Source organism: Apteryx mantelli, chromosome 5 (assembly GCF_036417845.1).
Source record: "Apteryx mantelli isolate bAptMan1 chromosome 5, bAptMan1.hap1, whole genome shotgun sequence".
Taxonomy (NCBI): domain Eukaryota; kingdom Metazoa; phylum Chordata; class Aves; order Apterygiformes; family Apterygidae; genus Apteryx; species Apteryx mantelli.
In genome coordinates, this window is record NC_089982.1 from 8682265 (window position 1) to 8754353 (window position 72089).

The following is a 72089-nucleotide window of genomic DNA, read 5'->3' on the forward strand; positions in this document are numbered from 1 at the left end:
ATATGCTGAAGACATACTACTTGTACAGGACCCTGATCCTGCACTATAAGATGCATGTGGAAGGGTCTTCAAGCTCTCCCACTGAAATCAGTGGTGCTCTGCAAATGGAAGGAACTTGGTAGGGTCAAGGACTACTCTTTACTCCATCTGCTAAAGGTGGCCTCAATCCTATTTCTACCTTATCCATAAAGGGTTGCAAATACTGAGATGCCTTTCACTTGACTTGTGATGAAATGAATCACCTTCTGGAGGTGCCAAGTTCTTTCCAATGTCTTAAACTACATGTGGAACATTTTAGCCTGTGATCACAATGTGAGATGAATCTCTCTCAGAACACAAGGCTCTTCTGTCTGAAGAGCCAAACACAAATGTGATTTAAACTAACCCAAAATGACCCACCTGCTTTGGCGTGCAGCAAGAACCTGATTTGCAGCAACAAGGTAAGAGGCAGCACTTTGAAAACTTTTTTGCATTTTGACCAAAGCTGGTAAATATTAACAGAAAAAAGAATTTACCTGAAAACATTGTTAAAATACTCCCTGGGGTTCATTCCCCAAGTATTTACACTTGCGAGTTTGTTGTGTTTTTTCCCCACAGTGTTAGAGTTCTGTCTGGGGTTTTTGAAACCCACCTCTCCTTCTGGAATTAGAGAAAAAATGAATTATAAGAGAGAAAAATTATGTGAAACCATATAACTCATTTGGTAAAAACTGAGAGAAATTCTTCAACCAGTTCTAATTTTGAATCAGTAGGATGTAAAACTACAGGGAGAAAGAAAAGCTCTGCTCATACTCTTGATGTTTTAGTTTCTTCCATATTGGGTTTTACTGTGCCACCATCCCCAGAATATCTGACCACTTTTCAGTGGCACATTAAGCAAGACAGCTTCTCTCTGTCATGTGCTTATTCTCATCTCCTTTACTCTGAAGAAGCAGCCTTTCCAAATGGGGCAGGATGGGTTGCACAGTCCTACCTGAATTGCTGCTCATTTTTAGCTTTATTCCAATTACAAGGTACCTATTACAAGGGAAAAGGTCAGAAAATGAGATTGTTTAGGAAACAGGCATGGCAAATTTTATCATGATGTTTAATTCTCACAGGATTCACATCACAGTTTCATTGAACAGATCGATCTTCCAAGGCTCATGAGCAGCTTCTTCCTGTAGAAAGCCCCACTGTATTAGAGAGGGGGGAAAAAACTTTATCAAGAAGTTTTGTGTTCTGATACTGACTTGTTAGCAAGTTAAATATTTCCAGTCTGTTATTAGAGTTAAACTGTGCAGCTCGTCAAAAATCTCAGGAGGCAGTTTATTTTATATAGATCAGACAGTGCAAGTCCTGTCAAAACTCAGTCTATCAGCAAAGGAGATGATAGTCTCATACAATGTACCACTGAGAGTTTTTAGAGGCATTGAAAGATCATTCATAGCTATATTAACTTCTTTTGTGGATGACCATGAAGCATAACGGAGGATGTAAATGGGACTTTAAGTCTTAGCTTAGTTTGAGAGGGAAAAGAAAAGGAAGTTATTTGTGATAAGAAGTGCTGATAATGCTCATAACAGCTCTGAACCAGAGACCGGGCATACACTAGCCGTGACACACCAAACTGCTTGGCATTAACCCACACTGCCTTGTGAGGCTGGCTCTTGAGAACTTTGGAAGGCTTCCTTGTTATAAAGGCAGATCTCTCTGACTGTTTCCCACTGTCACTAACACTGATGTGAACCCCTGCAAAAGGAAATAGATCTCTCTTTGGTCAGTGGTTTTACTCAAGGGCTTTATTTTGTTTTCTAAAGATAAAAAGGACAATTGGATAAGAAATGTGTACTACATTTTTTGCGTATCAAACACAGATTTTCTTACTTTGACTTTTTTTGCTTTTGTTTTATTTTCTACATATTGGCATCTTTGTTTTAATTGATTCAAGAACTGCTGGTTTCTTAACAGTAATTTTATCTTTCACATGCTCACTCAGGAGTGTCCCTCAGGCATTCTCATGGCCATCATCCACATACACAACAGTGGACAGACATGAGTCTGGCCCATCCAGCTGGCCAAACACCAATCTGACAAGTTTGTCACCTCAGTACTACACTCTGTTTTGGAAGCCTGGGCCCTCCGAGCAACTTACTAGCTCAGGCACAGAGCTAGAGCTATGCTATTACAGTTACATGTCCTCAGAAATACAACTAGCTCATGTATGCCCAGCTCTGTCCACGGGCACAACCTGCTCCAAATTCCCCCCAATCACCGTGTAAGCAAAATCCTTGTAATAGGTTAAGCTCTGGCCAGAAGAGCACACAAGCAAGACAGCTCTTAAAAGACTAGGAGTATATCTTTATTTTTGGATAACAACACTGGGGAACTGAGTGGCAAGGTCCTGAGAGCACTAATAAGCCTTAGTGGCCCTGATCAGCCTCACCTGAGGCCTCCACCCACACCCCCTGCCCACGGGCCCAGGAGCTCATTTAAGCTCAGCCCTGGATTCTTCCTTCTTTCCCAAGCTGTGCTGGAAGAATATTGGTCTCTAGCTCAGGCATGCTCATTTCTGATCATAAACCCTATTCATCCAGACACTGATTTGCAGGCTGGCTTCCTGGCTTGACTTTGGATCTTCTTTGTCACTACAGGCCTACCCTGTAATCACTGGCCCTGATCTGCAGTTTGATTTCCTGGCTTGACCTCAGACCTGCTTCATTGCCATGAATTTGCTGGATGAACTCAATTCTTCATTGAATCTGGCCACAATCTCTGTATCTCCCCTGTCTGCCTTGCTCAGGTGCTGTGGGACTAGGCCCTGGCTGGGGATGTCTGTGTGCTACCAGCTGACTTATCTCCTGTGGCTGCCAGCTTGCTGTCCCTTAGGAATCAGTCAGCCTTCACTGCCCCCTGATCCTGAATAACTTGCCCAAGTCATTCAGACTTAAGTTAGGTCATATTAAAGATGATATATATTAATGCATATTACATGATTCCAATTTATTTATAAAGAATATATGTAATATTTATGTATTATATCACTGAAGTTAAATCACAATTTAAACATACATCTCCTAAGCTTCAGTTCCATGCTTCTACATCAGTGACGTCCAACACCTCATAAAACAAACATTACTACTTACATAGATGAAACAACTATCAAATACAACCAAGTCCCTACTTCCTTAGGCCCAGCACCCCATTACCCTACTTATATGAGCAGTCAGTGAGTCTGTGCATGCAAGGGCTGTGTGACAGAGTCAATACTCCACCAATGCAAAGAGATGCCTTCCAGGAGCTACCCTGTATTTGAAAGAGGCCGGGTGTTGTCTTGGTTCAACAAAATATTTTTGGAAGCAGGATCTAATGACAATTCCTTGGATGAGACCCCAAAAGCTGTCACCTCAGTGATCCTGCTGTTTGCTACTGTTTTTATTTGATTGCAGAGTTTTATACTCAGGTCTAGAGGTTTGCTCCAGGGGCCTTAAAATGGGAGCTGGAAAGAAAGTGTTGCTGGGAGTAGTTCTAACCATTGCAGAGCAAAGGAGGGGAGAAGCATTCACAAGGTGTACTCTGCACAGGAAAGCAGCTAAGGGGTTGCTTTGTTCTTTTTTGGGGTAGGAACAAAGTTTCCCAGGACTTCTGCTTTGCTCCTGTGTGCACTGGCTGCAGCCCCCTTCGGCCTGTGATCAGAGACACTCAGACTTTTCAACTCGGTTCTCACTATCTTGCAAAACTGGCCCTTTTGTACAGAGAAGTAAACCGAGGCCAACATTCCGTGAAGTCCTGCCCTTCACCTGCTCCCCCACCCTGACAGCAGCCACACGCAGTACTGGATCCAACTCAAGAAGTGCGTGGCAGCATTTAAGTGACTTACCACAGGTAAGCAGTAAAGCAGCACCAGCACTGGAGACTGTGGCATTCTCTTGCTTTGAAGATGAATCAGATCATCCCCCTAGGAAAAAGAACAAGTTTCATCCTTAAAGTACCCCTCCACTATTTTTTGCAGCTCTTCCTTAGCAGATAGCACCTCTTTGGTGCTTCCACACGGATTTTCTGACAGTGGTTGACATAGCTGAATGAAGGCATTGAGCTTGTGGAATTGAATTATCTCAGTGAGAGACATCCTAGGCAGGAAGACCTTCAGCACTGCAAAATGCTCATAGGAAAACTGGGAGAGGATTCCAAGTTGTTAGCACTGGCATCATCACACAGTCGCATTTGCCTCCACAGTGCCATCTAAGACAAAGCAGACCTTCTCCTGACCCACTCATAGGACATGGCATACCTGCGAGCTAGGACTGCTTGTGAAAACAACAGCCTTTAGTAACACTTATGCCTGTGGAGAATTATCCTTGGCTTTTGCCATTACTGATGTTTTCAGTTTTCCACTCAAATTAAGGAAATTCTCATCTGACCACTTTTGTCTCCACATTGCACTGGAAAAAACACACCACCCTTCAGATACACTCCATGATGGTTCTCTGCTGTGATAGCAGCCTTGATACGGTCCAGGGCCCCTCTGTGCTGATCAGCAGCACGTCCCCAGTGAGGAGGGGGACAGCGTGCAGGCTAATCCAGTGCATGGCAGGAGACGAAGGCTCAGGCTTGCAGAGGGCACTGAGCAGGTCCCTGGCTAACCACCGTGGCCTCCAGCCCCCCCACCCCAGCATTATACCCCCATCTCTGGGCAAGCCTGAAGCCTCTCTCATTCTCTGGTGGTGTGCCGCCTCTCAGTTGCTTAATCTAGTCTGAGCTCTGCAGGGAAGTCCTGGACCTCTGCACTGGTTCTGGAACTGCATGCGCAGGCCTGGGCCATGCTTTCATTTTCCTCTTGGCCACAATACACTCTTTAGAGCCACTCATTAATGAGCGAGTTACAAGCAGCCGACCAGCGCTGGGGCAGTTCATGTCTTTTCACTAACGGTCTCACAACAAAAAGCACACACACATTTACACCAACTGGGCACTGTTCTGCTTGGGCCACGCAAGTAACTCTGGAAATTAATGATTTTTTTTTTTTTTTTTTTACATTCATCAGACCAGCTACCTAAAGGGGCATAACCTGAGCCAGAACCCATAAAAACTGAAGGGCTCTGTAACTTGGTGGCTACTGACACTAACACAAACTGAAGCCAGCTGCCTTTGGGAGCCTGGCTGCTTTGGATGGAGTCAGCTTTTCACTTCATGCCAGTGCAACTCTTCACTTGCCTGGAGGCATTCCTCACCCCCCTGCTCTCACAGAGGTGACCTCCCCTCTGACAGAGCAGCCTGCTCCTTACAGACATGAGCACCCCACCACCACCTTCCCCCCAAGATACAGGGCTGCAGAGAAACGCTCTGCCGCCTCCCTGTCCTGGCAGTACAGCAACTGCCAGCTCCAGAGCCTCCATTGGTGTCCCAGCAGCTCAGACACCACCCATAACAGGGCAGGAGAGGCTGCCTCAGCAGCTTGGCTGCAGAGAGGGCTTTCCCCCACCTCAGGGAGCACATACACCTCTTCTCACCACTGGAACTTCTAGAGGCAAAGGGCCTCAAAAGAAGCAGCCCATTCTGGACCAGCTGGTTGGGCTCCACTGCTCTTCTAGCTGGACACTCCTCCCCTCCCAGCAGCCTCGCTGACAACACCCTATTCCCAGCCTGTCCCAAGAACCGCACGTGGGGCTTGGAAGAACCACAGCTCCTTCTGAGGGCAAACGTTAACAACTCTTGCACAAAGAAGGCTACGGTCATCTGACCTAACCGCACCCTGATCAAGACAAACTGGGACAAGATGTTTCCGTGGGTAGTCGAAGAAACTTGGCATAAGAAGGGATAAGATATACTGCTCAAAGGGAGAATTTATTCCTGAAAGCCTTCAAGAGTTACACCACATCATGGGTCCCAGCCACACGTTCTGCAAGGACACAAAGACAGAAAGATCGTTTCCAAAAAGCTGCAGCATACGGACCACCTCTTGCTTTCCCCTCCGGCCGCCTTCTCTCCAGATTCACACGCTTCACTCTCCCACAAAAACTATCGGGACAGATTTAAATGGGCAAACAGAATGGCCATATGACCTAGGAAGGAAGTCACAGTGCTGGCAAAAGACAGCAGGAGCTAAAGCATTTGTTACACAGACCCAACCACGCACCGGGGAAGGCCTTTCAAACACAACAGGCCTAGGCCAGATAGCTGTCAATACCACTAAAGCAAAAGGCACTCTCAAACCTTGTACAAATCTCTCCATTCCTAAACACATGGACTTTCTAAAATCATGTCTCAGAACACACTGGAGTGAACCATTTGCCACAGTCAGCTGAAGGGCCAGCAGGTAACACAGCATGACACAACGAGGTGCGGAGAGAGTTTCTGGGGCAGCACACTCCCAAAAATGTTTTATTCTTGAGATCTTCTTGAGCAGAGATCTGCCATCTCTCCACACAAAGCACATCTCACTGGGAGGTTTTCAAGTAGCCAGAAGCACCCTAAGCTGAAAACCAATCAGGGAGAGAACTCCATTTGTCACCAGCTTGGGAAAGAGAATTATTCCTCACCAATGCTTCTCCAATGGCACCACAGCCCACTGGCAGCCACCTCATGGTTACCCGCATCGCTGTGCGCAGCATGCTCCTCTGCCAAGCGGCAGCCATAGGGAGCCTGCTGCCTAAAATGTCACGGCCTTTGCAGAGCCCAGACAAAACACTGTCAGCTCCAGCTTCTGCAGGCCGAAGCCCACCTGTTCTCCTAGCTGCTCCCCACCACGCTCCAGAGGAACAAAGAGCTGCCCTGCCATGCACAGTTATTATTTGTGTGAGGTGGGGAGCAGCCCCCCCAGCCTCCCCACACCCCACGGGCAGAAGCCGGACCCCCCACCCTAAAGCCCACGCTCACCCGCGGGCAGTCTTCAGGCCCCGCTGGTGCCGCTCCCTCAGGCGGCTGCGACAGCCGAGGCTCGGGCACCGCAAGGCCTCGGGGCACCTCCGAGGCCTGAAGGCGCCGGGCACAGCTCTCAGCGCTGCTGAGCACACGGCCACGGGCACCCAGCCAGGGCGGACTACTGGGCGCCTTGCTGCACACCAAACACCCTCCCTCCCCGCTCCGCCGCCGCTGCCCTCCGCACCCCCTCGCACACGCCATCAGCCGCGGCAGCTAGGGCAGAGCGCGGCCCTGCCAGCAGGGCACAGCACACTGCCCAGACACCCCCGGGCGCCGCCCTCCAGCCTCCGCGGCCGCACGGGCTCCTCACCAAGCGCCGCCACCTCACGCCCAGCCCTCACACACGCCGCCCCGCCCCGGCGCCGCTGTGCAACGGCGGCCGCGCGCCCGCCGCCCCGCCCACCCCAACGGCCGCGCGCGACACCGCCCCCAGCCCCGCCCAACGGCCGCGCGCGACACCGCCCCCTGCTGGGCGCAACGGCCGCGCACGAGGCTGCTCTCCCGCATTCTCGCCGCGCCCAACGGCCGCCTGTGAGGGGCCGGGGCCGGGGCCGGGGCCGGGGCCGGGGCCGGGGCCGGGCTCCCCCCTCAAGCGCCGCTCCGGCCGCCTCCTGCCCGGCGCCCCTGCCTCCTGACAGCGCCGGCTGCATCGCGGCTGGCGCCACCGCCGCGAGGGGGCACGTGCAGGTCACGGCGGTGGCTTCCACAGTTCCTCAAAGAGCCTCGAAGCTGCTTGTTCCACAGAGGGCCGAGGAGGGACCGTGCCAGCGCTCCTGGGCGGAGGAGACGCGGCTGCCCAGGCAGGCCAAGGAGGCCAGCTCCTCCGATGGTGAACTGATGGGGAAACACCGTCCTTCCCGTGCACGTCCAGGCAGGTCTGACACATGCCCTCAAAGAGCAGCTGAATATTAGCGCTAAGCCTAACAGACACTAGGGGAAGGAGCAAGCAGGAGAGAAAGGGATCACGCACCTGAGGTGTCCCAGGGAGCTCAGGCACCTGGGCAGCCCTGGTGATGCACTGCCTTGCGCCGTACTGATTTGGGAGCTACCCAGTGCCCCTGATTGTAGCTAGCGCACTCAGGCAATGGGTAGCAACATACAGAGGCCCAGTGTTAGCCATGATTTGCTAAAAAGCTCTGAAGCACAACAAAGTCCACAATTTGCAAGAACGTGTTTCCTTGGCAATGTGGGAGTTGGGGCTTGGCCTCCACTTTATCCACACTGGTTCTGTAGATATTTCTGTGGATAGATTACTGTATTCATTTGTCTTCCAGGGAAAGTTGTTTCACTTGTGCAGAATTTACATTTTTGCCTGTTTAACTGTACCCCAGCAGTTACTGGCATTTCCAAAGGCACTCAGAGGTTCTGGTTGAATCATTCTGTTATTTCTCTGTGTATCAGAAAGAAAAGATGTTGTATTTTCTCACAAAATACCTCATATAGCCATCGGAGGAAATAGTGTCTTTCAAAGTGGGAATGACTCCTACTCATGTCTTTTGACTCTACAGCATTCAATTTTCCTTCCGTCAGCTTTTCTACCTGCAGTGAAACCATTTATTTTGCTGGGGTTTTTTTCTACTTGCTCTACAGCTGCCACATCAGCTAACTGATGTAGCTCCCCTTTTAGTCCCTAGACTGAGGGAGCTTTCCCTGGGATATAAATTACATAGGTTGAGCTCTTTTAGCTCTCACCCTGTCTGTACTCAGCTGAGAACTTCTCTATCCCATTGAAGACATCCCAAGACTCTTCTTCCAGCATTTCAGTCCCCTACCTTTTCAATGAAATCCAGTGTGAAATGGCCTAAGTTACAATGTGTGGATAAAGGTGACAGCATATGTAAATAAAGTTGGCTGCTGGGTATTTGTACAATCTAAACAGATTTCCTCCTATGAATGTCCCCCCCCCCCACTCTCTCCTGATTTATTTTTCATTTTCGTCACTAGAGGGCACTATTTGCCTAACTTGACAGAAAAACTAACTAACTTGCACAGCTTGACAGAAAAAGCAGAAAAGCAGAGATGTGCTTGGGATTACACCCATTAAGTAAGTGCAATTACACTTCCATTGAGAGGCATAAGGAAAGGAGATGCATTTGGAAGGGCAAATCGCATCTTCAGTGGGACTGACTTCCTCCTGTCTTTGAAGGTCACAGGGCAGCATGAGCAGGTTACGGCAGCAGCATGCTGTGCCAGACAGCGCTTGAGCCGACCGTGCCCAGGGCTCTCGGGGATCGGAGGGGTCTCTCCTCCAGCGCTACGCAGCAGAGCGCAGCAATCCCAGCTTCCCCTCTCATGCTCAGTTCAGGACACTTTCTTATGGTTGTGCTGGTATAGGTGCGGATAAAGTAGCAGAAATGCTAACTCTTCTGGCGTTTTCTTTGTGTCATTCATACTGCACAAGACTCAGCAGCTCCCAGGAGAAGAAGCACGCAGTGTTGCTTGGATTTGGTTTTCAAGTTTTATTAAAGGCAGTTTCAAAGCTTCTGCTCTGTGCTGTGCCAGATGCCCAGGTGACGTGGACACCTGGACTCCTGAAGGAACGGGTTATTCTGAGAAGAATAAATAGTCATTCATTCTCCTTTGCATGGTTCTTGAGGAGGGTTTTTTTTGTGATTTTTTTTTTTAAACCTAACTCAAAGTAGCAGACTAAGAATAAAGCATTTCAAAAAAATCCGTATAGCACTCTGCACTGAAAATGCAATCCAAATCATGATGAAGCTAACTGAAATGCAACTCTTCCTTTTTTCCCCCTTATTCTTCACTGGTCTGATCTCCAGACAACCCAACTGCACAAGCAGTTTAAAAGTACTGTGCCAGGAATGCAGCTTTTATGCAACTTTATGACCTGAAGCCTGACACAGAGCATCCTTTTGGTATCAGTTTGCCTGGCTTTCTTCCCTACTGACGGGTCTCTCAGCGAGAATCTTGACTGAAATATTCTCATTGTTTGCCACAAGTAAGCAGCTCTAATGGTCCAAGGCCAGCAAAGAAGCTGATTTTGTCCATGCCAAGTCTTTCTCCCCAGGTTGACAAGACATACAGAGTGCGACTTGTAAATTGGTTTGCGTATGCTGTCACATCTGCTGGATCAACTGTAGAAGAGGAACAGTGCAGTAAAACAGGAGGGTGAAATAGTACAAATGGGTGCCTACATTATCAGATGCAGGTTAAGACACCGAAGTTCAGATATACATGGGTGGCTCAGCTCCTGATGTAGTCAATGCAGACTTACAGCCCAGTTCAGTTACCAAAGCACAGACCTCTAGTATCCCATTCAAAACATGCTAAAGGTATCCCACAGGCCCTCTGAGTGTCTGTCTGGAAGGATCTGGGTTTCCTCTAACTCCTGTGCCATACCTGCCTTTCCCAGGAGAGTATCTGATACTCCGGGGCATGTGAGCTGCTGATCTGCCCGTAGGCATCTGGAGTACACCTTCCCAGGCGTTGACTTTAGAGTTCCCTGAATAGTCAATAGTCCCTGTTGGCTAAATATCCACTGCCGGTAAGGGGAGCTTACTTCTGTCCTAGTGTGGACCCTATCCATAGGAAAGAAAATAATCCTCCCTGGCCAGTTTATTAAACCATTTATTCTCTGAGGTATCTGAACAGGTATATACATAGCTACAAACCTAATTTTTCAAAATAAATTCCCAAACAGACCAACTGCCCAAAACCTTGGGGAAAAGAAACCTTTTTTTTTTTCTGTATATCTAGTTACCAGCATCAGTTGTTCTAATTTTTTCAGATTACATTACTCCTTTCCCTGTTATTAGTTTTCCATCCTTTGGTCTCTCTTGACAAGTGAGGCCAAGCAGCTGTTTATAACAAAAAGAAAATCCATGATATATTAATTTCATTACTAGTATTCATAAATAATTAATGAAAAACTGCTGAATATACAGCTGGTACTGTTTGCAAGCAATTATGCAACTACTCTTATTTTGCAATACAGTTCATAAAAAGGAGAGAGCTTTATTCTTTGAGAAGAAAAGCAGCCCATAAATAATCCAATGAAATATGTTTCCATTATATAAATGGAATTATATATATATATATAACATAAATGGAATTACATAAATGCATGGTTTGATTCTAAAGAAGGTGACTGTCCATTTCTTACAAACTGACAAGTATCCAATAGCACTTCAACAAAAGATTCTGTATTACGGAAGTGAAGGACTACCTTCTGGATCAAAGTGTTTTATTTTGTACCGAGTATAATGAAAATTCTGTCTCTTAAAAAATTATTTCATATATTTATCATTCCTTTTCCCTTGAAACCCAATCTAATAATGACATAGCTCTTGAATATTACTCTCAGATATATTTTCATTACAAAAAGAACTCAGGTGTGTTTTGTGAAAACAGTTCAATATAGAAAGCAGTTTCTGGTTTTCAGTTTACACATGCTGAAATAAAAGATAAGTACCATCAAAACCAAATCTTGCTAGAAAAAAATGGCAAGCATTGAATGCTTGCCATAGCATTAGGATTTTTCAGTGAGATCTAGTGAAAGCTTGAATGTCTGGAATGCACGCTTAGCCAAGTATCTTCTGGAAGAGCAAGTTTTATAGGTGACTAACAATTCACATCAACAAAGAGTTTAAAAAGAACACAAGAGAAAGAGCTTGTATTTCCAAGTGATCATCCAAGAGTTAACTCAGGAGGCCAAAAAGTTAGTTTCACTCTGCATAGCCTTTTGTTTTCTGTTTTGTGAGGTAAAGGGAGCAAAATTTGGTTTGGACTTTGCTTGCGATTTATCATTAGTCATGTGATATACAGTGTGTTTCTCAAAGGTGTGGCTCCAAGAGTCATATAACTATGGGAGAACCATACCATTATTCTGAAGAATAAGGAAAATTACAAGCTCTGGTGGTTGTAATGAACCAAAAGGTTGGTAACATGATCCCAAAATGCACTGGAAAAAACTCAGAATGCATTCACTAAAAATATTGCAGTGTTTAAGCCAATCTTCTGATCTGGGCAGTAAAGGGAGTATTTTTTCAATGCATAGGACTGGAAAAAACATGAAAATGGAAAAAAAAGTAAAAGAATTCATATACTTTGTTTTACTCTGCTGTCCCAAAAATATAGATAGTGCAATTAACAAAGCACAATATACTTTCATTTGTGAATCACTTTTTTCAGAGAAACAAAATTTAATTTCTTAATAATTATGCAAGGCAGAAACATTTGAACCCTGTTTTAGCAATTGGGTAAACAATGTTGAAGAGACTGTAGATGACCTACATTATAATCATAGCATATAATCATAGGTGCACGAAATGAATCTCCCTCTTTTTCCTGTCCCTCAGCTGCCAGTGGTCACCGCTGACTGGTATTTGTACCTAAAGCAGAGATTTACAGCCCTCAGAATTAGAGTTGGATTTTCAGATGAGATCTGTTCTCTGCAATGTTACTTGAGAACATTTAGTAGCATAAGCATTTTTTTAATAGGGAGCAATTGGCCTCTGAAAATTAGCTGGGCTTACATGGGGATTGAACACTTGCTATTTCCTCTAGGCCTGATTCTGACCTGTCAGATGGAAATTAGTACCAAAAAAGTTACAGATCTGCTCAAAGAGAAATTAAGAAAAAACCATAACATTCTCCATTGTTAACATCAGAGATGATCATTACTCTAGCAGCAATGGCAGCAAGAAACATCACCTGGTAGGAAAATGCATCCCCACGAACATAATACTTTACTCCTTGTGTCTCAGACTTTGCATGCTAAGTTTCTAACCTATCTCCTATTCACATTGGTAAGTATATTCATAACGGTTCTGATTTTAAATCAATTTTTACTAGCATATTACCATGTTAATCCTGTTACAATTTCACATTTTATTCTGCTATCATTTCTTTTTCAAGCAAGAGATCCCTATTGCCTGATTTAACAGATATAGCATGTCTCTGATTCCCTTTGTAACAACATTGCTGTGGCATTTCTGGGTATGAGTGGAGCTTCTGTGTCAGCAAGCCCACAGTTCAACATACATATGTTAAAGAAACTACTGTATCCTAAGCTTTGCATACTTGCATTTCTACTGTGATTACAGTCTCAGAGAAGGATCCTAACCCTTTTCCTACCAAATCCTCCTTTCTATTCCATAAATGCTTCCTCTAACTACTTTTAAGGAATGGCAAAACTGCAACTGTCCAAACTGTCTGGGGAAGAGGAGGTCTAAGGAAAGTCTAACTTCTTCTGAAGAAACTGACTTGCTCCCAGCCCTAAGTTGTATTTCTGCCTTTCTACCAACCTTTACTAAAACATTACTCCTGTAGATGTTGAAATCAGCAAGAAGCATAGTTTTTCACATTTGCTCTATTTTATTCTGTCTTATTATCACAAACTTTTGATTTTGAATGGGCTGACAATGATATGAGTGCGGAAGATGGCCCAGAAAAGACATAACAAGTATATGTTAGTGTTTCCCTGAGAAATAGTAAATCCTCCAACACAGTCACACACAAAAACAAAACCAGTCTCTGGGCAGGAATGTCATTGTCCATGTACTGCAAAAATACCTTTATGGTTAAATAGAAAACAAAGTATCAAGGTGTTTTTCGTAATGCCTCCCACAGTAGCTTCAAAACATATTTCTGAATTTGGAGACAGCTTTAGAAAATCATTTTGTATAAAGACGATTGATTTGTTTCACTGATAGCAAGATATTTTTCTTTGAACTTCCTTTCCCATGATTCACTCTATTCTGAATAATCTGCCTTGAGCTTTCAACCACAGACATTTGTGATACTCTTTTATATGAACTTTTCTCCCAGAGAAAAACATTTAAAAAGCAGTAAGGCATCCAGAATCTAAATGCTATAAAGATACCATACCGTAAAGAAAATAGTTGAAAGGCTAAGGATTTTTCTTTTTTTTGTCAACAGTGTTTATTAAGGCTGCATGGATTGGTGTATGTCATGCTGGTTTTTTGTAAGGAAAGTTATGTCAACTTGACTTTCGACTGTAAGATCAAACTTTGGGGCTTACAAAAGTATCCTGCTGTAACACTGAGACTGAGGCTTTGCTTTCTTTGTCCTTCCCTGGAACTGACTGGCTTTTGATGCTGCTTTCCATTGCAGCTGGAAAATCCACCTAAGAACAACTTCCCTTTCCCACCTCTGGACTTCACAGGACAGGGGAGAGAAGCGCTAATAGACAGCAGAATATCCTGCCCCACAGCATGCCTGGCTCTCTGATTATTGTGGGCTACATCAATACTGATGAGAAAAAGTTGCATTCTTCACATTATCTTTTACATTTTTCTATCTGAAAATAATCTCCATGAAATACATACATACAAATACAGATATGCAGAGCATACCTATTTGGCTTATAAAAAGGCATCCTTTTAGGCCACACTACAGCTAGAATTTTCTAAAAAAGGAAAAAATATACGCAAACATATTCCAGAAAGGCTTAATGCAGCACAGAGACAAAGCGTCTGTTGGCTTCAATGGTGCACTTTTTGCGGCTAGGCTCTCACTTAAAAACCCACTGAATTTTATCCATTTTGAGTTTAACTGTCAGCTTAGAAGCCTAGCAACTGTAACCTTGTAGAGACCAGTTCCCTTGAAAATCCTTACCAGCTGTGTTTTTAAGCTTAAAAGCAGCACTTGTACTGGGAGATGAGGACAGGACCCCATAAGCATAAAGTATAGGTTGGGGAACAGTTGCTTGGTTGAAGCAGGTTATCAGGATCTGTCTGTGACAGCAGCTGCAGTAGCAGGACAATTGCAGCTGTGAGGGACTGAATTTCAAGGGGCTAGTTTGCTGCTCGCTCTGCTGCTACGTGGGGAAAACCTGCTTAGCATAACCAAGAAGCGACAGAGAGGAACTTAGATAGCAGACACTGGTGTACTACCAAAGGCTTGTTCTTCTAACTTTTCTAGTAGAAGTACTCCAAGAAGTCCACAAGGGGTCTCACTGCACACTACCAATGAAAGGATTGCTGCCCGAAGTACTGGGGAAAATTCCTGAGATCAAGAGAAGTCTCGGGAGATGAATGCCATTTTGCCTATTATCTAAAAAAGCAATTTTTAGTGCTAGAACAATTCCCAGTTTCTGTTCTGTTAAGAACAAGCTGTATAGGAAGGGGGCAAAAAAAGAAAAGAAAGAAAAAGCAGTGGTATATATTAGAGCTGGCCACCTTTCTGTAGTATAGGTTCTTGCTTGCTTTCTCAGAGATGACTGTTCTAAGTAGGCTTTTGCACATTTTTGCATGCAACTGACTTTTCTCTTCATGATTATGCCATGAAGCTTTCCCCGCGAGCAGAAATGTGAAATACTTGCATGACAAGAAAAGGAATTGTTCTTGTGGGATTAGCCAAACATCTAGACTCTTTTCAACAAGTTGGTTCACATGTGTTCATAAGACTCGGTTTTTATCTCTGCTTTCACCACTAGGAAAAAGAAATAAAAGCTGTGTTTGAGCCATTTTTACAGGATAGACTTAGGTGTCGCTTCTGTCCCTTTTAAGCACTGAGTATCTGTCACCACTGAACTCGGATGGGATATTCAGTCCTGGCTGAATACTGAACTTGTTACATTTAATGACTTCTTGTAACTCTTAATTTCAGAGGGTGTGCAATGTTTCCTTTAGGAGCTGGTTAGCCTTAAAAGATTCATTTTCTCTCTCATTCCCTACCGGTAAGTGCTACTGACTGTTTCCAAGCCAATGCTTCAATGGTCTAACAGTAGCTCAGGATGTACACAGTAGCTGCATTGAAAGATGGGGTCCAGAAGGTACCAGGAGTGATGAGACTCAGATTGCTGTACCATCAAACAGCAAGTACATTAACACCCACAAGGAGCAGCCTCTGACTTGCCTGGGGCAAGGGAATTTGCATTCCCCTTTGAAGTACCAGTCCCAGGCTCCTGCACCTGCTGCCAGGCTGCTGTGCCCAGGAGGCAGCCTCCTCCTGCATACCAATCACACTGGTATGTGCTGCCTCTCCTCCATAAAAACACGCCCCACAAGACAACACAGAGAGCACACACTCTAGATGGAGGCTGCTTAATGCTATTTCTCTTTTTATTTACAAATGCTTCGTTCAAACTACATAAATAACAAATGCATTTCTAAGCCAGGCCAGGAGTCAAAGTATGTTACAGTGCAGGAGGGAAGAAGAGAAGTTACTTCCACAGGTAGCTAACCCTTTGTTCCACTCTCTGGCTTTCCCTAGCAATAAAAATGTAAAAAAGCAAGGTAATGATAGCAAATATTTTGTCACGGAAACTATTTTCATTTATGCACTACCTTCATTTATATACCTTATGATCATACTATAGTATGCCCAAAAGGAGTGGAGGAAGAAAACATGATGTTCCCCAGCATTTTACATCAATTGACTTTAAGTCCTGCCTAGAAGCCTTAAAAAGAGAGCGATCAAGAGGGGAGGGCTGGAAAGACCTCACCTGATGAAGGCTGGAGATTAAAGCCTGTAAACTGCAGAAGCAATCCTATGAAAGATGGATTTCCTCCTTTGAAAGAGTTGGCATCTTTTTTCTCCTTCACCTTAACACACTGAATAGGAGAGGAGGGGAGGAATCCTATTCTATCATCAGGGCTCCTAGCACTTTCATTCTGAGGTTCATGGGATATGAAGTTCAGTGATTTCCAACACCTTGTACCACCAAACAGGTAGTAGTTAAGGACAGCATCCCTGTTGACTAAGAGTACTTCAAAATGTTCTTACAGATTTCAAAAATTAAATACTTGCCTGAAAAGGGATTGACAGAGCATAAACTTAAACACCAGCCTACCTGAAAACTCAGAGATGCAGTGCAACAAATATCTTTATTCTTATTTCTTTTCTTTTTAAAATAACAGTGGCAGGGTAACTACAAATACCTTCCTTTGCCACGTGCTTTTGCTTAGTGATTTTGCATCCAGGGTGATCTACAGCTACAGTTTCTTTTTTTTCCAATCAGGTTCTTCCTAGAATAGAGTGGCTAAGTATTCAGAGCTACTACAAACTTATCAGATGTGTAATGTACTGAACTACTTCACAGTCATAATGATAATCCATAAAATAAACACAAAGGGAGACTGTTTTGTTTGCAGCTGTAGTTGAGAAGAAACCTTATCTTTTTTTCTTTTTGGCATCTTGCAATTTCAGTCAAGCTGGATTGTGTTCTCTCCACTGGTACCCTTTTGAAAAAAAAGCAACTACAAAAATGACTTAATAAAAACATACTTTCATATTTTAAGATGGTTTGTACATCAGTTTCTCAAAGACCATCCTAGAAAAGTCAGCTTGTTCAACCTAATATAACAGGAAAGTAAAGTATGGAAAATTAGAGTAACAAAACAGTATAGTAAAAATAAGAACATCTGTAGCATGTAGTGGTTAGTTGTAAACAACTGAAAGAAAGAAAAAAACTCCCTACAAAACATAAAATAGTCCAGGCTACATTGCTACTGTATTTTTCTAGCAGGTGTGTTTTCTATCACAGTCTTGATTTTCATTACTATATAATTTTTAAATAACTTATAATAATAATGAGTTTGCCTGCCAGCAGCCAACTCAAAAACATAATGGAAAAAGAAAAAAAAAATAGCCACCATTACAGTGGTGGGGAGAAAGTCTCCCCAGCAGCCTACTTGTTGTGTCCAGTCCTTTCCCTTCTTAGCAATCCTGATTCAGGCAAAGTTCCTGGCTATACTCAGCTTATTAGGAATGGAAGTTCTTCGATGCAGACTTGGGGGTTCAGCAAAAGGAATGGTGATTTTTTCCCTCTGCAACCTAGTATCAACTCTGCAGAGTTCTAGCAGCAGCAAGCTCCAACATAAGGAATGGGAAAATATTCCATCCAGGCGTGAAATGATTCATAGGCGGTATCCGAGCTCTTCAAAGTATTCTGTCAGCATTGTCCTCAATCAATACTTAAACCGAGTGGGCTGTGATTTAATCTCATCTGTCAGATATGAGAAGCTGCCTGTTTGTCGACTTGTTTCATCTTTGCTGACACGATATCTTGACTGACTGCACAGTCCTCATTACTCTGAATGCCACTCGGTGCACAAAAAAATAAACCAAGCCATGCCCCTTAATAATCCACATAATACAGCAACGGCAGAAACAGCAGCCATCTCATATATTAGACTCTGCCAAGAAGTGTTGACCTGAAAGAGAGAAAAATAAATAAGTAAAGACAATCGTTTGAACAAAGTAAATCTTTTCAGATAGGTTCAGAGCACCTCAGATAAGGATCCTGCGAAACTGAGGTTGGTGTTATCAGTTTTGCAAGCCCCAAGTCTTTCTCTGTCCATCTTGCCTCTGTGCGTTATGAGGAGTGGCTGTATACTGATGTGAGGAGCTCTCCCTTTCCCTCCCCTCCCCAAATGAACTGGGACTAGTCAGATGGAATTGTTTCATCTCCCTTGATACCCCAGGAAGAGGCAACATGGCCTAAATAGAAAGCAAAGCTCCAAAAAATCCTTAAGGTTATAGTGTATTTGTATAATTGTCACTTCATGATATTGCAGTGTGGATCAGAACAGCTGGGATATTATATTCACAGGTGCCTTTAGGTGTTAATGTACCAGCTGCCTGAAACAGCGCTGAGAACAACTGGCTATTGGTCATGTGTGGCATCCCTGGGATATCAGTATTTTGAAGAATACAGAGGAAGCATGTTTTAGGGGCGAAAATACAGACTACGCATATACCTATTTACCTCTTTGTCTCCATCTGTGTGCCTGCTTAGTTTTCTCTGCTGCCATGAATTCACATGTTTTGTAAGTTAATTGGCAAAGCAGCAACTAAAACGCTGCCCTGCCGATTCATTTATTTTTCATAATTAGTAAAATGAAAGAGGTGACTAGGCTGTGTTCAGACAGCAGTGGAAGAAGAGCCAAGAATGGGATTTGCTTAAATTTGTTTTTCCCAGCTGGAACTCTGAATTATGTTAGCTGGTTTCGTGAATAGATTTGCCCTAGAACGATCTTTGTGCAAAACCCAGCTTTGCCTGAAAAGATACATGCAGAAAAGAATGCAATAGCTCAGAAAATGTCTGCCTGAAAACTAGAGTGCTCTGTAATAGTTGTGAGGAAACAGAGACTTCTTTGAAGTTTAGAAAGTGTTTTTCTGATACTGAATGACACAAGAAATTAATCTCCTACCCCCTGAGGGAGAGGAGGGCTGAGAGGGTTTAAGATAAAGAAGAACCGCCTGTGCTCATTTTTCCAAGAGTCTAGTAGCAGAGGGGAGATTTACACTGATGCTGTGCCCCATCTGTTGAAGCATGTAGCATGCCATTTGGTTTTAACCGTCTGATGCTAGCTCTACGTCCCATTCTCTTTATTTATTGATGCGAATAACCTTTGACACAAACCTCAGAGTCTTCCATCTGTCCTTTTCAACGTGATTCTCAGGGCTTTCGCTCTCATAGGAAGCCAAGTAAAGTGCTGCAATCGGAAACAAATACGGTATGTTTAGGCCTACCGGCACTTTTAAATTTGCTCTCCCTGTAAAGTAGACTGAAGTTAAATGAAGCAGGCCTATATTATCCATCCCTCAGGTTAGGGCTCCAGAATCCCGTTCAGAAGCATAGCATTGCTTATAATTACATCCAGACAATATTAACAAAAAGTGTGTGAGAACAGAGACTACCCTAAGGGGGAAAAAACAGCTAGTGAAAAACTAAAAAGCATGAGAGTGGAAGAAAACCCTCTCAAAAGAAAAGAATGAGCCTAGGGCCATGGTTCTGGTGCTTTGTAAGCAAACAGCTAAGCCCCAGGTTTCTCTTTCAAGCAGCACCCTTTAGTGTAAAGCATCCTGGAAGTCCACATAAATACACCTCAGATGGTATTTATGGTAACCACATTCCCATAAAGTTTTTTCATTCCATTTCAGTCACTTTTCACAAACTGCGTGCACACTGAAAGAAAGATCTTATTCTCTCCCTTATTTGTAAGGGAGGAGCATTTTGTAATTTCCCAGCCAGAGATGTCCCACGATAAAGTCTTTCTTTATTGGTAAGGAAGGAAGTAATAACTTAACATGGATAGAGACTGAGAAATAGCAAGTGATACCTGACCTCCAGGAAGTTCAGAGCTCCTTACCATCATCACTGAAGACTGGGACAGTAAGCAAGTACTGCAGGATCTTGCGATCCCTTTCAAAGGGACACTCCACTTGCTTCCACGTCATAAATTCACTCACTTGTTTTGCCAACTCCCAAAATTTCTGTCAGAGTACAATAGGAAACAAAAGAAAGGCTATGTAACAACCTATTTACCAGAACATTCCAAAAAAAAAAAAAAAGGGGTGTGTGTGGGGGGCACGAGGAAGAGATCTAGGTTTCAAGTCCAAGCTTGGATCTTCCACAGTTTTTAATCTAGAACTGAATGCAACTGACTGAGGAACTCTGCTTCTAACTTTTGTTTTGTATTTCAAACTGGAATGACTTCCCACTCCTCCACCCTCGTAAAATTGTCATTATTTATGAATATAAATAGTAGATCATCATCTATACTCAAGTTTTCCTTTCAAAGAGCTGATAACACTACTATACCCCACTTCTAAATTTGATGATGCTCATATTTGTTTTGCACAATGAGATGTTTAATAATTCTCACTTCAAAAGTCTCTAGATGTTTAATGCTGGCATTTCGAAGTCCAGATGTTCCATTTTAGTTGACTAATCTGAAATGCTCAGTTTTCTTGATGGAAATTTATGCCAAAAATAAACATTCCCCTTGTAGTGGGTTGATACCATTTCTAGGTAAAATCTTTCAATTAAAGTTTAACATGCCTCAAGTGTACTCGGATTTCTTGAGAAAAAGGACATTCCAGGTCATCACACACAGTAACTTTAGAAACAGGCTATTAAGGCTGATTACTACAACTAAAAATTACTGTGATTTTGTGCAAGTGATCCAGGCTTCTTTAAAAGTGAAAGTACTGGAAAACAAATCATTCAGTAATCCATACTGTCAGGTAACTAGCAGGAATCAGAGGCAGAGGAAGGGACTCAAATCTCCTGCACTGATGCTGTATCAACATATTTCTTCAGAGATAATCTGTGACTTACATGCATGAAAACATTTCATATATATTATGACAAAGGACGAACTCATCTTTTACACTGGAATTCAAGGAGAAGCCCCAAAATATTAATTTGTATGGTTTTTTTTAGTTAAATCAACATCTGGATTGAAATGTTTAGATCAATTTGAGCACTGTGAAGAAGTTCTGAGTTTTTGCACTAAAAAACTGTCAATATTGAAACAGTTTCTATAAACATTCCAATTTAACACAACTGCATTTTCCTGACTTCCTCCCACCTCCTGTGAGAAGTAACAGATACACTCAAATTACAGTCTAATTTTTCTCTCTCAGAAGCCAGTGGAAGCTCAGTCATGATCTGCCTTCAGTCTTCTCTTCAAGGAGCTGATGATGTGTAGAACACCCCACTCTCGGTGCCACAGCGGTCTACTTACTTCAAAATTGACATGACCATTCGGAAGACGATTGGCACAGCCCTCATTGAGGAAATAAATATCTTTGATCAAGAGGCTGAAGAAAGGTATCACAATCTAAGGAAAGAGCAAGATTATTCTCAGTTTGGTACCATATCAAAATATAATGCTGTATAGAGAAAAATACAAGGAAGTCATGTGGTACAAAAGCTACGCAAAACACTGCGAAGGACTAAGATCTGTATGATTTTCTCTCACTGAATACAAATTTTGCATTCACTACACTTTTTGCCTAACTTGTTTCATTTCTGCGTCATGTCCCTGACACGTTTTGACTTTTCCCTCACGCTTCAAGTTTTGACTTTTCTTCAAGCTTCCTTGCGGATTCCAGAGTGCACAACTTGGAGGTGCCAACTTCTTGCTTGTGCTTTAACAACATCTCTGTAGCTGCTGATGGCTGAGCTAAGATGCTGTGCGGAGCTGTGGAAATCAACCAAAGATAAAGCTCAAAGGCAAGAGCTGATGGTATGCTGTCATCTGCTGGGCTCCTCCTGGAGCCTCTAAGTATTTTCATTCCCTTCAAACCGCATTTGTTTCCACCCTTTCCTGAGCTGCATGTGCCTTCAGAGCTAGCATGGCCTCAAACTCTGTTCTGCTTCTCAGAGTAGCAGCACTACAGGTTCCCAAGTTCAGGTAGCACTGGCTGCATGCAGCAGACCAGAGCTGGAAGTTGAGGGAACAGAAGCATACCACACTGTAATCATAGCAGGCAAAACAACACTGTGAAGAGGCAAGGCATCAACCTCCTTAAAACAAGAGCAGAAATGGAACCAGACAAGCGCAAAATCTCCTGACTTTGCTAACTGCAGTAAGGGCTGAGTAAATAGACCATCATGGAAAATATTTGTTGGAATGATTATTCATACAAAAATGAAGACAGGAAAAAGTGGGATCAATTCAACTGAGACAGAGAGTTTTCATCCAACAAGAAGTGATGATCTATTGCCTCCCTGAAAGTCTTTGTTAACCTCCACTCGTGCCCCAGATTCCTGCTGGGTACCTCCAAGAGTGCATATGTCCTTCTTGACAGAGATTTGTCTGGTAGATGAGTGGAGAGGTACGTTAAAGAACAGCATGGAAAATTCAGGGCTAGCAGTCCACTACAGTAAATGGCTTTTGAACTACAGTTCCCTGAGCTCATGCAAGAAATTGAACCTTGGCATTGACTAACTCAAAACAAAGCATTTCCTGCCAACCGATCAAATTGAAGTATTTGCCTTTGGAGAATGCTGAAACATTCCAATGTTCTGAAAGTGACTGGTTTTTAATTTTCATCCTACAAAAATTTTCATAATTGCACATCCTTTTTGCAACTGGGTATAAAAAAAATAAATCAGTGCATCACTATTTCCATGGAAGACTTTGCTGCACTATTTCAATATATATAAGTCCTTTGGAGTTTCAAAACTCACTTTTCTCTGAAAAGAATTAAGCATTTTATATTTAAACTTCTGCAAACAGATCCTTAGGACTCAGAAAAATCCAGTATTTTATTTTCAGTGCAGAGCATCAGTATAAACAAGCAGACTGCATATAAATTAGCCTCATCCTGCCTCGTAGTTTAAATTATTCGATAAGCATCAGAATCAGGTTTCGTAAACAGCATAAAGTGCAAATATTATAAGCAGCTGCTTCTAAATGGATGGAAGTCGGCAAGCTATTTGGCTCCTCTCTACAAGAACTACAACTCAGATTCTGCATTAATGTGTAACCGAATTCAAATTACTTCTCAAAAGCCAGTTTATTTCAAAGAGGTAAATAAAGATACAACCTCTGTTGATGTGTAATTCACAGCTACTCTTGAAATTAGCAAAGGAGAGTCTTAACACGCTGTATTACACGAAGATCTGATCCATCTCACCTCTTCCAGTAAGAAACCTTTTCCAATAAGAAATATTTAAAGCTTATCTGGCAAAGACTGTACAGGAAGGAAACTCTACAGAACTGGAAAGCTCTGTCTTGGTTGGGGTTTGTATTACCTATCTCAGGTTGAGATAACAAGCATAAATGCCAATTTAGACACTCCACAAATGCCTGGGGTTTGCCAAAGGCTGAATCAAATACTAGAACTGGAGGAACCTTTACAGTGTAATCCCCTCCCAAGAAGGGATTTCTCTTCTTCCTGTAGTTTAATCCTGTAGATATTAGCAAATGACGAATGATACTTTCCTGTGTTCTTTCATGATTGGCATTAGTCTAAAATGAAAACACACAAGTCTTGTTCTGCCACTAGTAACCTTAGTCCTGGCTGTTCTTCAAGACTCCTGTTGGTTCCAGCTTTGTTCACACCAGCTGCTTCACACTAGCAAAGCGACTACTCCAAGGCATAAGGAACTAGGGAGGTTGGTGATACTTCCTCTTGCCCATCACATGGGCCACACTGCAGCATCAGGACCTGTTTTAGCAATCCTGTTGCTCCTGATGAGGCTATTCATGGAATGATGCATTTCAGAGTGAGCGGGGTAGCACGTGTGACGCAAACGATGACTGGTACTAAGGAAAAATTAAGCCTTCTGACTAGCACATCCTGACCCAAGACTAGGTGAGAATTACATGCCGCTCTTCTCTTTAGACCCCTTCATTCAAAACGGTCAGTGTCTAGTATTTTGCTACCCTTTTTACAGTCTTTTTGCCACAGAGAATCTCACAAAATCAATCCTTCTAAAAGACGGAGGAAAAGGAAGTTTAAAGAGCAACAGCAGTTCTGCCTTCCAATTGAAGGCTTAAGATGAGCAACTTGGGCTTTATTCAAGTTTTAGCATTTATTTTCTGAGTGGATTTTAAAGCTTTTCCACCCAAAACTATTTAAAAAAGCACTTAAAAGTGAGAGATGCCCATTGTCCCTCTTTGAAGCCATTCTTCCCATATTTAGTATACCCTCTAGGATGCTTATCAAGGTTTTTCCTCCATATCCTGCCTATATTAACAAGAATCTGTACCTCCTTTGCAAATTCCACATGCAAATAACATCATCCATAAAATAAACGCACAGAACTAATAATACTCACAAATAACTCAGCCACTGAAGAGCTACACTGTTTCCCAAAATTAGCCACCTCTGAACCAACTTTCATCACCCACAGTTAGGCCAGCTGATCTCCCCTCCTTTGGGCATAAAAGCACTAGGATGTACTCTGCCAGGTCCCCTCTTCTTCTTCATCTTCCAAATTAATACTGTGAATGGAGGAGGTACTGAAGGGAAGGAAGTCACTCGGGGGCTTTATGCAGTGAATACACACAGAAGTAGTGTGAATGCGTGATGACAATCAAACTCCTCTGAACATAATACCAAGTTACAGAATAGCATAAACTAAAATAATCTGTTATGCTGTCCCACCAGCGCTCCTCAGCTCCCACTTACAAGTACCAATTATAAGGATGATAAATTATTCTAGTGACCTCTTTTCAATCCTTGGCTTTTCCATCTGTGTTACTGACAAAGTAGTCAAATGCTTTGATGATGGTTTGGGAGATAGAGCTCTCTGTCAGGGAGGAACAGAACTGAGGCAATGTATCATATTTAAATCATCAAAGCAATCACTTAATATTTGCAGGTTTTGGTCAGTACCAAACTGGACTAGATTTCAACTGGCAGCCTAAGATGAAGGATCCTTTTCACTGAGCCACCTAGTTTTCTAAAATATTCTATTTACTTTCTTGCTAGCTTACAGGTAATAGTTAGACATTCAGAGTAAAGAGGGATTCAATTTTGAGGTTTGTTATGATTATTATTATTTAAAGGCCCCTGGTTATAGTTCCTGAGAATCAGAAATTCGAGACAAAAGCTTACCAAGCGACTTAACAAGCGTGTTTCATTTCTGCCCATGTGCCAAGTCATTTGTAAACATACCTTCTCTCTGTTGCTATGAGCTGTCAAGGACCGTTGAGCAGCTCCACGCAGAGCAGTTCGGTAATTATAAAAATTACTAGAAGGGTCCATCTGATGCTACAGGCAAGAAGAATATAAATAATGAACTTCAGAGAGCCAGTGTCACCACCCACCCACAGCACTTTTCACTTGAGCAACAATTTTAAAAACCAAGAGTCTGCTGAACTGTGCCATAAATACAGCCTTTCAGAGGGCAGTGGGATCACCTCATCTGTTCTTTTGATCAGAAGAGAAACTTTACTTAAAAAAAACATTCACTCAGCACAACCAAGGATCCAATACAAGTCTGGGCAGGAAAGCAAAGGCAGGCTTAATGGACCTTCTTCTTTCTCTCCCCCCAAAGAAGTTAACTCAGCTTAAATTTGAAAGCCAAAACCCTGAACTCAGACGTACAATGGATCTTAGCAATAGTATTCTGCTCCTCCTGTGTACGCAGATTTCTCAGAGCTGATTCAGCTGCAATGGCAGGCTAAAATTAGACAGCTAAAGCTGTTAGTGCCCCCAGCTATCCCCCTCAGTGCTCCAACACAGACTGCTGCACCTCCATGGCGAGGATGACTGTATGGCTCATGAAGCAAGTCCTTAACCAGCGAAATTCAGCCTGCACAATACGTTCGAATGAAACGGGGCTGTAATCAAAGGACCTGCTCCCTGAGCTTTGCAGCCAGCCCCAACACAAAGAAGGCTTTCTCCCACCTGAGGGTGGGGGCAGAAAGTGCAAGGCAGCTGCAGCTCTCCAGTTTTAATCTGCTGTCACAGCAAAAATCAAAGCTCCTTATGACATTAATAAGCATTCCATGCTTGGGTCATAAACAACATCTTAGATCTTCTCTATATTACTCATAAATAGCCTGAATTAACTGATTGCCATTTAGAACAGGATAATTAACTTGTTGGTAAAGAATCTGTAAGGTAAATCACAAATTCGTAAACTGCTGCAGCTACATCATCTTTGATGAAGATATGAACTACCTGAAAGTAACTGGCAATCAATTAATTCAAGGTAAATTTCTCTGAACAGACAAAGCAGCTGCCTTATAGCTTAATGGAACTTTCAAAAGCAAAACTGCATTAGCTCAATCCATATCATCTCTCTCAACTACATCTACCTTTCAAGAGGTTATTTATAATTTTTTATAATTGTTCTTCCATTAAAAATAAAAATATTCTTCAAAATCAAATAAGCATAAGTCAGCTGAAAGATTCTTATTAAATCTTCTGGAATTTCCATTAGGAACACATACTTACTAAACAAAACATGTCTTAGTGAAGCCAAACTTGTACTTTAGAACCAAAAGTGACACACTACTGACAGCCATGTGTCCACATACTGGCCAAACTTACCTCAAGAATGTCAAACTTGGCTGTCTTCACTTTTGCCCAAGTTTTCTTTAATCGAGAGACAGGGCTCATGTTCATGCCAGCTTGATTTAAGAGAGAGAAATTGTTTGAAGATTTAAACATCTTTAAAGTAACTAAGGCTGGTAAGCATTTCTAAAGTGAAGGAGTTATTAAAAATAACACACATTTTCAACAGAGCTACTCAGAAGTCAGACTTTTCAGTTGCTTGAAATGCCACTTTTAAAAAATTTTGGAAACATAAAAATCAACATTTCTTACAGGATGAAAGCTCTTAAAAAAAAAAAACACTGTGACATGATTTCATGTGGTTTTGATAAACATGAACTATATGTAAGAAAGCCCAAATGATTCATCTCAATACATTCTCTTACAAATTTCATTGAAAACTAAACATACCCATGAAACTTTCCCTTTTCAATAAGAAGATATTCCCAGTGTTTTCGTATTAGATATAAAAAATGGTGTGGAATTTTTAAACCAGTAGGAGGACATTTATGGTGCAGTAGAAATAATGGAATGCATCAATTCTCTGTTACAGGAAAAGTTTCTATTCCAATTTAGGTTTAAAGTTTATTTTAAAAAGTGTGGATTTAGATTTCTGAACAGTTACAATAAAAACTTACTTTTTACTGTAATTTAAACTACAACAGAAAATCTTTTCTTACATACGTAGTACCACAAGATTCAGCAATTCTCCACCATTTCTTTTCCCAACTTCACATTGCTGAGTGTGCTAAGCAGTAAAAAGACTTCTGCATAAAGCACCTCACTTCCTTTACTCAGATTCAAACAGGGACAAAATTTCTCAGGCCATATACTTACAAATAATAGCCATTAAGGAGTTAAAGTTGCCAATGTTAAAACATTCCCGGGCCACGTCAATGAAATATTCTATCACTCGTGCTCTGTGCTTCTTCTTCACAGGCTGCAAGAGATGCCATTGTAACGTTACTTTCAGGAGGAAACAAGAGAGCTCTGACAGATCCCCAAAAGAAACAACAGAGATGTTAAAATTCTTTTCCACATGTATGACATCCTTACGCTGTGATTTACAAATAGATCAAATCATACAATTGTGTTCAAAAGCCCTTAGGACAGAAAAGACAAGCTAGACATGAGGCAAGTAAAGGGCAAGAACGAGAGGTAAAGATGCTCTGCAAAGAAGGGTATGAGGAAAGGAAGAGCAGAGAAAACAGTCAACGCAGAAGAAGGGAAAGATGTCTCCATTCATGACAGACAACGGGAGATTAGGAAGGGCCAGATGCATCCCTATGCCAGGGAGGGCTACGCAGCATACCGTCACCACTGCATCACGTGAACAGGGCCGAGGCATGAATATGATACTGAAAACAGGGAACATACCTCCTCTTCAGCCCTGCATCCATTACATCCACGCATGAAAGAGTGCAGAGCTGAGAGAAGGAAAAGGCACACCGAAGGGGACAACAAAACTAAAGAAGTTCTACAGTTTTGACAACTAGACAAAACAAAATGTTTTAACAGAAAAAGTCCTTGCTCACCATACAGATTTCTGTTGCAACCAAGTAACTGAGCCTGTTAAACCATTCTACATAGGCTTCCAGATTACGGGTCTTCTTTCGATCTCCGTAGCAGCTCTGCAGGCAGAGGAAAAACTGCAGCTATCAATGTAATCTTCATTTTCTCCCTGAGAGAGTTCCTTGGCCTTCTACCTTGTCACCCCCAGACACCGTTAACACTGTTACCCTGGGTTAACTCAACTACCCAAAGTGACCAAAAGGTGAGAAGGAAAGCAACAGCGACAGTATCTGGGCATGCATCACTTCTTCCAGAGGTGCCAGCTCAGGATTCCAGCACCTGCTGCATGTCCTGCTGGGATGCTTTGAGGAACGGGGATAGACTTAAGCAAATAATCAAAGCTAAGTACCTGCTTAAGTGCTTCCTTGAATATGAGCACGTTTTAGTCCTGACTCTTGTTCTGCCTGGGTACTAGCGACAACATTATACCCTCTGCAGGTGCAAAAGTACAACCAAGGCCAGTCCACTCCTTTGGCACATTAAATTCAGTTGTTTATACCAAATTAAGATATTGCATCCTAACTTTTGTAAATCAGATCAGTTTTGATTGGCAGCTCCTTTTCCTGCCCTATTTTTTAGTGCTTTGGAATGATTCCTATACACGTCCCAGGGTTGCCTGAAAAAGGGCAGGCAGAAGTTTCAGTAGTCTCTACCTATAAAACCATTTTGAGTCCATCTGTCTGAGCTACAAATTATAAATGTGAGTCATTCCACTCTGTTTGCCAGTTTTAGGGAGGATAGTAATTCCAGTGTTAACTGCCTGATTTTGGCACAGTTAATTTAAAGAGCATGAGTCATCTTGAACACAACACTCAAAGAGATAACAGCTCCAACACAGTTAGTTAAAAACACTGCATCTTTGCCCTTCATCTCGTGTGGATCTGGAGCTCACTGCCCAGTTTTTGTAACACGTGCTCTACCTGCAAATTGCCCCATTTGCCAGTTTGCTGCAAAGAATTCAATTTACTAAAAGGAAGAACAGATGTTGAAAATGAGTGATGCAAGAGCCAAAGTTTAACTTGTTTTTTGAGGCTACAGATCACATAGATGGCCAGGAGAAATCATTCCCAGGATTAGGTCATCCTGTAGTTTAAATCTGGAAAAATACCAGATACCTTGAAGTAAGTCAGTTTGATGCCACTGCAAGGCCAGAATGCATGCTAAGCTTTGGAGCTCCTGGAGTTGTCCTCCAGTAAGAAGGAGCATCACAAACCCCCCAAAATTTTTAAGAGGAATATTAGAGCATTTTACTTTCAAGCTTATTTCTACTGGTCCTCAGTTATTGTTGGAATTTCCTGCTCACAGGTCAGCTTAGCTCTAAGGATGCTAAATGCTACATTTCAGAGCTGCTCCAGCTCTACTCCAATTACCTTGTCATTATCCAAAGGATCCTTTTGTACAAACGCCTGGACAAATTCTTCTGGTCCAATATAATTTAGTCTCTCCTGAATAAAGCACACAAGCAATCAGGTCACATTCTATGTGAGTCTGCATTTCAAGAAGAGAGGAAGGAAGAAATCGTACTTGAAAAATAAAAACTTACAAGCTCTATGTGCGTTAGCTGCTGAGCTAACGTGTAGGGATCATTGCAGACTGTGATTATGTCCCTCTGTATGGACTGGGGCTTGGTCTTTAGGACCGTGAGTCGATCTGTAGATGTTGCACTGATTTTTGCAAGCACTTCCTCATACTGGCTAACAGTGGCAAGCTTCCGGATCAGGTTCTGGAGGAGCTGCTGTACATTCTTCCGATACATCTGCCATGACATGAAGCAATCAGAAGACATTCCCAAAACACGAGAGGATAGTATTAAAGTCTGAATGACACTGAAATAGACTGATGCTGATAGATATTTGTTGTCAACACTCTACTATATGAGTTACACATAGCATAAGATATGAGGGGGAGATGCACTCTACTATATGAGTTTTTAATAATGGCATTTAATGAAAGCAAAGGGAATCCAAATGAGCATTTAAATACTGATTGCCTCAGGGATTCCATAGTGTCCTGATTAGCCCAAGCTACAACAAGTAAACACTTAAGATATGCTGTATGAAATGAAGTACTGAGCACCTAATAAAATACCAGAAATGAAAATACTCTGCCTCCTACTGCTTAAGACAGCAAGAAAGAACAATACATGGTCATTCAGTGATGAAAATCGGACCTACTTCTCTCTGGAGTCAATCAAGACTAGTTTCACTTAAGTCTGTTGAATTAAATTTTACAGTAAATCTGAGATAAAGGAGAAGAGAATAAAGCCATCTCTCTTTCTTTCACCCCACAAAGCCTTTCCAGGTGCCACTTAAGTTAACAGGAACGACAGATTTCAGTAAGAGCAGGACTGTACTCTTGAGCAGGCAGGTCTCTGTCTACTCTGTCTGCTTAACAGACTCCAACACGGTTACTTTTTGAACTGCAGATACCATCCTGAAGCCATTAAGGAAAAGCCTAAATGGTTGAAAAACTGACCATCCAAAACCTATCAGCATATAACAGAGGGTTATCAGTCCAAGGGATGCATGTTTCCTGCTTACTAATGAATTTGTTATTCACTCCACAGCTGCCATTTACATGGATTTCCAAATTTACCCAAATCCAACAGCACTCATTTGGGTCAAATTCATTCTTCAAGTCAGTGGTGTTCAACCAAGGCTGAATTTGGCTTCTTACTTAGTAAATAACTGCTTTCTGCTTAGAAGAATTTTGATTTTACAGACAAACATAAACAGCAAAATTTTTCAAGGGAAGGGGGAAGGAAATCCCTCAGAGTGCCTGGGAGCAGATCCCAGGCTTTCCAAGATAACGATCCACATTTTCCTCAGAAAGACACAGAAGTATTACTTAAAGTGCTGCACGTTCATAAACAGGTATAAGGTGATACAAACAAGAACATCTTCACTGACACATTGCCTTCTAAATTGTTTGAAATTTCATACAATAGAACTTTATGAAGCATTTTCTTGCCTAGCTTGTATTCAGTGGAGATCAACAAAGCATCTTACATACTTGGGGAGAGTTCTGGCTAATCATGGAAACTGCATAACAATCAATGGATTAATCTTCAAAGCAAAAAGCCCTTGCCTGAATTCGTGGATCACGTCAACCCAGAACTGAAAAGAAAAAAAAAAGCGGGGAGAAAAGGAGTGCAGATACCAAGCTGAAACACCTAACACTGGTCAGTTTGCTCCTGTAGCTGCAAACCCCCAGAGAAAAGGAAAGCTGGGACAGATGTTCCTAAACCAAAACAGGGAAATCAGGGAAATGAGCCCCCATTTGATATAGCAGCAGTTCAGCATAACAAACAACTCTCTGTCCTCTGATGAGGCAAGACCTCTTAGCACAAAGCCAGAAAGGAATGCGAGTTTCCTGCCATACCTCACAGATGTACCTGAGTCCACTAAAACACTGTCCCTCTGTTCTTTCGAGACTCAGTCACTTCTTGAGCAAACAGGCACTGATATCAAAGCATTCTGTGTGACAATAAGTACTTACTGCGCTTTAAATGAGATATTTCCTGGTGGACCGTTACTTACATTATCTCATGCACTTTTATGATGTCATATATATCTATTTATTAACACACCAGTGAACTCACAGAATATGTCCTTTATCAACTAGATATTAATTTGATTGTAATATGGCCATCAGTCAGTCTAAACAGATGGTCTTCCTGTAGATGAGGCTTACCCTTTCCCAGGCATTCATCACGCAGTCTCATTTCTGATTCTGTATTCACACTGACATTCACATCACACATATGCATCCCTTTAGTTTTATATAAATAGCATGATCACACAGAAACAAAGGCATCTCTGACTGTCAGACTGCAGCACCCTGTTCTCAAAACTCCACTTATTTCAACTCTGGAAAATTACAGACACCTCTTTCCTGATATTTACACAAGTTCATTTTTCAGTTTATTAGAATGCCTTCCAACCTGCTTGTCTATTAACTCCTGTATCTGTGCAGCAACCTGAGTTGTAAAAACAAGATCTATATGTCATCCCTAGATCTTCCTAAGATCTGCTATTCTCTGTCTTTTTTAAATTTAACAGGCATTTTAAGTATGCACCTCTATTTCTGTAGCACACCTAGGCAGTCTTGTAGAAGAAACCTCTAAGGACTGGACAGCATGGGAGAAAGTAACAGAACACTTTTCAACTGACGGTCACCTCTTTGTGTCTGTCCCCTATGGACACTGACTGGAAGCCATTACTACCTGCTAGATATTGAATAGCATATTTTAAATGAGTTTCCACAGTCAATCCCACTACATGATATGGCAGCCAAAAAAGAGAGAGAGATCAGTGCAATTGTTGGGATGCATATGAAAAGACATCATGACACAGCACGCGGCTTTGGTGTGACTCTGTGTACACTGATCATCTGTTTCACAGAAGAGGAGACTGGCAAATATTTACAGGGAACTAATCAGAAAACAGGAGGCAATGGACAACATGAAAAGATTCAGAAGATGTATATTGAAACACATGTCAGTTAAGTGATAAAAGGGACCAGAACAATCTAGAAATGTCTCATGAGCATGACCTCTGGGGAAATGGGAGGGAAGAAGTATAAGGAATGGAATAAAATTGAGACACAGAGGGGAAAAAAAGGAAAGAAAAAAAAAAAATCAAGGCTCAACATCCCAAAGACTACATTTTGATGGGGTGATTTGCTAAGTTGATGAATGGTCTTTACTGGACTCTTACTGATAGCTCTTAACAGCAGTGGAGCACAGTCATTCTGAAAGTGCAATAAGCTGCGAATGGAAGAGCCACAGTGAACAAGAATAGGAAAGTCTGTGCATTTGTATCCTTCAAGACAATGACTCACACAAGTAAATCCAAGCAACCTGCAGAAAAGCAAGGTCAAAGAAGTTGCCATTTGCTGTTCCAGCAGTTCACCAGCCAGTAACACAAGTAATTTTACTGCGGCACTTGCTTTTCCTTTGTTTTCCTAAAGAAAACTTCAGTCACTTGGAGGTCTAGCATGGGACTAGAGCTAGGAAAGATCTATAATTCCCTGCCAGAGTGAGATGGCTCTCTACAGCTCATTGTCTAGTAGTTTGTCCATCTTCTACCTTTCCCCTCAACAGATGACAGATTCGCTGTTTAGATTTGCTGTATTGCCAGCAACTTCACTGTAGACAATCTTTCCCGGCTGTCATTTCACCCTGCTTTTACTTCCCTCAACCCAACTTTCCCCATTCTAAACAATTCCCTTGTTCTTTTTTTGTGCCAGTGGCTATTTTTCAACCGGATGCGAGTCCTCAATCTTATTATTCCTCCATCAACTGAACTTTAGTTCTTTATCTTCCTAAAAGAGTGCCCAGAAACAAAGCAACACCATAGGAGCAGTGCAAAGGAAAGCTGCCTCCTGGCACCCCCATGGTGAAGACAAACCTTCTGTCTGTGAAGGAGTGCTGCAGGCAAGAGAGCTCCCTGTAGCTCTCCTTCAGCAATTCCAAGTTTGACCATTACATTTGGTATCATTTTGGTTTATATCCCAGGCCCCGGCTCACTCCCTTCTCCTCTCTTCTTTTGTTCCTCCCACCTTTCAGGATATAGAAATGTATTTCAGCTTCCAAATTCAATTTAGCTTTGTTCTCTTCCACCCTTGTTTATAGTCTCTTAAGGTCTTTTCAGGCCCCTGGCAGCATTCTCAACTCCTCCCAGCTAAGCTTACCTACCAAAGCTTGTTAACATGCTATTTGCTGCCTCATCTACATCATTATTCAAAAGCTTACATAAGGAACACCAACCCCTCAGGAACACTAGCTAACATTATGCCATTTAGCAATTGCTCTTTGCGTTTATAGTTCTTCCAAATGCCACTCCAGTATCTTTTGTAATCTTAGTATGCTAGCTACACGTGATCTGCTTGTTCAAACCTTTTAATTGCCTGTTCACCACGTGAATATAAGCCTTGGTTTTCAGTTGAATTCTATCTCAGTACTTACAAGGTAGGCAACAGTCAAGCATCAGAATATTTCATAAGACCTCCATGAAACATTATTTCTATCTGAGAACTGGGACTTAGTAAAATTAAGCTATTGTTTATGTGCTCCCTTCAGAGGAAGGAACACAACAGACATCCTCTGAGCCCATGATGAGTGCTTTACGCTCAAGAAAATTCTTCCTGGTCCAGTTTTCCTTTAGAAATTTTTTCTCAAACCTGCTATGACTCTTTCACAGACTGTACAGATCAGAGGCCTGATTCTAACAAACCTTGCTCACATGAATCAAAGCAGTTACCAATACAGATAAGAGATTTCTCAGATCTGCAATGGTTTCCAGTGTTGTACCTAGCTTCTTCTAAACAAAAACCACTAAAATGAAAAACATAAGCATCTACAAAGTGGTATTTGTCTGCACAACATGCAATTATTTTATGAGTTTAGGGAAAAGGTAAACCCAGTGCTTTCAAAAGAATCTGTTTATGCTGTATGCTTTTTTCCTAAGCCGAGGTACCGGACAGAACTTTTTGCTATAAGCACCTCCTTAGTAAGTTAGCTTAACCGTCCAGAGCCATACCACGCTATTAACAACAACAAGCTGCAATACCAAAGCATTAAAGTAATGGCTTTTTATCCAATAACATCGTGCACAGACAACTGACCTCATCACCACTGGCTATTCGTTGTGCCAACTCCTTTAAATTCCTCATCATTCTTTCATCTCGGAAATCATAAGGAAATGTCTCTGTCCACTCAGTCAACAGCTGTAGGATTTTGGGTGCAATTTTTCGTATCCAGTTCTATTTGAAAAATAGTAAGGAGGAACATTACATGGAGCAGCAATATAGCGTATATTTAACCCAAAGGAAATACAGTTCCCTCCTGCAGGATACTGTGGAGCATAAGGGTATGAAGGTCAGTTAAATTTTTAATCTTAATTTAATTCTGCACTGGATTACAGGCCACAGTCAATACCCACTGAAGCCAGTGAAAAGACTGTCATTGGTTTAACTGGGCTAGAAATTAGGCCCCAGGTAATTTGACGATCTTAGAATTATACCTGTGTTTTGCCCTTTGTTATTTGAAGCATCACAATGTAAGACATCCTAGTATTTCCATAATCTGTGGCTAACTACAAGCTACAAAAGCGATAAGCTTCAGTTCTGCCAATATATTCTCAATATACCATACAGTGAGAAATCAGTACAGTTAGTCACCTATCTTAATTTAATTCATGTTATTTTCTACTGGGGTGGAGGGTGTATTTAAATGTCCACATCTTGCTCCCTTTTATTCTCCATATTACATGAACAAGGAAAAAGAGGCACTTCCATGTAAAGCTGCCAGCAATCTAAGCCATGCTGCAAAAACTGAAGCAAGACTGTAGCTTAGCCTGTGAGATAAGTCAGTGTAATTCATATTCATGTGCTTAACTCATGCTTACATCTTTCCAACATTTGGCCTTAGGCATCAAGACATTTGGATACCCTAAAACAAAAGCAACCACTGCAGGGCCAAGGTAGGATAGGTTCTTAATAGAAAACACTTTTGTTTCTGGCCCTAGTGTTAGGACTCTGGTAAAACAAACTGAATGCAGCAGCAACAACAGTCACCATGCAGGAGGACAAGCTGAGCATCGTGGACATTTCCCACAGATGTCAGTGACTGAAGGGTCAAATTCCAGTTGCTTGTGTCAGGTTTTCAGTCTGTTTAATGCTGCTGAGGGCTCTCTTGAGTAGAAACACTTTGCTATGGGCAGGGTAGAGGCATTTGAATGGAAGAGGAGGAGTCCCAGAGAGTGAAAGACCTTACCTTGTCCAGGCCAGGTTCGCTCAGTCTCTGCTGCTCAATGCACAGATGGCAAACTTTGGCCATCAGCTCATAAGGATGCATGAACAGACGTGAACTGAGAAGGAAGGTGAAGATATATGTCCTCTGCAAACAAGAACAAGACAGAGAAAGGGATAAATCACTACCAGTTTCATATTCTCTCAAAATGTATTCCTGACACATCAGTCCCTAATACTTTACAATCCACAGAACAAAACTGTTCATTTGGCTGTACAAAGTGCTTATACTACAGCAGTAAGCATTTAATTGTAACTTGTCATAGCTCCAGAATCAGTACTATATATTCATGCTTGAGCCAAGTTATGCAAGATTAAACCAAAACAAGGCAGGGCTGCTTTAGTTCTCCTTTTGTACAGTGTTCTAACAAGCTCAATACCTGAAATTACTCAGAATACAATTTCAGCTTATCCTCCCTTGCTCTGCAGTAAACCTTTTAGCAAGAGCAATTACCATTACATAACTCTTTCTAGCCCAGCAATGGAATATAATTCATGCTACAAGCCCAAGCTACTTAAAATACCAATATAGAACCTTGTCTGCTTCCACATTTCTGGCTAAAGTAAACAGGCTTCAGAAGGCAAAAGAAAAAAAGATGCCCCAATGCCAGTTTGCCAGGTCATTGAACTGTCTTGATTTTATCATGTACTCCATCTTTTCTGTGCTGTATTTGCCTGTCTGACTTCAGTAAACCACACACTATGATCTCGTATGTCCTTTAAGAAGCCCCAAATGCTGTTCATCTCTCACAGTACTGCCTGTCTCCTAGGGGAAAGGGGAGAGAAATACACACAGTTTAATTTTAGAGAATAACAATTAGTAACTCATTCTGGAGGTACAAGAAGAGGGTCCTTATGCTGCAATAATCTTCCACGAATTAAGATTTTAACTCATTGTGAGATAGCTGTTCAAAATACCCATCTGTTCCACTCCCCACACTGCTAGTAATTAAGTATCTGTGGCACCCACAAAAAAGAGTCTACAACATTATGGTTCTAGCTACTTGAAATAAATCATCATGTTTGGCCAATCAGCATCAAGTAGCTACACGTTTGCATTTTTTCTTTAAGCATTAACGGATAATAAATAGCTTAAGAACAGTCCTGGGGAGCTGTTAACTCTGATACAAATAAAAAATGATCTTGTCTTGGAACTGTGAATTGATTTACGACAAGAACAGAAGCTCAACATAAGCAGAGTTATTTCTTCAGCCAAAGCCTTTCAACAAATAGTGGTGTAGGTTCATCTACCTTCAGTCATCCCCTTTCCCCAGACTCCTTGGTATCATCCTTCTTTTCTGATAAAGACATAAAACATCTCAACGCACAAAAGTCTCTAGGCAGGCCAAGAATTCTCAGGTGACAAATGCCCCATTCGCATGCCCAGCTTCCGGCTGGGCCTCCGCTGATTCCCAACACCATGGTGCCAATTCAACATTTCAGTTGCTAACTGCAAGATCCATGTCAAGCTGAGATGCAGCTGGGAGGAAACGCAGTAAAACCCAGTTATCTTTAAACTAACTATACCCATCAAGTTATGCTGGTGATCCTCTCTCCTCAACCTGCCTTCGGAGGCCCTTCCATTCTTGACAGATTTTTAATGGTCAGTGGTGCAATCCATCAGATAGTAAGCCACGCTAGGTACTTACTTTACAAATGAATCACCAAGGTTGTGCATTAACAACAGCAGTAATAAAGGATTAGACTTCTTAAGTTGGGTGAGTACTGCATGCTGAACTCACATGGAGCACATTTGTTTATACTGCATCACTGCTGATCAGTCACTTGAACCCCTTTCCTAGCAATCTCACATGACACATGCTGTTTTAGCTGCACGTCTGACAGTTTCCCTTTATGAGGTGCATCAGGCCTAGCCGTTTAGTTTGCGAGGTGTATAGACTTACATCAGGATAGTAATCTACATTGGGTACTAAGTGCTGGATCAGAGCTTCCAGAGACCCTGACAGGAGGTTGTTGTCGTGGTAATAGAGTCCTCCACAGTTGTCCTCTTTTGACTGATACAGGTTCCTGTTGTATCCACTGCTGTCAAACATAGCTGCAAAGGGAGGTGTCTGTGGCATCCTTTCCTGAGGAAACACACACACACACACACGAGAGAGATGGCATAATTATCAGGTGTAACATAAGGGGCGTTCTAAACTCAAGAGCTGGTATCACAGCACCACGCTAGAAAATCAGTCTCATGCCCTAGGTTGCTTGCACACAGCAGTAAAGATTGTATCAACTTTCAACCCGTGCAGATTTCTCAGGAAAGGGCTCTGATCGCTGTCTGTTGCAATTACTAGGCGCTTCTTTTGCATCTTGGTGCTTTTTGTTAAATTACAGATAAGAGATTGAGGTTAAGAGTGAGGAGGAGTGTGCAAGGATCTTGGCAGAGATTTTGGAACTCAAACCTTCTATAAAGCTTTTGGGGATGTGGCATAACATTAATTGATGAATTTGGGCAAAATCCTGACAGTAGCTACACGAGAGCAAGACTCGGATGTGGAGGTGTTTTCAAGTTGTTATGGGCAGATGCAGCCCCCAATCAATGTGGAAGGACAGAAGGTAAAATAAAACTGTAAAAAAGGTTGTGTGTGATGACAGTTTCCTTGTGTGACAGGAGAGCCACATAACTCCAGTCAAAAGCTCCTTTTCGCCCACCCTACCCGGGTATATCAGCTGTGGGTTTTCCCAAGAACACTGTGACAGGTCTGACCCAAGCTAAAACTTCACACTTAATAGCATCTCTCTTCACCTATTCTCTGAGCGGCTCCACAGAAACTTGGAAAGCCTGTGTACAGTTGCTTACCAATGTAATCAAAGATGTAAGCAGAGCTGGAGCTCTGCTCAACTCTCCCTCTAAATTTTGGGAGAAGGTGAAAAATCCAGCCCTGTGTTTTCCAGCTCCAGATGTGCTTGTATTAGAGAAAAAATAAAGTAATTACTCATCAATCGGCATCTCAGTGCCTGTAGAATAAAAATGCCTTACCAAGAGAAATCTTAGATGAACCAATGCTGTGGGCTGTTCAGTCAACCAAGTTAGCAGGTGGGCGGAGAGGGGGCAATGACCACCCAAGAGCTCTTTTGGTGATGCAGTATGTGAAAAGGCCAAAAGATAATGTCTCTGATTACTTAGGAGGTGAGTTATACCCCCCTTCTGTCTCCCCTGCCTTCTGGTAGTAGCAATTCTTGTCAGTTTGTTAAAGAACCTAGGTTTTATAGCCCTTATTGCAAGCTAGGTTTGTGTATTTTTTGTATTTTAACCACAAACATGCTTTTTTTTTTTTTTTTACTCCACTACCAGAGTTACTGCACTGTGAGCACTAATGAGGCAGTTGCATTCAGGGAGCAGAAAGATCAAACGAGAAAGGAATCGCACTCTGCTTCCCCTCTCCACAATTAGGAGGTAAGGGAGATCAAATTTTGAAGATAATTTTCACAGGTTGCTGTGCTTGTGTTGACAGAGCATGTGCATGTGCCTGAGAAAAGCTTTAATGCCTCTGAGCCATCATTGTAAGTGCAGATGCTGTTGCTTTTCTCTCCATTGTATCAAATACTATTTGGAAAAAGGCTCTTTAAAGCCACAGTCCTTGGTGAACACCAGTCTGTGAAGGCACATGATTTTGAGAACAACTAGTAATGTGACAGCCTGGAGATAAGTAGCATGCCGCCATCTGTGTGCTCTGCGACTCAAAACAAAGCACTTTTCAGACCGATCTCAGTAGAGACTAGAAGCTATTAAGTTATTAGCTGGATTCCTGGGGACCTAAAGCACTTCATATAGAGCCAAAGACTCACTGCTTCTGGCAGCACGTCTGGATAATGGAGGCATTCAAACCAACACAAGACTAAGGGATTCAGAAAGTAAACAATAAGAGAAAGCCAAACTCCATTGCAAAGATAGAGAAGGACAGTGAACAGAGCCTCCCGGCCTACATGACCTGCACTAATCTGCTTTTTGAGATGCCAAAAGGCATTTGCATCAAAATGGGAAAGAATGAGGAGTCTCCATGTCTGAAAAGTCACATTAGTCACTTTGTGCAGCTGTTCAACCAAGGATTCAATTCCTTCCAGCCCAATGAATTGGGAGGAAAGAAGAATAAAATAAACACACGTGCCGCAGCCTAAGAGCACAAGGTGCAGGACTGAACAAAACCAGGTCCGGTAGAAGAGATGCTGGGCAGGTGAGATGCAACACAACCACTGCCACGCTGTGCAAGGAAAAAGCCTCCTGACAGAGAAAGAAAAAGTCTTTCAGACTCTTCACAAGGCTAGCAAAGTTAAAGAAACAAAGTATTAATGAGGGGCTGACAGGGCACTTCTGCAATATTTCCTGGGCTTTCATATGGTGTAAAGGTCACTATGTCTTAATTGCAAAACAGACTTGAACAAATTCAAAATATTTTTAAGCCCACTGGTGCTGAAAGATGTTCTGTTTGTACCAAAATTCAGAAGCCGTTTCAGCTACTGTAGAGAAGTTTCTTCAGCCAAAAGGCAAGTAATAACGGATACTTTGTAAATACTGTCACTCACCAAACATTTGTAGCCCTGTGGCCTCCAAGGTAATACTCCACAAGGAAAGTGAGAAAGACTAGTTCGGTTCTGCAAAACCACTTGACATCACATTTGGCACTGTAAAAAACAGAGAGAGGAGATGATTTGAATCCGGATCTCATATTAACCAAATAAGCCCAATTCAGGGTGAGAATGGAATTTGCAGAGGTTTTATCCAAGCTAACCATCAATCATTAGTTATGATTTCACATAACCCTCAAAACCCAAAGCAGAGTTAGGTAGTATCTCATATATCATCAAAGCTTGAGGTGATGCAGTGCTTGAGGAAAAACCTCCTGTTTTGCATATCTCTAAAATTCAGACTACTAGTACAGTAAGAACTGAAACAGGTGTGAATCACAGAATGGGTTTCTCCAACTTCTTTCACCTGTGCACATTATATGTTACTGCCTCTGTAAAATACCAAGTTTTTTAGAAGGTCCACAGTGCAGAAATTCTAATTACTAACTCCCAAAGGGAATGAGATCTCTTAGAAGTCTGCAATCCCCTAGCTCTTAGCACAGCAAATTACCCCCAGAACTGCTCATATCTTTTTTTGAACCCGAACTAAATTTAAGATCGAGAGCCTCATATGGCCTGAATCAAGAGGGAAGAAAAAAAACCAAAACATCAGATCATTCATAGATACACTGACTGATAACAATATAATAAAATCCCAGAAGTCAGGCCCTGAAAAGTACATATTGGTTCATTTGTTTGCTATCCACTTATGGAAATCACTTGACAGAGACAGCTCAGTTCTGCTTCAGCGAGACATCGAGCTATACTAGGTAAGAGATGCTCTATATGCTGCACATTCAGACAAAGAGGATTTCACTCACAAGTAAATGAGACACAGAACACGTTGTCCATGTGATGAAAAGGAATGATATCAAAGTGCGAGGGAGATAAATATAGCACAGCCAACAGGATGATTCATATAACACATGTGCTTTTCCAGCAGAGTTCCTCTGTCACCTTGACCTTGACTCTTTTGCTCTATTTCATAAGGAGGCAGAGATAAAAAGCAGCATACTTTCTTCTAAGTAGCTCAGGAGCTAAATACACAACACCAAGCTCTTCCTTTAAAATAACTTCAGTGAACTTGAAACGCTGGTCATGGAGCAGAATCTGGTCTACAAAGTCTTGCAATATAGAGCAGAGGTATCTTGGGACCTAAAACTATTGATAAACTACAGCAATACAACATTCTGAAAAGCAGGACATAGAAAAAACTGAGACAGGAAAAATGATTCAGGTGCAAAATATTCCGAGAGTTAAAACTGGAACTTTTAAACTGGGCTCTGGAAACATTTGGCTATGAAGAAAATGCAAGACATTTTCTTCTTTCTTTTTTTCTTTTCTTTTTTTTTTTTTTTTAAAGGAGAAGATAGGGTTTTTTTGGGTTGAAGAGCTGACTTGAAGGAAAGAACACTGAAATCATTTCCTGGCTCTATTACTGATGTTTTCTGTGACTGAGAGCAGTTAATAACTCTCCACATTGTGGAAAGAGGAATAAAACAGTTTTTCTGTATTTAGTCTCATTATGGAGAATGTGAGATCTTGGACATTCAGGTCTGCATTCTAACTTTGAATAGCATCTCACAAGAAAGAAGTTACAATCGAGCTAGTAACAGTCACGTAAATAGAATGCCAGAAGCAGAGATGATGCGCTCAAAACCCCACCATTTCCTGCAGCATCCGAGTTTCAGTTTGGCAAAACCAAAGGAATTAGATAAAGCTTCCATTCTGCTGAGCACTCACCCAAACCTCGACATTCAGCAACAGGAAAGAATCAGTTTTCTACTAGCAACAGTAGAAGGTTACAATGGTTTGTTCTCTTTTCATTTACATTTAAGAGTTCTGTCTGCACATCAGGCCTACAAAACAAATGCAACAATATGGGTAGCCTGTCTCCTTTATAGAGGTACCCACCGAGTGACTCACTACTAACCATGAAAGGCACCTTTAAAGCCATTACCAAACTTGTTCATCTTTTCTGACATGTACAAGTCATTCCCATAATACACAAGGAAGCTCCTTCAGCCAGAGGAACAGTGACTGAATTTGTTATGAATCCCAAACCACACCTCCTCATAGAAGATGCAAACCTGAAGTCTGTGGTCATATCCCCTCAGAGTTACTTCACTATGTCTGTCAGAAACCCCAAACCACATTTAGAGAACAGCTGCCCTCCCTGCTGCACATGCTTTAGCTGTTCTTAAGGGAGGCTGCTGTAAAATTGGGGTATAGAAAAGCAAAAGACTGCTGGTCAAATGGTGACGGATCTTAAACAGTTTGTGACAAGCTGGGAAAGCGTGAACAAGTCAGAATGAGCCCTGGCTGTAACATGTGGAAAGGAAGTAAGGACTAGGTGCTTACCAGCAAAGTCCAGCCTTATCTTAAGTGTTTATGAGGTGTTTGTGAAAAGTGTAGAGCATTTTAGATCGTGATCCAGGCTACCCAGAACAAAAGCATACCAGACACAGAGACCAACCTTTGCATTCCATGCAGCTGGGAGTGCTAGCTTTGTTTACCAAGCATTTGGTTTTTGTGCTGAAAGGTAAAGTGAAATTTTTTAGATTTCTTATCTTCATAGCAGCTTGATCTGTAAACTCCCAGATCAGTGCTTTAGATGTCTTACCTGCAGAAACTAAGCATATGGAACTATCACAGCTTAAGTTTTCCTTCCTGCAATTCTTCTGTGATATAACCTCACTTGCCATATAATTCTGACAGCATGACTTTAGCATCAACTTTCATTCACAATTCCTTCAACTATATCATCTTTCCTAGAAATACTTTAGAAAATATTTCTTACTACTTGTATTTTGTAAGAGGCAGAGGACTAGAAATGGTTTTTCATACCTGCACAGGAGTTAGAAAGGGAAGTGACATGAGCTTTTTCTTGGCTGAAATGGACAGCAAGATACTAATAACTTAGAAGCAATCCACCATATAGTAATAAGAGGGCTAAAACTATCTGGGGGTAATACTGCTAGACAGCGATGTAACTGTAGAAACACATCTCACACCCAGCAGCAAACAGGGAGTCTTCATCTGTGGCAGGAAAAGCAAAGACCTGAGGCAGACACAACAAGCAGGACCGAGCCTTGAGCCACTTCATTTTCACTGAAACAGCAGAGGATGAACAATTTTATACAATTCTCACTAAATTACCCAGGCAACAATAGACTGCAAAGGAAAAAGAAAACCCCTAGCAAGCAAAGAACAGCTCAAGAACTAGATTTCAATTAAAGGCTTTTTCCTCTTGAATGTGGAAAGAAACTCTTTCTTCATTCTTGGTATAAATAGAACCAGCTGAAGATGGGGGAAGGTCAGATGCACCACCTCTGACAGCTCGCTCACACACGAGAACTTTGGCACAGTAATTAAGCAGATCCTGAATCATTCAGGACTCTGCTTAAATTCCTTGGATGCTGAACTGCAAGTGTGGGTGGACATGCATGCATATGTGTTTATGCTTGGGAGCGCTAGGAAAAGTGCAGGGGTTTTAAGAATCTGCCAGGGTGGGGAAAAAAAGGGGAAAATACATAGAAGTTCTTCTTGATGTCAGTGTGCTTTGACTCTATGCAGCCCTAAGCGCCAAGAAACAACCCTTTTTCTACCCTTCCCCCACATTCTTCCATGGGGCAGGCAGATCAAAGCGAGTCTAATGATGCTGGGGAGGGCTGTGTCACAGCAGCACTGCAACGCCAGCAGGCATCGTGGCAAAAATCCCAATTGCAGGAAAATCACCTAGGCCAAGAGAGCATGGCATATGTTCCTTCCAATCAAAACAAAGGAAACAATCTGTCTGCGTTGCCGGACACTCAAACGCAGCAGCCTTGAAACACAGAACACGAAAACAAGACCACATGTATAACAGGCAAATTAGATTCCTCGAAACACATGTATCTTACGGTCACAGTGCAGCTGAGATCATAGCTGCAAAGTAAAACCAGCGAGGCAAGAATTATAAACCCAAAAGACAAGTCACAAAGAGTAAATATTACTGATAAAGACTAAAGATTTGGCAAATCTTTTTAGTTGCAAGTACATTTTTTAATTTATTGACAATTTCTTCATCTTGACAACGTTCCTTTAATTTAATACTTGTTACGCAATTTTAAGTCACAGGTAGAGCTGTCCTCCTAGAAATTTGTTTGTTTTGCCTTGTAAATCTCTTTGATAATCCAACACCATATTTTTTTCCACTTTTGGAGAAAAGGTTTATAACATGAGCCATCCAAAATAAGTATTCGTTATCAGTGACATGATGGATTAGCACAGTGGTAATTATATGTCACAGGCCTCCTAGGATGCTGGAAAAGTTCAGTCCATTGCACGTTCCACAGTGAATCCTGTAAAGCTCGAGTGATTTACAGAATGAATTAAATGCAAAAACAAGCACAAAGGCCTCAGACCAGCCAAAGCATGTAACAAAATACCATCCGTCTTAAAAAGCAGACAACAAGCGAAGCTGCTCTTTCCTATCAAAATTTAAGAGAAGACAGCTAGAGTAAAAGCAAGGAAGTTTCAGAAGACAACTGATACTGGGATCATATTAAGAAGTAACTTTTTCTAATCTCCTAGGATATATTTTCCTTTAGAAAAAATCATAAATGGGCTTTCCTCTAACCACCTTATTTAAAATAAAATGAATGCATAAGCTGAGTATGAGCTCCTCAGTCCTAAATGTTATATTTAATTCAAAATTAAGTATTACTGGTAAAAACATAGTTTATTGGCTGGCCCCACACAAAGCATCAAGAAATCAGCTGGAACTGCTGATGGCAAAATTCAGAGCTTTGAAATAAGACAACAAATATATTAAATGCAAAGACAACATAAGCACACTACTAAAACCGTATGTTTTCTCTAACTTACTGAAGCAGGGTAGGGTTTTTAGAATAATACAGCATTCCCCAAACTGCACCCAGAAAAGTACAGAAGAATTTTGCCATTTGTTCTGTTGAGAACACAGGACTCTTGAATGCCACAACGAGAAAAGACGTAACACACTGTAGAAAAAAGCACATGCATTCACCCCACCTCTTCAGCTGCAGACTGGCTCAGTCAGGGCTCCCATCCACCAGCACCAGCGCAGAGCTTGAAAGTCCAGAGGAGGTTACCGCCTGGCCTCCTCCTCTGGTGCAGGGACAGCTGAGCTGCTCATCAATCAGCTGATGAACTGCTGCAGTTTACAGTCAGGAGCTTTAAGGCAAACCAAAAGCAGGGATGATTTACTTCAAAACATCACACTGTAAACTGAGTGATTCAGCAGCTGATTCACGGTGGCTCAGCTGTCCAGGAACGGGGCATGGGGTGGGGTGGACAGCTGGGAGCTGCAATGTCATCCATGCTATGCCGTCCTCACTAGTGAATCAGAGCCCTGACTCTCGTTTCCATAGCACACTTCATACCTCCTGTGTGCTTCAAACTCGGTCTTTGGTCTGTTCTTCACACAAGTGAAGAAATGGAAAAGTGGTGTGGCCAGTGGGGGCGGGAGCAGGTTGCCCTACGTGACCATCACAAGAGTACCGCTGACCGCAACACTTCTGCTAACCCTAGGGGATGTGACCCATTTTATGTGACAGGGACATGAACCTCTGTAATCCTAACCCACCCACCTCAGGTGACTGAGGCCAAAAGATAAGGTTTTTTTCATCTGCATGTTCGCTGTCTAAGAGCGGGTCTGAACGAGTTCACAGTGATAGCCAGCTTCATAAAGATGTCTTCACACAGGCATCCACGGTCAACAGAAAAAGCATCATCTCCGTGCTTAGACCTGGCAGCTAAAAGTTTGGTTCCGCTTCTGACTCTGCTGTGAACTTCTCACGTGGCTTTAGTCAAGTCACTCAGTTTCTCATTACTGCATTCCTCTCCTTGACAGTACAAAGAGGGATTAGTGTAGGGTTATTTCCTTTCATTAAGTACCAAGATGTTTTTCAAAAGGGGTAAAGAAGGTGTATACCACTATATTAATGCCAGAAGCACAGCACTAGCCTTAAGCACGAAGCTCTCTTGACATGGTTCCCTCTTCAACCTCATCAAAGCGAGACACCTTTTGAATTCAAAAGCCGTTGCTCTTTGCAGACATTTATGCTTTGTCCTTTGGTGAAACCTACAATATGCTTAAGGAGAGCACCATTCCCTTTTATAATCGTAACGGACAGCCAGGTTATAATCTGCAACAGCGAGCTGCAGTAGTGCTAATAACAGCACTTACTTAATTTCATTTAATTGGTTCTATCTAAAACCTCATCACCCAACTTCTCCATTTAAAGGATTCAGAAAAATGCTGGTTTAAGGCAAAAGGTTCACATAATCTCCGGTTTTGACTTAAGGAGTAACTTACATTGCTATCAATAGTACAGAATATAACAGCATTTTTACTGATGCTTATAGACACACAGCTGGTTGAAAGCAATTTACATTAAGAGTTTTTGCAGTAGAAATATTTCTGATTAAAGCAAAACAAGAAAACACGCATGAGAAGTATGCAATAATGTGTTTAGGCTGAAGGTAAATAAGGACAGTCCCATTTTGACAGTAAGGCAAGCACATACACTTCTCTATCCGGATCAGTAGTACTCGCATAACATCTATTTATATGTGGGCTGAATATCAGCTAGTGGATTCTAGACAAGAGTTAGGCTAGAGGTATGATGGACAGTAAAACAGTTGGCTCCCATCAGCTGGACTGGCTTCTCAGGAACCCCCAAGGAGGACAGTCTACCTACGCTGACTCAAAAGACCTTTTTCCCTAGTCTAGGCAGGGCCACAGCAGAAATCTCTTCCATTGACACACTGCATCTGCTGGTTTCTGTCAGCTTTAAGACTTGACAGCAGTTTCCATGCTCAACAGAAGGTGGACCCTTGGGCTCCACAATCAATGGGTCAAAGTCTTCTCACCTTTCAAACAATTACACCTATTAAGTCAACACACAGCAGGTACGGTATTTAACAAGCACATACCAGCTTGGGGTGTAAAAGGATCATCGTAAACACAGGTAGCCAAATCTCTGCAGGATGTTTAAGGGGAGGATCAACTCACAGCCCTGATGGACAGGTACCGTCAGGTCAGCATACTGCTTTAGCGTAGAAAGCATCGGGCTTGTACCAATGAAAGCAATTACCTTAGCAAATATCCCGCTCCCCAGACTGACTCAAGCATATTTGTCCTCTGCCTTATTAGTTACGAATCTAAATGACTTGGGATGCTGGCCAATGCCGACTCACAGCTTCCCAGGCTCCTCTCTCTCTATTGGCCTGTAATCCGGTATTTCTGGCCCTATTTTCAGAAGTGACAAGACGCAAGCAGAATACCTGACCCTGTGGGAGCGGCAGGTAACCTGGGGAACATTTTAGTCTAGGGAGAAGATGCATTTTAATGAATCAAAAGGAAAACAGCCAGAATATGCAAATCTGAGTCATGCAGTGCTACTCTAGAGCTATCTAGGAAGACAAAGCTGTATTGCTTCCATAATCCTGCCTATTTTCTAATTAAAAATACAGGCATACTGAGAGCCATCCTTATATGTTCCTCACTGCAGTAATTTAGGCTTTTTAATATTACTTCTCACAGCAGCTATAATAAATAAAAAGTTAACAGTGGCTTTTAACTAGAAGTAGATTCTTTGTCTCCTGTTTGTAAATTATGTAATGTCCCCACTGTGGCTGCAAAATGCATTCTGGAACTTTTGTTTGCAAGCTAATTTTCCAGCAAAGCACTCACTAGATGATGTGGCTCTGTCCCACAAACCCCTGTCAAGCAAAATGCATTTATCAGTGCTTGCAAGGTACTGTTGCTCACCTACTAACATTTTGGGAAAGATGCTCGAGTAGGAGCACCTGATCACTCACAAGTTTTGCCTCCTTACTTCATTTGCACATAGTTACCCTATTCCAACTAACAGCTTTTTTTCTGCATTGCTCAACTATCTCCTGAACAGCAGAACAGCGGTCTGGAGTTGCTCTGGAGGGTAAACTACGCAATGCTTCCTACATCGCCTCTCTTTGCGACACCTAGCGCTTGATATTCAGAAATGCTCAGAGCCACAGTGCATCCCTGCTATCAGAAGCTGGCAGTGTTCAGCATCTTCCTACCTTTACTGCAAGACAAAACATCTTTCTTTCTTTTTTCTTTTTCTTTGTTAACTACTCCGAGATACATAAACAAACTCCCATGTTTCCATTTTTCTTTTCAGTTCATATTCCTTTGCTGATGGGACTCAAACATTAAACTGTGCTTGTCATTTTGAAATGGTGTAACAGCAGCTCAGCCTCAAGTCCACAGAACAGGTATGCTGTCTTACTGCATTTCCAGGAGAGTGTTTAGATAACTCATAAAACTGTAGCACGAGTAACACTCTGTACCTCCCCCAAAAAGCTCAACGGAAAAAGGCTGTTAAGAACATTAACAAACAGGGATTTGTTGTACCATGCAAAAAACATTCTAATCTACGCATGGTGGTGGTGCTGCTGCTAGCTTGACCCATAATAAATTAGTACTTTCTTTTCTCTTTTACAAAAGATTAAAGAAAGCCAGAGCAGCTTGTTTCAGTTCTGCCTGTTCAAAGGAGTGATAGCCCCATTGCTGGTTCAAAACCAGAGCGAGGTCTCAGCTATCAGCGCTCTCCAGCGTGGCTCACCAGCTATCTGCCTGTCCCAAGTATACTGAGCGTTCAGTTTTTAGCTGATTCACAGATTCTCTCCAAGACACCTCATTTAGAAGCTATAAGATAAGGTTGAGAAAGCAAGAGTTTCTATACCATTTCCAGAACTGCTCGTCTCTGGGTTGGGAATGAGGCTTTTTAAATAGAGACACACAACAGAAATACAGTCCTGCTTGCCAGGGTCCCCATTTCCCACAGATAACCTGGTATCTCAGAGCACTCAGGCTTTAATCTCATTCAAAACAACCCCCCAGCACTCCTTGTTTAGATGGACAGCTCTCTAGGGCACAGAGTAACTCTTTGTCCATTGCTCTGTTTTCATTTCCCAGGCCATTCTCCTCCTTTGAGAGAAGCCAGCCCTCTTCCCCTCTTTCAGAGGAACTCTTTAAGAGTCTTCCTCACCCCTCAGTGCTATACTTAGCTTTAAACACACACAGACAGGGAGGCATTGCTTATTGTTATGGCTGCCTTGGTTTCTAGTCTGGCCTAAGCCCAGCATACTGGACATATCTGACAAGCAATGCGTCAGTTTTAGGCCATTTAACAACCGTTCCTCTCCCTCTGACCTGGAATTGTGATCTCCCCCATTCCCGCCTTGCTTAAGACACAGACCTGAAGTTTTACCTCAGTCATACCTAGCAGACACCCAGAAAAAAAGAAAAAAAAACAAACGGATTTTGGCCACACCACACACACCCGTCCTGCCCACATACGTGATTTACGCAGCCCTACAATAACAATGTGACTAATTAGTTTTCATCACTCCCACCCAAAACAGCATCCATCAATTGAGCAGATAGATTTTAGGGAAAATAGGGAAAGCATCTCTGTATGTTATCCTTAAAAAAAGGATCACGCCATCCGGCTCAGGACCCCCCCCCCTTCCTTTTTAACACAGGGAAGGGGACTAGGAGAGGACCCAACCTCCCCCTGCCAAGCGCTTTTTCTGCTGGGTTAAAGTCTCTCTCCCCTTCCTGGCATCCCGATCCCCTGGAAGCGAACAGCTCAAACTACATAGACTCTGGTAGCTGATAAAATTAAAACTAGGAGGAAAACATCAGGAAGAAAGAGACCACCCTGCCGACGCTCGCAGGGAGGAGGCAGATGGAGGGACCCCCCCGGCCCGTACCTGGAGGTGCCCGCAGCCGCTCGCCGCAGCACTCACCCGGCCTATTGCCCCCGGCTCCGCTGGGCTCGGCTCCCGCGGATCGGCTCGGCTCCCCCACCGCCGCCTCGCCGGGACTCCCAGCGCGGCGGGCGGAGCGCCGGGACGCGCCGCTCCCCGCCCCGGCCCGCCCCCGGCCCCGCCGCCGCCGCCTCCCCCCGGCCCCGGCCGCGGGAAAGGCGCAGCGGCACGGCGGGAGCTCGGCTAAGCCGGCTCTGAGCGCACAGAGTTTAAGCGTGCGGCCGAGGCCTCGCGGGATCTTGTAAGCGTTAGTTTCAAACCTGAAAATGAACAGCGGGGAGATAAGGGGAGAGAGGGACCGTACGGGTTCAGGACCACAGAGCCAGTCTGCCCTGCATCTCGCCTCCACCGGTGGGTTTAAGTGAATGCCTAGGGAAGGGCAAGAACAGAAGCATATGCGATACCTCCTCTGAGTACTCTCACAACTTGCATTTTCAGCACCAGAGACTTCCCGAGTCTGTTGTTGTTTGTTTAGCAACCCCCAACAGATCTCTCTTCCAAGTGCTTAACTACTTCCCCCCTTCAGTCCATCCACAATATTCTCTAGCAAAGACTTTCACAGATCTTCTACAGCTCCAGGGAGAGCCACCATCTTCCACTTATTTTGACCCGGCACCTACTAGCTTCATCTGATGTCCTCTAGCTCCTGTACCAAGAAAGGAAGCGAACGCTTCGTTCCTGCACACCCTCCCCAGGGCACTTGGCCCTTTCTAAATTTCTTCCTCAGCATCCTAATTCATCTCTTTTCCATGCTGAAGAGTCCTACCCAACTCAGTCATTCCATGCACAGGATCCAGCTCTGATGATCCTTGTCATCCTTCTCTGTCCTTTTTACAGTACTTCTAAACCTGTTCAGGGATGAGGGAAGCTGAACTGCACATAGTATTCAGGGTGCATTCAAACCACAGATTTGGACAGCAGTACACCAACTTTCCCTGTTCTCTATCCCCATCTAGTAATTCCTGACCCATATTTGATTTGCCTTTTTAACTGCTACTGGCTACCGAGCTGGAACCATCTATCAGCACCCCCATGATCTTCCAATCGAGCAGCAAAAGTCAGGTTAGAGCCCATCATTTACATGGGAAGCTAGCTACACACATCCAATGTTTCATTAAAGACAAACTCTTCTGAATAGTTAAATGCTTGCAAGACAAGGGCCTCTAGCAACTATCTCCTCACACAGCCATAAAAGGAGTACACAAACCCAAGTTCTTTTGGCCAGGTTGATTTTGGGGGCAGTCACACAGTCCTGCCTACCTGCATTTCAATTCCTCTAAATTAAGTTTTTAAAAGGGAATACTTTAAAGTCTGTTTTTTAAATAATTCAGCAGGCAAAATAACTGACTAGTAAACTGCACCCAGTGCAAACACCCTTTGCCCACACAATTCCCTTTTTGGAACTGGGATTTCAATAAATGCATGTGTGATCTCACTGAGGATTCAAGAAGTGGCTTGCAAGTCATCAGCAAAGATTCTGGATTTTCATAAAAGCCTGGTCTGCCCCTTTGCACAGTATCACAGTGCAGTATAATGAAATTACATTGGAATGTTATTTCTGAAAGAACATGACACAATGCCAACATGACACAAAGGTCACAGCCTTTACACATGTATTTTAGTCCCTTTCCAACTTTGGTGAATTATGTCAGAAGATGGTGCTACGTATTTTCTGCAGGCTCTGCCCCGTGACGTTTCTAACTCCGTTTCCTGGCTGTAACAGATTTTCCAACACAATAAACTACTTAAGAACTAACTCTGCATATTGAATCTTTTTTGCTTAAATTTTGTTTACCCATCCATATCTCTTCACAAGACAGTCCTTGTTGCCATACCTATAAGAAATCTGACAGAAAAAGACTTAGACTTCATCCAAATAGAAAGGATTTTCCCCTTTTTCCTTCTGTTCCCCTCCCTTATATTTGAACACATTTATTTTTTCCTCCCCTCATCTCCTGTATTTTCAGACATGATCTTGTACTTGCAGCAGAAATAAGTTACTGAAGTAACTGCATGTATGGACACATTAATTGTGATTTATCTTGGTCCAAGCTGACAAGAGCAAAGCCAGAACGTGGGCTTCCTGGCAGAGAGGACTGCCCCCGAGCAGAGATGGGGTGGTACAGTCAACAACATGCTGCGGATGAATCAGCAGTGCTGCACTACTGCAAGACTGGCAAATGCTACAGCTCACTGGGCTGTAGTGACAGAAGTATCATGTTAAGCAAGAGAGATAATTTGCCTGCTGCGCTTGGCATTGCTCAGGACTCATTTGGAGTAGAGCAAGCAGTTATGAATAACTTGGCAAGAGTTCAGAGAAGATCAAAAATTGTAAAGAGGTAAGAGAAATACAGTTATGAGTCAACATTTCAAAAGCAGGACATGCCCAGTCTGGATTGCTCAGATGCTTTGCTTATTTATTCTTCCCATTTTGATATGGTAGGGGTCACAACAGCAACATCAATTAAGGGAGTTGAGCACAAAAACAAACAAAAAAAACAGATGGGGACTGATTAATCCAATTAGACTGATGTTCAGTAAACACAGGTTCTATGCAGGTAACGTTCTCAGAAAATGCAGACCCGGGTCCCACAGTTGGATTTGCTGGCATGAAAATCAGCATCTAGGCTGAGCTCTAACACAGCACCCTCCACTGTGGTAGAGATACAGACGAGTGACTTGAACTGCAAATGCATTTTCCAGTTTTCACATTCAGATGAATGCTTTACTTCAGAATCAATTGCGTTTTAGGAGAGAAAAGATTCTTGTATCTAGTAGACCCTAGAAATATATGCAGACAAAATTACAGTTCAAGCTAATTGTAACAAGGCTCCTGGGCTTTCAGACCAATTGCAGAAAAAGCAGGTTGAAACACAAATGCCAATTGCTGAAGAAGCAGGAGTCTAACTCCCAAAATTTCAATACTGACATAGAATGGGAAGGTATTTTTCAGGATAGTTTGAGTTACTTTTTTGATGAGTAGCTGAGCCCGTAAGCTTTGTATTAGCATATACAGGGATTAGAAGTTACAGAGAATGAAAGCAAGCTTAGTATTTCATGTCATCATATCACTTGAGGAAATGAGGCTTTAGAAAAATCACCAAACTTGGGAACACTGACAACAGATAATGAGAGCTGCTAATTCTATACAGTTTCTGCTGGGGACTAACTTCTGTTGCGTGGTTGAAAACCTCTCTACAGATAACACAACCCACTCCTCTCCCCATTTTAACATTTCAACCATTTTTGTCTTACCTATGAGGAATACAGGTGACACTAAAGCAGGTTTTACAGATATACATTTTTAAGTTCAAAGAAAAGTTGTCTGCAACTCTACTCACAAGAAAGCAGGTCAGTTCTGATCTAGCTGCAGATGTACTATGAGCTTTAGACTGCAGCTTGACAAGACTGGAAACTGGTAATATTACTAGCCTTTTCATCTCCTCCTACTTTTAATGGTAAACCTCTTACCTTTTATCCTAACTCCCCAGCCATTCATATTCCTATTTCCCTCATTACACTGTGGACAATTCTAGCACTGAATTTATACATCTAGCACGTAAGACCTGAAGATTTTTCACTCAATACAGGCCCAGTCAGTAGCGCCGCATAGAAACATTTAGCTGACCCTTTCTGAAGGTAATCATTAATTGAGCTTTGAACTTAGCACCTCCAAGAGGAGCTGAGAATATGGATCCATTTCATGCTTTCACTGCTGCTCTCTATTTGAAAATACATTTTATTGACATTAGAAAATATCTACTGGTTCTGTACTACTCATAGGAGATAACCTGGTAATTCATATTCCAGGTGAGTATGCCTATACAGCTGATGCTGCATTTGCATGAATCATTATACAGTTACATACTGGGTTTATCCTGACCCCACACAGCATTGCTTGTGCTAAGTGCCACAGGCAAACTCTTATAATTTCTAAGTGATAAACTAGAAACCGCTTGCCTCAGTTTACCCAGTAATCTTGTACTGGTGAGAGCACAAAGCCAGTAAAACAGTTAAATGATGTTGAATTATAAGCATTAAGGCAGAATATTTTACTTTCTTTCAGCAAGTGACTGTCTGGACAGTTCTCTGTTAGAGTAATGGCAAACGATCAGCCTAACTAGCTTGTATCTAGCTGCTGTAACTCCACAGGAACCATCAAAGAAAAAGAATTGAGAGGAAATGACTGATAGCAGTTCCTCTTTTATTTTAATATTTGCTGATGTGTAAATATATAAACCTTACCCTGTGGTTTGTAGCACTTCACTGCATAAAGCAGGAAGACATCAGGTTTCATTTAAGTCCCATGTTTATTCATATGGAACCTTAACTAGGACCATATTAAAAAACAGATTACAAGTCATTTAAGAGCTATTAGTGCTTGCCAAAACTAACCTGTGGTTTTAAACAAGGGGAAGGTCAAAGTAAATGAAAAGTAGCACTTAACTCACTGGAGAGAAGGCATGTTAAATAGAGAGTGCATAATATATATTTGGCATTCCAGAAAGTACTCAAAAAAAATCCCATACACAAAGAGTATTCTTGATACAGATGGACGAAAGGATTTAGAGCTTGAAGTCAAATGTGTTATCAATTCAAAACTAAGGCATTATGCTGGCAATATTAGCACACCTACTTAATTTTGTATATAGAACTCTTACTGAAATGATCAAGACACCTGCACAAGTGAAAGCATTTGCAGAATTAGATACCAGAACCTTCAGCTTCTTGTGGTTTTCAAAACATTGTTTCAAATTCAATTTACAACGTAAACAGTTAGATTAGGGGGCTCAGCCCAGCAAATCACAAACATGGCCTTGGCTTCAAGCTTGAAATTAAGCAGATGCTTCAGTGATTTGACAAAGGAGGATTCAAGCACACTCTTAAACGTGCAGACAGAGTGGTGTGACAGTGCAATTGTAGTTGCATGTGGGGATTAAGAGATGTGCAAGTACTCAGAACACTTTACTGGTGAGCATACAGCACTTTCTGTAATTAAGATGCAGCATTTTTTGTAATAAGACTTTGGTTTTTGCTGTTAACAGCTTAGTCAAAATGTGAAGAATTTGAGCAAAAATTGTCAATGGCAGATACCCAACTACAGGCTGATTGCAGATTTCAGCTAAAATTGTTTAACCTCTCCTGAAAAGACGGTGGATAAAAATCCACTTTTTTGCTTTTGTTCCTGTGTTTATTACAGCTTTTTTTGTTACTGTTACCTTTTGAAGGAAGATAATCTGTCACAAAGTCTCGGACAGGGACTTTAAATTTGGAAAAACACCTTCACTGTAGTTTGCCTTTAACATTTCTATGCAAGTACTGTCCAAATTCAGAGAAGCTATTCATTTTTGAAAGCCCTCTGTCTGCTCTACAAGCACGTAGGAGTATTTGGTGGCAGAATTCCTTAAGACTTTCTCAGGACTGACAATGATCCAGTTCCAGGCTTCAGGGGCTGAGCTGAACTTTCACAGAAATAACCATCTTAAGCCTCTGTAGCACTGGGCATCAGAGCTGAGAAGATGGAGATGGTGGTCTTGTGCTCTCAGTGCTCTCCATGCTAGCACCAAGACAATGTGAAAGAGGGGGAAAAGATCAACTGAGATGTGAAGGGATCAAATACTACATGTTGGGTGGAAACCAAACGGGACAAGGAAATTGAGTGTTGGAATAATATAGTTAAGGAGGGATCTCACAAAAAAAATAAATTTGTAGCTATTTTTTCTCTACAGTCTGTCTCTAATGGATCTCAATGCTCTTTGAAAAGGAGATAACCTATCAAATGAATCAAATTCTGTATTATCTGGCAGGCAAATGAGCAGCACACGTACCTTCTGAAGCCCAGTCCATATGCCGATACTTCAGAGGCTACAAAGCCACTGGAATAAAGTAAGAGGGATCCAGTTCAGGTTTTTTTCACCTCAGAGCCTGGCATGGTACTTCTGTCATTTAAGTCCATCACAATCTATTCCTAACGATGAAGATCAATTCTTGAAAACCATTCACCTTTGAGCCTAACTGCTGCCCTGGGTGGGGACCTGAGGGGAAAGATCGACATCCTTGAATAGTGCTATTTTCTCTCCCAAATGACAAAGAAAGCATATCTGAGCTAACAGCTCATGTATCCTGAGGCTTTCTCCTGTGAGGTATCACATAGTCCCACTCTCTTTCCTGTGAAACCTCTGTGTGAGGCAAGTAGTGAAGATGACAGCACCGAATGGCTTGTCACAACACAATTCCAGCCTGAGGAGAACAACCAGCTTCACAGTCTCTTTCATCATATCTAACTCTTGATCATCTTGACCTTTCCCCAGGACTGGCCAGCGTGAGAGCGAGGCATCTGTGAACAGAACCAGATAAGGCTGAAATTATGCGGGAGAAGAAACTTCAGCTCTCAAGGACAAGCAGCAACTCCTTCATTTAACACAGTTTATAAACCGCTTCTTGCAAGTCTTACTGAATCCCTACATGTTAAGGCAGTGTGGAACCACTCACCATGATGAAAGACACCAGGATTTGGCCTCTCTTAATATATTTATATATTAATATAAATTATACATGCATAGATGTACACAACGAACAAAGGGCTTCTCTGTGCTCTTCCACGTGAACATAACTGATAGAACTGTTAGAGATACTTTACAAAGTTCAAAATAATCAAAACAAGTACAGCTCAATGCATAAGTTTCACTTGTTTCTGATGACCCTTACACTTACACACAGACAAAGTGACTAAAGCTGATATCAAATCAGTATGGCTTAATCGCAGTTTTTATCTTTAAGAGGAAAAGTTTTTATTCATTGCAACACTTGCATTCTTGGTGGCGTCTACTTGACTGAACCCAAATGAATAAACTCTACAGAGCGGGATAATTAAACTTCCTGTTTATTTATATGAAACGTCCCCAAAGTGTTTGATTAATAAAGCCTTGCACCTACCTACAAATTTGACAAATATTCAGCCTTGACTTAAAGAGGCAAAAACTGAGGCATTTTCAAAGGTGCAGTATGTAGCAAGTGAACATCTAACACCAAGAATAGAACCAAATCCTGATTCACAAGTCACCTTTGGCTGCCAGAATCCATTGTGCTAGGAGTTATTCCTAATTGTAAAGCAGGCTACTCAGAATAAATAAAATACCCTGCACAAGTATTTCTTTAATCTGTGGACAAAAGCTCCTATTTAAGACCTTGTCCAATAGTGTATGCGTGAAGCGGAAATACAGGGGAAACTGGAATACTGCCGAATGTGAGCAGACTTCTGCTGTTGCTGGATAACTGCAGATGGTTCAGGTTGTGTCAATGCCATGTGCCTTAAGTTTTAAAACCCCCAAACCCCTCCTTTAGTAGTATTCCAAAACTGGATGCTGGGATCCTTATTTCTGTTTAGTTACTGATTTATGGTTGCTATTGCTGGAGGCTTTCCCCCCACCCCCAGCATAAAGAAACATTTACAACCCCACCTTCTCTTACCTCCTCCTCCTCCCCCTTTCTTCTTTCAGCCTGACATCCTCTCAAATGCTACCTGACAGACTGCAGCAATCACCCTGTGAATGGTAAGTAATTTCCTTATTGACAGCCTCCCATTTACTCTGACATCTGCCAGCACTCCCTGACACTTGAATAAGCATTAAGACGTTAACAGTCTGGCACAGGTTTAAGGGTTTGAATAATAATGTTCTGTAGACCCACTGCACTGGGCTCGCACGCACCCATACAGAGACAGCCAAAAAGACCCTCATTCGCTAACCTTTGCCACCCTTGCGGCTGGAGAGGGCTGCAGTAGGGGTTCTGGCAGCAACAGATTATCTGCTTGGATGAACTGCCATCTTTTGTCGTTCCAGACAATGAGGCCTGATCCATAACCAGTAAAGCACTGAATGTCTTTCCATTTACTGCAGTAGGACTGGGATCTGGCCTATGAAAAAGAGACTCTCTGGTTTTGGAAATAACAGGGAAGAGCAAACAGAAACAAAGGAAGTTTTGAGAAAAGAAACAAACAAAACCAAATAAACCTCCTCCTCCCAAAGCCAGAACCAACCCCTTTTTCTGAGTTATGTAACATTCATACAACCTTCCTGAACTGCTAACTTGGAATAGGAGAGCTTTATTGCACTGCAATATCATGAGGACAAAATATTCTCAATTTTAATAGATTATCAAAATGAGAAAGTCAGCCAGTTATGTTTGATTCAAGTAATAGTTTATACTAACACATAGCTTATTTCTCTCATGTGTGTGCTTAGCATGTAGCCACCCTGGCATTCTGATATGATGGATGATATATTAGCTTAAAAGACATTCTCTTCTGTTGCTTCTAACCATACCAACCACGTCAGGGTATTTCATAGAGGAAATTCATTCTTTTAACCTGCAGCAGCGATGGCTCTTAGACAAACCTCAAAGCAACAGTTAAAGAGGCTTCTGTACCAGATGACTTGCAGGAAGCCTGGTATGGCTCCCAGATGTTTAACAAACACGACAGTGCCCTCTAAAAGTCTTTGGATAGAGCTCAGTCATCTCTACCCACAACCAGTGCACAAAGGATTCAAAGGCTTCACAAACCACAACTTTTGTTTTCAAGTACGGATAAAACATGCACACGCGTTTCTCTGGGCTTGCTGTTTGGTGAAGGCAGCTAGGATATTTTCCCCCATTATGTGCTGCAAGACAGGCTTACAGTTCAGCAAAAAAGACACCATAAATGAAGAGAAGTCCTGAAACCTAAGAAAATAGTGCTTTCAATGCATTTAAGGTGATAACTTAATTACAGCCCGATGAGGAAAAAGAAAGATTTATTATGTCTGAAAGTACTTTAATGGCTTATATGAAAGGAATATGGAGACCTCTGTCTAGTTCCAGGGAAGGCATCCACAGTTTCAAAACTGTCATCACTGTATGCATGAGCTGCTTGGGGAATACCTTTCCTATTTTGCAAGTATTTTACTTGCAGAAATACTGAGAACCCAATCCAAACCAGAATGCAAATTCAAAATCACACCCAAAAAATGAATGTTCATAAACAATCCCAGACATACTTCAGATAGAAAGCTTCATTTGCATCATTTTAAAAAGCTTACTTCCAATTTCAAAAACTTTTATATTATTTTAAACCTTATTCAGCATAAATTAACCAACATGGGGAAAACAAAGGTTAGCTTCAATAAAAGACTGAAAATTCTTACATTTAGAAATACCTAAGTAGATATTTGAACAATTTCAAATCCTTTTCCTTTGCTTTTTTTTTTTTTTTCCCTGGGAGGAGGTTTTCAGATTGTTTTTGCAAAAACAACTGCCCTTTTTTCCTAACAGTTTTGGTTTTTTGCGAGTTTGTCCGGTCAAGAGGGAAAAACTGTCACTGGAAAACTTCCTACCCTCTCCCCTTAATTGAAAGGTTGCCTGCTGAGCAGCCAGCTGTCCCCTTCCAGCTTCCAGCAGAGAGAAGCATTACAAACCTCTACACAGAGAAAAACTTCTCGGAGGCCCCTCCCGCGCACACATGCACATAATGGACCTTCTACACCCAAAGCAAGAAAAACATCTGGCTCTTAGCCTTCGGCCCCTTTTTTAGGGTGATGTGCATCTCCCAGAATGTTTGGAACAAACGTTCCTGAGTTCACAGACTGCAGGAGATACCAGCCACCACCCAGGATATACAAGGCAAAAAAAACCAAACTACACCAAACCAAAATATTCTCCAGCTACAGGTACCAGCCCTGGCTGTGCATCTGTGTAGTTAGGTATGCATCTCTTCCCCGCACAAATCTGCAGAGACTTTCCTTTCCTGGAAAACTGGTGGGGTAGAAAGGATAGTAACTGATAGTAGCTGTCTTTTCTCCTGTTGCTCTCTGCATCTGCAAAGACTTGCCATTGATTCAGTATTTTTAATGGGCAGAAAACAAATGCAACAACATCACAAAGGAAACAGCATAGGATTAGTAGCTTACACTGACATCATTTTTTTCACTGTTTCATTCTATTAAGCAAGTAATACTTGTTTAAAACCCTTTTAAATGCTACTTTATCCAACAGAAATCCCTTCAAAACAGCCTGTCTTGTAATGGAATAAATAGTGCATGCTTAAATACTTGTCTAAATATGGTTTTGCAGACATATATTTACACTCCTGATAGGCTGCAACTCGTCTACCATGTCAGTTCACTAGCTTTCAATAGCAGGTTGGGGTTTTTTTTGCCTCTTACAGTATAATAAAAACAAAAGGCACTCTGCCAGAAACAAAGACTCAGATTCTGCAAACTGTTATGCACACACTCAACATTAATAGGAGCTGACCTAAGAGACACAGTTTCATTAAACATTTACACATTTCAAACTGAGCACGTGAGTACAGGTATGTAGGACAGAGACCTAAAGGAAGGATGTTTACACTGAAGAGTATAATTTCTCCCTTATATTTACAACAGTGCCCAAATATTATTGCCTTATTGTTGTCATATACTTAGGACAGCTGTACTCCTTTATCAGACATGACTGCAACCACGTAAGATGTTTCTCATCGCCTCTCGCTATAATGTTGGGATGAACACCACTGTGTGAGAGGCAGTGTGGAGAGAGGCATCAGGAGACTAATTAAAATAACAATAATAAAAACAGAAAGATGGATGGAGGCTTACATTCCAATTTTGTTGTTTTAATGAACTCCTGCCTCTTCCTTGTACCTAAGCCATGACACCGCCAGTGTCAGAATTCAAAACGACCACAGTAAGTTAAGAGCAAAAGTAATTATAAAAGGATCTGAAAACAAGTTGCCGGAAATTAGCAGTGCCACCATTTCTAGTGTTCTGGGTTACTGGGGGAGAGTTTGTATTCACCTTTCATATTGCAGCAACAAATAGAATTATCCTGTCTTTTTCAGCAATTCAGTTCAATTAGCCAACTCCAAAGATTTTATCACAAATCTTACAGTGACATTTTCCTCCCTTACATCAAAAGAAATTTTATTAAGGAAAAAAATCTTAGTTTTCTTTCTTCGGTTTTACATCAGTTTAATAGCAACAGAGAACAGCTTATATATACAACCCAAGGCTAAGGCTAAAAAAAACTAGAAGGCAAATAAAAGCGATCCCATTTTTATATTAAGATTTTTCAGCTAATCTCTCAATTGTTTGGGAGAAGGAAGAGGCAGAAAGGGAGATTGGACATGTTATCTGTGGCTCTCCCATGTATCTCTCAGCTTACATACTCCTTGTTTTCAGACACAGAAAAGCATAGATAATAAATACAGAACACACCTACTCTGGTTTCCCTTGGGTCATGCAGGAAAAAGATTTTGTGAAAATTAAAACAATGATTTCTATTTCACATTTCAACATGAATAAAATATTGTCACAAAATAATTTTCTATTAGCCTTCACAGCTAGAAAATTTCAATAAAACATCAATTTTTACCCATTAATCAAATAGTCAGGCAGTATAAATCAGCACAGCTCCATGTATTTCTGAGGAATTAGCACAAATTATTGTACTGACTTAGAGTCTGGCTTGTACCTTCCATTCTCTAGCACAGGGGAGAATTTGGCTCTCAAAGTACATATTGCTGAGGATAATCTATGTCAAAAGTGTACATCCTACAAAGTTAATAATCATTCTTTAAGGACAGGATTAGTTTAACAGTAGGTTTAGGCACAACTCACTATGCCAAAGGAGCAGGTGGCATTATATATAGTCATGCATAAGTTTCTGCCTCTGTTGGCAAACACAAATATTTGTTGCGATCAAAGCTAAAAGAATTTTTGCTTTTGCTGAACAGTCAACACTGGCTCCGATTTCCAAGATCTCCTTCGCTTCCCTTATCTGCTTATGGGCAGGGACATAAGGGCCTTATTTCATGTTACTTGCTCACACAGACCAGAGGTCACCCTTGTAATCATTCTGACTTCTGCAGCACAAAGCTCTAGGAACCACTTCATAAGAAATTCCTTTTAAATATTATGCACTGGGACAGGGAAGGAGGGAGGGCACTTGGATAAGTAAGAGCAGACTGAGCAAAAAAAATGAGCAACAAAAGCAAGAACAAAACTTCAGGCTACAGAAGGTAATTAAGGGGGATTGCAGTTCCTAAGAGAAAAGCAGTTTATTGTGTACTATTTTCACTAAGCCATTTTATTACCATTTAAGCTCTGTACAGCTGTGCTGTAGTCAAACAGGAAAAATACTAGCGAGGAACACTGTAAAATCAATATGCTTGTAGGGCTGCTAAAAGTCTCTTTGGGTCACTCACGTATAAAGATCCCAAGCCTGTACAGGGTGCCTTCAAAAGCAAAGGCAGGTAGATCACGTACTGTTTTTCTAGAGTAAGCGACAGATTAGTGGACTCTGGTTTTAGAAACATCACAGGCCCTCTCCACCCCTCAAAGCAGGATACGAATCAAAGCTTCTGAAATACAAAATTGATGGGTGCGTATCTGTCAGGCAACATGGACAAAAGAAGAAAACGTTCTGTGAAACCTTGAAGACAGCGCTGCCAACAGGTATTGATAGCTCAAAGGAAGTGAAAGTAAGGAGCAACGTCTTCTTTTGCTGGTTCTGTCACTGCAGCTGTACGTGCATCATTTCCACTCTATGCTTCTGCTTCCCTTTATCTGTTTATTTATAGGGTAAGCTCTTCATTGAAGACAGGAAAGCTTAGGTGTCCATGGGCTTGGACAACGCAAGAACAGGACAGAAGTGCGGGCATACGGTTGCAGGCTTACAGAATGAGCTGAAAAATGTAGCCTAGAAAATCAAGATGAGATTCATGTGTGAGAGAATATTTGATTTTCCTGAACAGCAGTTACTTGAAATCCTTGGACAAATGCACAACTCTAAGTAACATACCCTTGACTAAGGTCTCAACAGAAGCTGAATCACTGCACTGTGCAACACCTTACAGTACTGCAAATGCAGATCGATCTTCTTCATTGCCTCAGTTTTCATCCAGTAATCAAGTGCTGTAGGCATTTTACTCTCCTGCGTGCGGCTTAAAAAAATATCTTTAACTGTGCTGATTTCTATGCAACTCTGACATGATTTTCTCAATTTATGAGCTAGAACATTTTAATTTACTCCATTGATTTCCAATATATTGAAAATGTGTCAATGTTTAGCAAAACTCATACAAGCCTTACCAGCTGAGTAACACATCCAAGGCATTGTCTTAGACATTTAATGCTTGTTCAATCAAGAAAGTTTCTGAAGCCTTCCAATGTCTCCAATTCTATTTAGTCTCAAGGAGCTGGTCAGTGAAACTCACTTGCTCTTAATCTGATTCCAGCACTTGATCTGATTCACTGATTGAAAGTGCAGTTTCCACAAATCAGCACCTTCTAGGGAAAAATTTGGATTTTGTAGGAGGGGAAAAAAACCCTAAAAAAATAAAAAACCTAATACTTAACCAGCCACACCACATGCCTGGAGAAAAGAAACCTCAAGTAAGGCTTTCAGAAGGCCTCTGAAGCGCATAAAAGTCAACTGCAAGTTCCCAGCCGAAGTAAAGGCTCCAGCTTTCCCCAGAGTCCTTGGCCTGCCTTTCTGATACTCCAGCCCTTTGTGACTCTCCAGCTCTTTTAGTGCCTAAACATTCTTTATAGTGAAAGAATATGCCATAGTTGCATCTCTGTAGCAGCGGCTAGAAATTGCAGCAAGAAACAAATACTTAAATGTGAAAAGCTTATTGGAGCAAATACGGAGTTTTTATTATGAAAAGAAAGTATCTTAGAAAGCAGTAATATTCCCACCATCCTGTTGTACAGAACTAAGTTTCTTGAAGGAAACAGCAAAGGACACTGTTAACCAAAAACGTCTTTCTCCATCCTGTGTGGCCTAGGCCCTAAGAAAGTCCTCCAGGCCTTTGTATCTACCTGTAAACCATTTGAGATCATGGCCCAAAATGCTATATGCTGCCCAAGTACCTGGGTCCCACTAGGCCTTACTGGCCACATGTGACAGTGCAATTCCAAACAACCAAAGCAGCAACAGCAAAAGTTAACCCCCTTTTCACTGCAGATGAAGCTGAAGTTCTCCTGAGAGAGGCTGCGTACTTGGGGGCAGAGGGGTACCTGAAGCAACCCAACACCACCTTTGTTGCCTGCATAAAACACGCTGGAGAATGGAGACTTTTTTTTCTGCCACAAGCCTTCAGTATAATACTAACATGCCAAATATCTTTTTATCCACATATATTATCAATTGGGTATTTTCCAACTCAGCTGCCCCAAGCCATTTAAGCTCAGTCTCAAATATATTTATACTTTTTAAAAACAAAGATAAGTATCACAAAACAAAAAAGACATAAAAATTATTTCCTTCTAATGCTTGAGGTGTGTTCCCTTGCGCCAAATTCAAAAGCTGAACAAATCTAAATTGCTGGTGTATGTCCCTGACACAGACATGACATTTTGTTTCTCTTGACCTATCTGAAAGCAGCTCCACTTTAGGATTTCCTTTCTCTCTTCACACGGCTGACGCACTGGCTCTAATACCCACCACTAGCAGTAGTTTTGTGGGTGCACAATTCAGATCTGGATGTCATCGTTTGACACAGGTTCAGAGAAAGGGGCCCTGCCTGGTCCTGGCTTCCTAGCTTTACGTTTCTTCCAAGGTGCATTGTCAGGAGGTATGCGCTTTAGCTCATGGGTGGCATCAGATACAAACTGCACGAGATGCTGAGCCAGTCACCGGCAGACTCGAGTGACCTGAATCATCAATGAGGAAGAAGGGTCAGAAAGCTGGGAAAAGGTGGGGAGCTTGAATAATGTGGGGCCTACATGTGTCTGCATCTGAACTCAGAGAGTAAGCGCTTAAGCATCTTGACTGTATTTGTGTTATTTATTGTATGCATAGCATGTGGTAACAACTACTACTCTTTGTGGCCCTTGAAACTCACCAACTATAAACATGACAACCCCTCAGAGTTCAAGACAGAAAGGGACAGGAAAATCTATTTATTTCCTCACTCTAGATAGGAGAACATCACCAATTCTCCTGGGAGCAATTAGAAAAGCTGGTTTTCAGCGATACTGTAAGAAAGGCTCATAATGGTATATTTCAAGGTCATGCCTGAAAATATCAACAAGACAAATCAAGCTGTATCATTCTGAGCATTACAGAAGGGAGATGCAGGGCCCTAAGGGCACTAATAGGCCTTAATGGCCCTGATCAGCCTCTCCTGGGGCCATTTAAGAAATAATCATTGCAGCATCACAGATCATTGCAAGATAAACTTCTGATGTATCAACCCCTGAAGGGTGAACTCTTGGTGATATTCATTTTTAGAGGCCATTTTAGAGAAGCCACAAATGGGAAGAATCATTATAGCTCAGAAGCTAAAACCAACAGTAGGAAAAGGCTTGACTGATATTAAAACCAAGGTTTGGGGGACAAAAGAAAATTCCCTCCCCTCTCCCTTTCATACTTCTTCTCTGTACTGGCATTGCTATGAATGAAAGAGAAACTGCAAACGCAAAGACATCTACAAGTAGAAAAGCCTTTCACCGTGGGAGCCTGCAACTTTAAATGGCAGACAATGCTGCAACAAATCACCCATCCGCAGAGTTGGTGATATGAAAATTACTTCAGAGAGCTGATACATGAACTGAAGGGATTAATGTGGCTGCCAGAAAGCCCTTCATAAAAATTCATGACTCCAACAGCTGGTTCTAGTTACCATGAGACTTCTTGTGTGTTCTTCTACGGAAAGCAGAAAACCCCAAACCACAGTCCATGTTTCATCAGAAGAGCAGTGCTTGATTTAACTAAACCGAACAGGCAAGGCTCCCAGCACCACCCATTATAGAGGTGCCTTTTCTGTCCACTATGGCTCAGAAGCAATATTCCCATCTGCCATACTCACCTTAGGATCAGGCAGCACTGGGTTTAAACATGGTGATCAGACTCAGCAGAAGCAACCCAGAAAGCCTCAGGGATTTTGTTTCATTCGTCAAAAGCAACAGAATCCTCAAAGGGGCACAGGTACTAGTACTGATGTCCCTAAAATAGTTCAGAATTTTTATTCAATAGTCAGCACAGATGTTTACCAGGGAAAATAAAAATCCTATCATGTGCTGGTACATAAACGGTTCCTTCTCTTCAAGGCCTCACAAACATTTCTTCTTGTAAAGAACTCTATGAAGTTGGCAAATAGGTATTTTCATTCCCCATTTAAAGCAGACCAGTGTGAAGCACAGGGACATCACTTCCCAAATTGCCATGCTCAGACAACGGGTAATAGGCGATGAAGTTTAATTCAACTGGGCCCAGACCCAGCACAACATTAACCAGCCCACCTCTCCATTTCTCTTTGGAAATAACAAATATGTTTATTAATACAGTCATAAACCAATCCATAGGGGGAATGAGCCCCATTGCTCCCACATCCTTCTCAAGGGTGGAAGCTCCTGGTTTCAGCAGTAATTGAAGGTGCCTGGTTGCTTACCAAGAGACATTATTGCTCAGCTGAGTTCTCGGAACTAGATACCCTTTCTCAAGAAAGCCTCTAGTAGTGAATCATTCAAGTGTTTCAAAGCTCTGGCCTTCTGGTTCTGTGGCCAACTTGCTAGTCAGAAGGCCATCCTCCCTTCTGGTGACAAACAGAAAGAGAGTCACAGACCTAAAACTGCTGAACAAGAGAGCCTCACTAAAGACAAGGACCATGAGTTTTTATAACACCACCTGAAAATGGGTAACATATTACCCACAGAAGGCAAAGTTCCAAGTAGTTTTCTCTCTACTTCACATGTGTGCGCGTCAAGCCTGACATTTCCAAATCTGGCATGTGTCCAGTACGCAAGTTTATCCACTGCCTTAGAGAACAGGATTCTCTCAACATGCTTCCCTGTCCCTCCTTCCCTCCTCATCACATTATTAATGTACACCTGTGGATTAGCTACCAGTGCACTTCTGAAAATCATTTTCCTGGTATTTCAGTATTTTATTGGAAAGTGCAATTGAAGCAGAGAGAAAAATGAGGCAACAACAGAAGTTGTCTTTTTAAATTTGTTAGTTGGCAGGCTGAAAAATTTACTTAGACCAAAAGGGTTTTCCAAGCTGTGAATAGCTTTCTGCTCTGGAAGCAGCATTACTAGAGCATAGCAGGTCTGAAAGACCAGAACAGTTTTGTTTGGCCATCTCACACTGCTCTTGTCCCTCCATGGTTCTCGCGTGCCTTTTAAACAGGTGAGATCTGTAGCCCATGGAGAACAATTCATTGCTGTTTATGCCAGCATTAAAATTCAAATAGACAGACACTTTCAGAAAAGGCTTGCTATAATTATGAGATTTCTTTCCTCTTCTCTAGTTTGTGACATTGCTATAACAATGCCTATTACTTTTAAGACTGAGATAGCGACAAATAATTGTGGAAATTTCCCATCTCCCAAAGTGCTTTCAACAGACAATGCACTAATTTAAAGAACTTACCATGTTGGGATTTAGAAAATAACAGGGGAAAAAGCCATCCTTTTAAATGGCATTTTATTGCTTGTTAAGTCTAGAAGAGCTACATTGATGAGAGATTCAGTGTAATATTAATAATTATGATTTTACTGATGCCAGTGTTTATTTTTAGGACAGTAACGGTCATTCAGCTACTGATTCAGAAACAAGAATAATCTTGTTACTCTCCAGAAAATATACAGACCTAGATGTAGTGGGCTTCCTATGCAGTTACTTTCATTGAAACAGAACAGCTTGTTCAAAGCTAATTTTAAAATATAATCTTGCTGGTACTTTTTCAAAGCTTTCTTTAATTGATTGTACTTATAAATATTTTCATTTTTGGTAAATTTTTTGGTGCAAATGGTAATAAGGGCAACAAAATTTAAAGTTATATTGATGCTTCAGAGTTCAGAAGTCATGCAGAAAATGAAAAAAGACTATTCAAATTGTTCAAGTAAAATAGAAGCAATATCAAAAGCTGTAATATCTTCCTGTGTATTACTTTTAGCTCTAAATGAAGGTAACCAGTACTGTGACATCTGCAATTATACAAGGACACGTACAGGGCTCAAAATGCATCATTCTTTGGGACATATTTTTCATTAACATACATTTAAAACATAGAATTTGGCTGCCATTTCACTGAGTCGAAGTGATTTAGCTAGTATTTGTTTGAGAAAGCTCCACAATAAAACCAAAGTCTCAACCCTTTCCTGCCTCATGCCTTACAAAGTTACTACTGCCTTTCCATCTTCAAGTATAAAATCTATTACAATGAATCCATTCTTCAAGTGTAAGAAACAGGGAATGTGAGTTCTGAGGTTACAACAGAAATTTATATTGCCTTATAAAACTATAGTGTAGGCTGCAGCATAATACCATGCCCTTCGCATATGACCATCTCTGATGTGCAGGAAGGGAACTCTGGAGTTCCTAGCTAAAATTCTACTACTGAGTAAGAAAGATGGTTTCTCTGCTTCTAAGGGGATAACCCTCTCCAGTCATTTCCTAAGAGGATGTTTAGCCCCACAGACATAATGAGATGAAAAGGAAGGAAAAGCAACAATAGAAAGGAGCTGAAAGCTGACTAAAAGTGAGGAAGTTACTATCTGCCACAATCAACTGGTCGTCTCTCCCCCACTAAAATGACCTGCAGCCTGCAGAACACCTCGGGAAAGGCTTCTGGCTAAGGGATTGGATGAAGGCTTCAGAGCAGCCAGAGGGAGCTCCTAGAGGAATGGAGCTGAACTCCCATTTCTGAGGGGTGAGGGTCTCAGTGAAAGACACACTGGGTCTCCCACAGCAACAGCTGAATCTGCTCATATTCGAGCTAGTTGTGTGTCTCATGCTTTGTGACATGTGGATACAATCAGTGTCCTGATCCCTTCTGGATATCACATACTTCCTTTGCTCAAGTTTTACCACCCCACCACACACTTCCTTTGAAAGCCTCTCTCCCCCTTTTCATCTCTGACTTCCTTCAGTTAAGTAATTCCCTAAACTCTGTGTTCTGGGCACAAAGGGAAAGTTTTATTACTGCAGCCCACATCCAGACTTAACAGCACACTCCCTTCGCCACTGTGACACTGCAGTGTCTGCAATGTCAGCTCCCAGGATGCGAGACGCAGTGGGCTTAACGGCTCTAAGTCCTGTCCTTTATCCTTCACAGAACTGCAGCCTTTACATGCAATCTCAGGCACAAATCCTGTAGTTGAACTAATGCTAGTTTCTTCAGCAGTGCCAAAGGGGCCTGCCAATGTGGACATGCAGGAGATGGACCAATATCTAGGAGATGAACCTGCTTTTGTAGCAATAATTGCCAGAGATGTGGGCTTTGAGGGCTCTCTTTGGCTCAGCCTCAACACCTTCCAGCCCCACTTGGGGTTGGAGATGGCAAACTGCTTTGCTAGTGACAATGCACACATGTCAATACCTACATGAACTGTGCCTTCCCTGAGCTACCAGCTCAGTTTCTCTGGAGTCTTCAGGCAATATTTGTCTCCAAATAACCTTGGTAGAATCCAGTGCCAGCTGCCTTCACCACAAGTAACCGTCACTGCTATTCAAAGCAGAAAGGGGAAGTGATGAAATAACCCACTGGTTACAAAATACATTTGCCATGTAGAAAGCAATAGAAAAAACTGCTAGACAGGGCATAAACAACTTTCAAAATTCTACCAGGCAGGGAAAAAAAAAAAAACAATCTCATTTCCCCCTGCTGGCATTAAGAAAGCTTTATCTGCCAAAATACATGTTGTCATATTAGACACACAGAAACCTTAATTCTATTTCTGCACTCTCCTTATGTGCCTATTACTCAGCTCACCCTGACAGGAGAGGTGTATCTAAGAGCAGCCCAGGCCACTGCTGTGGCACATCCACTGCTCCCTGGGAAGCCTGCACGGTCTTCCATCGCACACTTTAGGAAGGTCTCTTCCAGCTAGAACCGGGGCTTCTTCTAATGCCTCCACAACTAACATATAGGCTTCAAAGAAAATTCAGCAGGGTCTGCAGACTTCACTCCTGTAAGCCATGTCTGGTTAGACACCAGGAGGAAGCACATCTGTGTCAGCTCACAAGCTCCCTTTGTTTTGTGAAGCCTTGAAGTCCTGACTGTCACTACCTCAGAGCAGGCAAGACCCCCGTTTTGAAGTCGATGCAGGCCACACTTGGCAAGATGAAGCAAGGCCATCAGGGAGCTACTGGAACAGAATAGTACTGCTACTGGTAAGACAACAGAGTTGTGATGGGCTGAGGAATTGCCTCTCTTTATGGCTAGCGAGAAATGATGAATTTTCATGCAATTGCCTTCAAACAGAAACTGGTACCAGAGACTACATAAAAAGCACAGGAGCCAGCCTGTATGAAAAACACAGGATCCAGATAGAAAAATGAGTACAGAAAGAGCTTCTCTTTTTCTCTCAAGACACTTAGCTACCTCTAGGACTCTAAGGTACAGTAAGATTTCCAGAAATGTAAAGAGTGAATTCAAGAGTTAACTGCTTTGCATAGATCCAAAACTCTCCAGTGCTGCTTAGGATTAAAGCACATGTGTCTAAACAGCCTGTTCTCACTCTCTTTACTTCTCACTTTATTTGTCAAAGCTCAACTATAACTGAGACTTAGAGAAAGTGCACATAACTGCCTGAGGAGGCTTGAGAAATCTTGGCAGTGATCTTTGAGCTGACAGCAGTTGGATTTCAGATCCTCACCTTCCAAGGAAGGGATTCCAACTGGGTAAACGCACCCTACAGAATGAAACTCAGGCCTCCAGACTGTCCGACTCTGCCAGACCCAGCTGGCTTACAGGCATACAGATTTAGTGATCAAATCCAATCAACCCAGTCTAGAAAGTGTGTTCTTAGCTCTCATTCCTGCCATGCTTAGTGGCTTCCTAGCAGATCTGCATGGCAGACAGTCTTTTTGGTCCACGTATTAATCCAAAGGCAGATACCTCTTTTCCCAGAGAAGAGATATTTGTTTTTCTTGCCTCCAAGCAGACTACTGAACAATTTGTATGTAATGCAAAGCATATTAGAAAATTAAATTTAATCAAAACTAAGTGGTATAAAATCCAAACCAAACTAAGTTACATAACTCCAAAAATCACATTCTGCATCCTTACCACAGGGGTATTTTTGTCTTTTTCCCATCAGTTGCATTCTGACATTCATTACATTAGCACTATTATCACAGAGCTTTTCTATCTACACAGCCCTGTGCTGTGCATGTTTTCCTCCTGGAGTAGACCCCAGTCACCCCAGGGGTCATCAGGTTTACTGGAGCGAGTTTGAGGTGCAGAAGTCCTGGAATACAATCCTCACCAGGAAACTATTCTTCATTTTACACCATCTGTGATGTACTCAAATGTTTTCAACAACCACAGAAGAGACACTGAAAAGACCTATTATATAAAAGACTATTAGAATACCTATACAAGAGATTACTGAAAGACCTTTGTTTCTCTGTAGCTTGTATCACCAATTACAAATTGGGGATAAAACATTTTAACTCATTAGGGTAAAAGAATGGTAAGTCATGACGAAAACTTTCCAGGAAAAGAACTACTGGTAGACAGAGCCACTGTGGGCCTGTTTTCACATGTTTTGGAGATGTCATGCCATCTCATCTGCCTAGATTTAGCTGAAGTGGCTGAAACAGCTGTTAAAAATGCCAGTAAGCAACAGAGGACCATATCAACTCCAAACATGGGATCT

The 72089-nt window shown here is 41.9% G+C and overlaps 1 protein-coding gene across 1 annotated transcript; it reads right to left on the minus strand.

Moving 5' to 3' along the window:
• Positions 1-15926: 15926 nt before the first annotated feature.
• On the minus strand, positions 15927-40577 carry RASGEF1B (RasGEF domain family member 1B). Its single transcript, XM_013952619.2, has 14 exons — positions 40555-40577; positions 37923-38105; positions 35984-36106; positions 34834-34971; positions 29750-29962; positions 29577-29651; positions 28170-28265; positions 27472-27574; positions 26632-26711; positions 25249-25344; positions 21360-21455; positions 19980-20103; positions 19250-19322; positions 15927-18038 (listed from the first exon to the last, which is right to left on the minus strand). Exons 2-14 carry the CDS (start codon positions 38097-38099, stop codon positions 18014-18016), a joined length of 1419 nt encoding a protein of 472 aa, XP_013808073.1. The 5' UTR covers positions 38100-38105; positions 40555-40577; the 3' UTR covers positions 15927-18013.
• Between the last annotated feature and the right edge of the window lie 31512 nt (positions 40578-72089).

Excerpts from the sequence above, each read along its gene's own strand:
- RASGEF1B (XM_013952619.2), bottom strand. The coding sequence starts at position 38,099 with ATGCCACAGACACCTCCCTTTGCAGCTATGTTTGACAGCAGTGGATAC. Across the intron at positions 26,712-27,471 it reads CTCCTTAATGGCTATTATTT|CTGGCATGAACATGAGCCCT; the intron begins GTAAGTATATGG and ends TCTTAAATCAAG. Across the intron at positions 25,345-26,631 it reads CCAAGTTTGACATTCTTGAG|CATCAGATGGACCCTTCTAG; the intron begins GTAAGTTTGGCC and ends TCTTGCCTGTAG.